The sequence below is a fragment of the Chrysemys picta genome, chromosome 1, assembly GCF_011386835.1.
Source record: "Chrysemys picta bellii isolate R12L10 chromosome 1, ASM1138683v2, whole genome shotgun sequence".
Lineage (NCBI taxonomy): Eukaryota > Metazoa > Chordata > Testudines > Emydidae > Chrysemys > Chrysemys picta.
In genome coordinates this window covers 240,759,389-240,830,927 of record NC_088791.1, presented here as the reverse complement: position 1 = coordinate 240,830,927, position 71,539 = coordinate 240,759,389, and the positions used below count along the sequence as shown (strand labels likewise).

General features: G+C 40.2%; 1 protein-coding gene across 3 annotated transcripts; it reads right to left on the bottom strand.

Moving 5' to 3' along the window:
- Positions 1-12,226: 12,226 nt before the first annotated feature.
- MRPS9 (mitochondrial ribosomal protein S9) lies at positions 12,227-56,290 on the bottom strand. Of its 3 annotated transcripts, XM_005306999.5 has the most exons (11): positions 56,096-56,290; positions 47,563-47,742; positions 36,767-36,829; positions 36,655-36,685; positions 32,478-32,557; positions 24,981-25,066; positions 21,132-21,207; positions 18,339-18,507; positions 16,878-16,986; positions 15,853-16,022; positions 12,227-12,439 (listed from the first exon to the last, which is right to left on the bottom strand). In XM_005306999.5, exons 1-11 carry the CDS (start codon positions 56,177-56,179, stop codon positions 12,348-12,350), a joined length of 1,140 nt encoding a protein of 379 aa, XP_005307056.2. In that variant the 5' UTR covers positions 56,180-56,290; the 3' UTR covers positions 12,227-12,347. The 3 variants fall into 3 exon arrangements, with proteins under 3 accessions (XP_005307056.2, XP_065437009.1, XP_042710485.2); XM_065580937.1 differs by lacking the exon at positions 47,563-47,742 and having other exon boundaries at positions 56,096-56,284; XM_042854551.2 differs by lacking the exons at positions 32,478-32,557; positions 36,655-36,685.
- Between the last annotated feature and the right edge of the window lie 15,249 nt (positions 56,291-71,539).

Here is a 71,539-nt window from a genome sequence, read left to right as displayed (position 1 = left end):
TTGGCTCTCAGCTGTCCGAGTGTGTGGAGGGGAACAGGAGGCTGAACAAAAAAGTGGTTGGGTCAAGCTAAATCCAGACAAAGTGGAGATGGTGCTACTATGAAGGGGAACTTATTTTGAGGAAGTGGTTGTGGTTACCTGCTGAGGATATCTTCCCCTAATTGTCAAGATAGTGTACAGTGGCAGGGTAGTATTGGATTTCTCTCCATTGATATCTAATAGTTATAGTGGTTTGGAACAGCTTCCCTCTTCAACCACCCAAAGAGCGCACCCCCTTCCTCACACACATAGATCTGGATACAGGGTTCCATGCTTTTGTCATTTCAAGACTAGATTTTCAAAGGAGCCTCGTGACTTGTCTACAAATGAAAGTAGTTACAGAATAGGGTAGTGTATGAATTTAATGTGGAATAGCTATTCCTGAATAACTCCATTATGTAGACAAGCTGAAGGGGATTTAAGCGAGCAGCTCCCACTGACTTTCAATGAGCCTAATTGCGTTAGGCGTTTCTGAAACTCCCAGCCTAGATTACAGCAATGAGCACTATCTGCGACTGGCATGAAGGGCATATAGAAATTGCAACTGGTCTTCTACTAAGGAGAATGAACAAGAGAGGTTGCTTCAGACACTCTGGATTTTGCTCTGAATCTCTAATCAGTTTCAGATTCAGTTCACAGTACTGGCTCTGGATTCAAAGCCCTTAGACCAGGGATAGGCAACCTATGCCATGCGTACTGAAGGGGGCATGCGAGCTGATTTTCAGTGGCACTCACACTGCCTGGGTCCTGGCCACTGGTCCGGGGGGGCCTCTGCATTTTAATTTAATTTTAAATGAAGCTTCTTAAACATTTTAAAAACCTTATTTACTTTACATACAACAATAGTTTAGTTATATATTATAGACTTATAGAAAGAAACCTTCTAAAAACGTTAAAATGTATTACTGGCCCGTGAAACTAGAGTGAATAAATTAGAGTGAATAAATGAAGACTTCTGAAAGGTTGCCAACCCCTGCCTGACTTCTTCTCGTGATGGTCTTTCCCTCCATACCAAATCACAGCAGCTACAAGCAACCGACTGTGCCAACAACCTGAAAGGTGAGACTCATAGGCATCAGTGGGAAGAGTGGAGGGCCTTGGCTGTGGAGGGCCTTGGCTGTGTCATTCCTGACCAGTGGAGATCAGGATGTGTCCAAGGCTTGCCAATGTATGGACACAGTGCAAAATTCACCTCTTTGAACAGGCAGATACCCCAGTGAAAGAGCTGCAGAATGACTGGCAACATCCTCTTAGCAGCCAGCCCCCAAACCTTGAACCCATTCAGGATTGCACACAATCTGTGGAGCTTTTTTTAGGTAGAATCAATGCAATTTTCATTTCATTTCATATATAGCACCTAGCTACTTTGGTGATAGATTAAAAGGTCAGCATGAATGGAATGAAAAGGTGATATCTGAAACAATATCGTCAATGAAATACTATATGTTACCTTTGTCGGAAGACGGGACACAGGGTTAGATGAACCATTGCTCTGACCCAATGTGGCCATTCTTATGTTCTTGCATTCTGATTTTTTTGTGCTGAGCAAATTGATTGTCCCGCTTGTTTCCTTTCCTTGCCTCCAAAAGTGTTTATATAAATAAATACTTTCTGTAATGATTCATTTCTATGTGCATGAGCATTTTATGAAAGAAATTAACTGTACAGGTAAAAGTGTAGATTTAATTGCAGAACTTTCCACATCCTAGGGCAACATTAAAAGCCTTACACTAGTGAGATAGAAAGTTGATGCATATTATTACTTAGCTAAATTGCCAGAAATTAGTACTCAGCTTTGTTTTGCAAGTCTGTCATGATATAGAACCATAAAATTCTGAATTAAGTTTATGCCATTTTTTAAAACAAACACTGCAAATCTGTTTATATAAAAATAAAAATATTCCACAAAAATGCAACAGATTCAATCATTCTTTATCATACTAGACATATGGGCTAGAATCACAAATGGACTTGCACACCCTGCTGTCTAGTGGAATTCTCAACAGCAAGTTAGGCACCTAGGGATTCTCGGAAGCCAGAAAACTGAGCATGGAGCTCTAAGCTAGTCAGGAGTGAAATGCAGAGGAAAGGGATGGGAATTAGGCTCGGAGCCCCCAAACTCCCATTGATCAGAACCTTAGGCGCCTGACTGAAGGTGCAAGTCCAAATCCCTGCTCTGAATTAGTTAGAGCAGGGACTTGAAAACAGGTCTCCTGCACCCCAGGTGAGTGCCCTCATCACTGTGCTATTGGCTATCATGGTATGTCTGGCTCTGGCTTTCTCCGTACTAGATGGGGCTGGGTTTTGTCTGCCTGAGCATGGACTGACCTGGCTTGGGCACCGAAAGCCAGAAAAGAGTTCATAGCTTAGAATACTGAGCAGAGATCAGTGCCTGCCTCTGACCTGTCAGTCAGATGTCTAGAGGCCCAGATCAATGGCAATTAGGTGCCAAAATGTTTTTGAGGATCTGGACCTACTCCCTCTCTTTCCTCTGCATTTCAATCCTACCTGGATTAGGTGGCTCCCTGCTCAGCTTGCTGACATCTGAGATTCCCTTTCTTAGGCACCTAACTCTCCCCATGCATTGTATGGGGAGCTTTGATGGCTGACTCAGCTGGCAGGGCACTTGGGATTAGGTATTGCAATGCCTATGTACCTTTGCGGTTTTAGCTCTAGGCACTTAAGTACATTTGTGAATCTGGCCCATTCATTTTTGTCAACCAATCAGGCTATCAATAACACACACACACACACAGAGCAAACTACATTTTGTGACAGTCAAAAAATTCATAGAAATTCAGATTTTCTATTCTTAACACATACTATTTTACTGTATATGACAGCATCTGTGGTCTGGGAGATCATATTCTGGACTTTGAGCCCCCAATATTCAGGCACAACAACATATGTTTAGGACAGTGGGTCAGCCTTAATAACCTGGAATGAAATTGGTTTTGCTGGTAGGAGTAGCAACCAGAATCAAGAATGGTATGTCAGTTGCTGTACACCAGTCTTAAATCATTAGATTAGATATTAACCTTTTCGTGTATAAGAAACAGGTGCAAGCAAAAACCTTTGTAGCTCTTTTGTTACATTCTTGGTTTCTCTAGTGTCCCACACTTCCCCCAGAAGCCTAGAAGATGTCCTTTTCTACTTAAAAGTAACACTCTCTAGAGGAGATGCAGCAATGACTTTTCCCCAGGCTTGGAAGGCATTTTTCTAAATCTGTGGGAAATTATCAAGGGCTTTTAAAAATAAATATGTTCAGCACTCATCCTCTCCTCACAAAACCCTCTGCTCTTTTGAAATGGTGCATCAGGGTCATGTCTGTTCACCAGCAGGCTAATATTACTTCCAGTTTTAAAAGCGATTCCTTCTTATAACTTTGTGGTGGTTCTTACGGTTCCACTGCTCCAACATCAGGTTTCAAACATCAACCTACATATCTCTCAGAAGAGAAAGTGATTTCATGGGTTCAGGGACCTTTAAAGAAATTATTTATAAATGGAAATGAGTCTGCTGAAAACTAGCCTTATTGCACAACATTATTTCAACAATTAGGGAAAGTTACCTGCCAAAAGCCTTAGAAACAAAAACTGAATCAATCCATTAATATCTTCAAGAGATGTTTACATTTGCATTAATCTTTCATTGTACTTTCAGTAAGTGGAAAATTCATCATTATTTTCTTCCTGAATACTTAAACATTCCTTTTGGAAATACCCTTGGTTTCATTAGGTTGTAAACTGCTCCATCTTGTGGCAAAAGAGTGGTACTAATGGAGAGCAAAAAATGTCTCATCCTCATACAGTTCTGCATTAGGAATCAGTACTTCCCTACAGAGAAATGTGAAAGTTACTGGAACTGGACTCTAATGAACATTCATTTTGTCTTGGAGTAAAGCTAATATTTGCTGTGTCAACATCTGTTTGTTCCCCCCCCCCCCCACCTTCTGAGGGTAGGTTCAGGAAGGGTTGGAAAAGGCTGTTTGTTACCGATACATTGTTAAGCAGAAGGCATGCCAAGCACATTTATATTTTTAGGCCCAGAGTCGGGAAAACCATCAGGCATATTCTTAAATTTAAGCATCTGCTGAAGCAGGGCCGGCTCTAGCTTTTTTGCTGCCCCAAGCAACAAAAAAAAGTGCCGTCCCCAAGCCCCCCGCCGAGCGCCGGAGGCCCCCCCCCCCCGCGCCGAGTGCCGCCGGAACCCCCCCCCCCGAGCGCCGAGGCCCGCCCCCCCCCCAGCGCAGCGCCGCGCCGCCGGAGCCCACCCCCGCCCCCTGCCGAGCGCCACCGGAACCCCCCTCCAGCGCCGCGCCCGTGCCGCACCCCCACCGAGCACCGCGCAACCGGAGCCCGCGCCGCCGGAGCGTCCCCCTCCCCCACGGAATGCTGCGCCGCGCTCCTCCCGCCGCCCCTTACCAGGTGCCGCCCCAAGCATGTGCTTGGGTGCCTGGTGCCTGGAGCCGGCCCTGTGCTGAAGTACCTTTCCTGAATAAGGATGCTTTCCTGAATTAAAACTTCTCTTTTTCCCCATCAGTTTAAAATATTTTCACTCTGTGATTTCAATTCAGCTAGCAAAAGACAGGCAGTGGCAGCAACACTGGCTCCATGGATTTGAAGGGGAGGGATTGAATACAGTGGAAAAGTTTAATGCTGAGTTACATAAACTGAGTAAATAGGCCTTTTTCTGAAGTGAAGGAGTTTTCCTCATTACCACAGATACGATTTTGTCACAGTAAAATTAGGCAAAATTCACAGAATAGTCATGGTAAAAATGTACAAAATCAAGGTATGGTCGCAGTGGGGCTGAAGCCGGAGCCCGAGCAGGGCGGAAGCCAAAGCCGAAACAATTGCGGACATCTGTTAAAGTAATGGAATCCATGACCTCTATGAGCAAATCATATCCTTACCCATTACCTATGTGCATCTGTGCCAAAGGAAAAACAATAGTTACAGTAACTGTGGCTCTTTGAGAGGTTTGTGGCTGCATGGATCCCATTCTCAGTGTGCATGTGCCTCATACATATGGAACAGGAATCTTTTGAATAGCAGTGTCCATTGGGGCCATGCCTGTGGCCAACTTGTCCTCCTAGCCCCCCAAGGGCATAAAGAGCAGAGCAGGCACAAACATTCTTGTTCCTTCTCCAATTCAGAATCCCAGGAGACACAGATTCCAAAGGAGCAAAGATGGAGGGTGTGTCTGATGCCTCCAGGGAGCCCAGGACTGAGACACACCTTGTTACCCCCCTGCCTCCAGCAAAACGGATAATTGCTTGTGTTTAACTGGCTGTCAGCTCCCTGACATCACCAGCCTGTTAGCCACCCAAACACTCTCCTCTGGGCAATGCCAGCTCTTCCTTCGCTTTGCAAATTAACAGTAGGTGTACCCCAGTCCCTGAGCCCTTTGAAGCGTTCCTCTGTAGTGTCCAACCCCTTCTCCACTGAACACTCACATATATGCCAGGTCTTGGACAACCTCTGGGAAGAGATTAACTGACTTTCACAGCCTTCCCCAATGCCACAAATAAATTTCCTGAATGGGTTTATCCTGTCTAAACACTAATGAAGGGGTCTTGAGCCAAAGTGTAGCCCTTAGATTTTCCCAGATTTGAGTGGGGTTTGGGGAAGAAAATGGACAGATTGATGGTTTGGTTTAAATGAAAATCAGACACCATCTTGGTCAGAAACTTAGCTTTGGGCCTCAGCATTACCTTATCTCCAGTGGTTAATTTGTGCCAGGACTTGCCAGGGCTGAGCCTGGCAGCTCAAGGCTTGGCAGTTCATAGCCCTGGCACTTATGGGCTTATTACATCAGTTATGAATGTAAAAAATAATTGCTTGAGCCCAGCACCTCTTTCATTACAAGTTAAGCACTGCTTATCTCTGTGGCAGATAGTATAAAAAGAGTCTGCAATTAGTGCTTGAATTTTGCTAACCTTCCTAGCTGAGGAGATAGCTACCAGAAAGGTGGTTTTGAGTATGAGGTGGTGCAGAGAGCACATGGGTAAGTGTTTGTGGGGCGGGGAGGGGGAGATGGGGATGGGGAGAGGGGAGGTCCGTAAGAAAAACATTAAGGGGAAAGGGGAGGCTCCCAAATTGGGAAACAAGCATGAACCCTTCCTTTTAGAGTTCTTTAAATTGTGGGATAAGAGAACCCTGCATAAGTTTGAAGGGGTGTGTGAGACATGCTGAAATGGCAACCAAAGGACCCAGATAGAGCTGGTGGTGTGGCCTGATATCTTGAACTAGAATATTTAATCCAGAATTTTAGGAATAGAGGCTTGAAATGGGGTGAGACCATGTTGTGAAGCCCCACTGGAAAATAGACTGATCTTGGAGAGGGCTTCCTTCACTCTATCAGGATTTCTGAGATGTCTGTGGAACAATCCCTGTCTGTTGTACTCAGCCAGCCAATTTCCAGGCAGTCAGGTGTAAAGATGTGGGATCTGAATGGAAAATCTGTAACCAGTTCTGGTAGACTGGGGAGAGAATCAGCAACTGTGTGGACAGACCAGGTCTGAGAGTCAATGTCTTACCCAGTAAGGGGCTACCTGACCGTCAGGGAGAAGGGGAAGAAAAATACAAAGATCTTCAGACTCTTTGAAGGACCGTATGCATCGAGTCTTTAGGTGGCTTATGCTGGCTCCCCAACCTGCTGTGAAGACAACTATAATAAGTATCATCATGGGGCTAGGGGTGCAGAATGGTACCCCTTTGTAGACCATCTGGGGATTTGTCCAGCAGTGTAGGGAGGATAAAATAGGATTTGGTTTCATGAGATGAGTTGCCACATGGTGTTTGGTGGGCTGGTAAACAGACCTCAGTCAGCATTGGAGAAGGCAGAGGTGAAGTCTGGCAAGAGGTGTCACAATACCATGTGCCATAATAGTTTGAGGTATTTTCTTGCTATTGTTGCTGGGTTCTCCTTGACTATGGAGGCCAGGAACGTGATTGTCTGAAACCTGTCTAGACAGGGCTGGCTCTAGGTTTTTTGCCGCCCCCGGCAAAAAATTTGCCACCCCAAGCGCTGAGAACGCAATTGCCAAAGCAAAAAAAAAAGAATGGCCGGAATGCTGCCCCTGGAATTCTGCCGCCCCAAGCATGTGCTTGCTTTGCTGGTGCCTAGAGCCGGTCCTGTGTCTAGAGGAAGATATGCCTTTGCTGATTTGAAATGAGAAGAGCCCCTATAAATCCTCTGGCCTGGGTTGAAGTAAAGGGATGATTGACTCTCAATCCTAAGGCATGGAATAATTTGAGGACTGTAGACAGCACACTGGAAACTTCCTGTGTGGATTTCCCTCTCAGAAGCCATTCATCCAAGTATGAGTAGTTGTGTCATCTCAGATGTGCCGCCACTATTGCAAAGCATTTTGTGAATATATTTGAGGCTTTAGACAGGCAGAAAGGCAGCACCTTGTATTGGGTAGTGTCCCACTAGAAACTGGCTGAATGAATAGCTAAAAGTGAAAATAAGCTTCCTGAAGGTCAAAAGCCATGGACTAATCCTTGAGCTTCTGTGAGCAGATGATGGAGGCTAGTGTCTATCATCCCCTGCCTCCATTTGAGTCAGTGTATAAATTTGTTTAGTTCCCTCAAGTCAAGGATAGGATACATTTCCCCTTTTCTTTTGCAAATAAGTTAGTGACAATAGAAACCTTCCCTCTGAACTCCTGAGGTACTTCATCTAAGAACCACAAAAAATGTAAGCTACCCATTTCTCCCCTCAACTGTCCCTCATGAGATGGGGTCCTTTGGTGCCAGAAGGGACTTAGCTCCACACAGAGCAGGTATGCCAAAGAATCAGTCCCACCGCTCTGTCAACAGTGATCAGGCTTCAGGACCTGTGGCTCTCTTTAAAACTTTTGTTCTTTCTAGTTCTGGGGAAGAGGATTGGTGCCGTGAATCACCCTTAGAGCACAGCTTAGATTTTCCCTGCCACAGTATGGTGGAGGCAGCACCAGACTTTGGCACTGAACTCCCAGTCAAGGCCAAATTCAGTTTGGAGGCATAAGGACAGCTGCCTAAAGAAGTTGCTGGCCCCTTCTCAGTACTGGCAACAGGAGAGGCCCTTCCTGCAGAAGCATTGAAGGAACGGTGTCACTGGGAAGAGAGTCCTTTTGGAGTCAGAAACATCTTTTGGAATCTGATGCTTCCCTCATGGACTGCTCCAGTAGGTAGAGCTTTAGCAAAGTATCTCCAGGGCAGCAAGTTGTGGTGGAGAAGGGCTGGTATACAAAGCAACTGCAATTTGTGCAATTCAATATAGATATTTTGTCTAGTCACTTGTCTCTGATTTTGACTAAATATGTCCCATTTATTATTGAGCCCAACTGGTTAATCTTAGATCTATACACTCAGAAAGGCTAATGTATTGGTAACTGGTTAAAAGATAGGAAACAAATCGTAGGTATAAATGGTTAGTTTTCAGAATGGAGAGAGGTAAATAGTGGTGTCCCCCAGGCGTCTGTTCTGGGACCAGTACTATTCAACATATTCATAAATGATCTGGAAAAAGGAGTGAACAGTGAGGTAGCAAAGTTTCCAGACGATACAAAATTACTAAAGATAGTTAAGATCCAGGCAGACTGCGAAGAGCTACATAAGGATCTCTCAAAACTGGGTGACTGGGCAACAAAATGGCAGATGAAATTTAATGTTGATAAATGCAAAGTAATGCACATTGGAAAGCATAATCCCAACTATACATATAAAATGATGGGGTCTAAATTAGCTGTCACCACTCAAGAAAGAGATCTTGGAGTCATTGTGGAAAGTTCTCTGAAAACATCCACTCAATGTGCAGCAGCAGTCAAAAAAGTGAACAGAATGTTGGGAATCATTAAGAAAGGGATAGATAATAAGACAGAAAATATGTTGCCTCTATATAAATCCATGGTACACCTACATCTTGAATACTGTGTGCAGATGATGTCACCCTATCTCAAAAAAAATATATTGGAATTGGAAAAGGTTCAGAAAAGGGCAACAAAAATGATTAGGGGTATGGAACAGCTTCCATATGAGGAGAGATTAATATGACTGGGACTTTCCAGTTTGGAAAAGAGATGGCTAAGGGGAGATATAATTGAGGTCTATGAAATCATGACTGGTGTAGAGAAAGTAGATAAGGAAGTGTTGTTTACTCCTTCTCATAACACAAGAACTAGAGGTCACCAACTGAAATTAATAGCAGGTTTAAAACAAATAAAAGGAAGTATTTCTTCCACAGACTGTGCATTGTGTGAACTCCTTGCCAGAGGATGTTGTGAAGGCCAAGACCATAACAGAGTTCAAAAAAGAACTAGATAAATTCATGGAGAATAGGTCCATCAATAGCTATTAGTCAAGATGGGCAGGAATGGTGTCCCTATCCTCTGTTTGCCAGAAGCTGGGAATGAGCAACAGGGGATGGATCACTTGATGATTATCTGTTCTGTTCATTCCCTCTGGGGCACCTGATATTGGCCACTGTTGGTAGACAGGATACTGGGCTAGATGGACCTTTGGTCTGACCTAGTAGGGCCGTTCTTATGTTCTACTGAGCTGAGATTTAGAAGTGGCTGCTCTTCCTGATGTTGCATGTTCTTGTGAGAGGGATCTCTTAAAAGAGACAGGGAAGGTGGGTGATGGTTGGGGAAGGTTTGGAATTGGAGGTAATATTTCATCTCTATGATTTCCAGGGCCCAGAAGTCTCTAGTGGTGGTGCTCCAAACATCATAGAAATTGTATGTGTGTGTGTGTGTGTGTGTGTGTGTGGGGGGGGGGGGGTGAAACACAAAAAAGTTACTTACTTGTACAGTAACAGTTGTTCCTCAATATGTTTTGTGCACTGCAGGTGTGTGGGCACCCAATGTACTCGAAGTGGACTTTTGCCAGCAATACCAATGGATAGCACATGTCCCTACTCTTTTTGTGTGCTGAGTTGAGGACATAAAAGCAACCTCCCTCTGTTTAATTGTATATCTCATGGTAAGTGTTTGAGATGGTTCCCAGATTGAAGAACCTCTTCCACTTTGCTACAATATGCAGCTCTAGTGTATTGTTTTCTGCTGCTCATTAAGATGGCTTAGACATTTTGGAAGCATGACCTTTCCTGAGTATTCAACAGATCATCTGTTCAGAGAGGTGGAAAGATTGGAGGCTGGGAAACAGACTTGCCCTGGTTCTGAGTAGGAGAACTCTAGGGGCAAAGATATTCGTGACTTGATGTAGGTCCGTGAACCAGTACTGTTTTGGCCAACCTAGTGCCATTGGAATGGTCTGCCTTATCCCTTTTCAGTACTCTTGGGATGAACTGAGCTAGTGGGAATGTATATTGGAGGTAGAATGGACTGGGGAGAAAGAAGGCATCTGTAATGGAACCCAGGCTGCAGATCAACCTGGAACAAAATCTCTGTTGTTCAGATTGGTTGCAAATAAATCTATTACTGTCTACTCCAACTGGTGGAAGATCTGGAAGAGTATTACCTTCCTGATTGACCACACTTGTTGGTATATGAAATCCCTGCTGAAGATAGCTGCAGTTGTGTTTCTCACCCCTGGAAGGTGGAAAGTTTCAGAGATACCTCTTTTCTTATGTCTAATTTCTTAGGCTCCTTGTCTGAGTTGATTTTTGTTGACTTTACTAAGACCTCCCAATTGGTGACAACTAGTGACCCCAAGGTGGGGTGCGTATAAAGTTCCCCGAAGCCCTAGAAAGGCACTTGATAGTGACGATCTTCCCCTTTTGATGTTGGTGCCAAAGCAGCAGACATCTGCCAGAGCAATTTAGCTGGCTCTAAATGTCCCTTGGTGATGGGCATTGCAAGAGATCCAGGAACAAAGATGTACAGGATGTCTAGGAGCTTGTGTATTTTTCCTGGACCACCTCCACTGGAATCTCCAGTGTCCCAGCCCAATCAGGAGAGGATATGGGAGCCAGCATGAGATTGTCCTCTGTCTGACTCCTCAGAAGAGCCATTACCAGTCTATTTAGCTGACAGAAAGAGCAGATTGGGCTGGCTGTAAAGCTCCCCTGTGAGGTGGTGGTGAAGGGGATCTAGCGCTAGATTGGAATGTAGACATTGGTCTTCTAACATGATGCAGCCCAATAAAGACCCAGGTGTTCATAAGTATAAGGGACAGATTAGTGAAGGGGGAAGATAGTAGAGAGTACTCTCCTTTAAGCTTCCACATCCAGGGTAGTAAAACTCAGCCATCAGCTCCATCTCAAGTTTCTACTGACCTGAATACTTAGACCCCAGGGAACAAATTAGTGAAACCTTACTACTGCCCTCTGAACCGGAGGACTAGAATGAATAATGCTGCCCCAGACTGCCCGTGTGCTGCTTCTGGTCAGTACTGCTGATGTGCTCAGTATCAGTGTAGGGCCAGCAATCAGTACTGAAGGATGTACCTTTATTACTGCAAATAGTGAGGAATCTGGTAGATATCAGTAGGTCTTTGGACTCCATATAGGATTTCGGTACTGAATCAGTTGGTGCTGAAGTCAGACAGGAAGATAGCATTGGTACCAGAATTGACAGTACTGGGGATCTTAGTACTTGGCAACTTTCGCAGTACCAAGGAAGTTGGTTTAGAGGCATGGTGACTGCTACCTGTTTGTATGCCAAAGGGATCCTTTTGGGACCTTGTACTACCCTTTTCAGTTGAGGATTGAGAGGATTTGTGGCTCCTAGAGGAAGGACCTGGTGAAAGAAACTTAGATTTGTTCTGTGTGCGCGCTCGGTGCTCTCTCCTTCCCATCCCCCCGAGATTTTACTGGAGGAGGAGGATAGGTTGTTAGGAGCAACTCTTTCTACTTCCTAAGTAGAAGAGCTAGCGGGCATGCTTTTTGATGATGAGTGCTTAGAAATTTCTGCCCCAGGCATTCTGGGGTCTAAAGAGGGATGCACTGATCTCTCCATCAAGAACATTTTCAGAGAAGACTCAGTAGCTCTCTGGATTCTCTTAGAAAAGGCTCTACATATGGCATCTCTCTCTCTGTTATGTGCTCCTCAGGCACAGTAAGCATCTGGTATGTCCATCATTTAGGGTATGTCTACACAGCAGCTGGGAGGTGTAACTATTTTGGCCTCATAGTTCAGACAAAAGACTTTACAATTTGCAACTTTTAAAATCTTTTAACAACTGACTGCAACTTAAAAGAAATTCATTTTTTTAAAAGAGGAAAAACACAGTAATTAGAAACCAAAAAATGTATTACCAGATATATTTACACAACAGTGATTGTAAAGAAATCATACAGTTAGTGATGTTTTGAAACTGCTGTAACACAACTTTTAACATCTGCTCCAGTTAGATTCAGCGTTTTTTCCAGGTGAACTTCCTGCGGGCTCCCTCTTGACCAGGCTTCTTTCGTTCCTTGATACGTGGATCAGGTGTCAGTAGTCCAGCTACAGGACAATATGAAGACAGTCATTTCATGAAGTACAACATGCTCGTTGTGTGTGTGTGCGCGCGCGCTTCAGAACAATTGGTGACTTTGCATACCACATGAATTGCAACATCTAGGCCCAAAAGGAGGACAAAGGTACAGCTTGAAACCAACAAAAGGGAATTTAGTTTAGTCAAACCCCATAGAATTTTAACACTATTACAGTATTTGAATTTTGTACATTACAAATCTTATAAAAATCACCCCAGTGATGTAAAGGACATGTTATTTGTTCAAATATTTGAATTCACATTTAGACAGCTATAAAAAATTATATATAACAAATGGAAGAAAGAGGAAGTTGATTGTAATGAATATAAATCAGAAGTTAGGAATTGTAAAAAAAAAATCAGTAAGGGAAGCAAAGGGACACAAGGAGAAATCTATGGCTAGCAGAGTTAAGGACAATAAGAAGGAGCTTTTAAATATTTTAGGAACAAAAAGAATCCTGACAATAGTATTGGGAGAATTAATAAATAATATAATAATAATAATAATATAGAAAAGGCAGAAGTGTTCAATAAATATTTCTGTTCTGTATTTGGAGAAAAACAAATGATATAGACTCATCATATAGTGATGATAATACTCCTTCCATTCTACTAGCATCTCTGGAGGATGTTAAACAGAAGCTACTAAAGTTAGACAATTTTTAAATTAGCAGGTCCAGATAACATGCATCCAAGAGTTTTAAAAGAGCTGGATGAAGAGCTCACTGTACCCCATTAATGTTAATTTTCAACAAGTCTTGGAGAAATGAGGAAGTTCCAGAATACTGGAAGAAAGCTAACGTGCCAATTTTTAAAAAGGGTAAATGGAATGACCTGGCTAAATCTAGGCCTGTAAGCTTGACATAGATCCCAGGCAAGATAATAGAGTGGCTGATATGGGACTGGATTAATAAAGAATTAAAGGAGGGTAATGTAATTAATGCAAATCAACATGGGTTTATGAAAAATAGATCCTGTCAAACTAACTTGACATCTTTTTTTGATGAGATTACAAGTTTGGTTGATAAAGGCAATAGCGTTGATGTAAAATACTTAGACTTCTGTAAGGCATTTGACTTGGTATAGCATGACATTCTGATTAAAAAAACCAAGAACGATATAAAATTAACATGGCACATATTAAATTAATTAAAAACTGACTAATAAGGTCTCAAAATGTAATTGTAAGTGGGGAATCATCATGCGGGTATGTTTCCAGTGGGGTCCCGTAGGGATTGGTTCTTGGCCTTACACCTTTTAATATTTTTATCAATAATTTGGAAGAAAACATAAAATCATCTCTGATAAAGTTTGCAGATGACAAAAATTGTGGAGTGGTAAATAATGAAGAGGACAATTCACGGATACAGAAAGATCAGGATTGCTTGGAAACGTGGGTGTAAGCAATATGCATTTTAATATGGCTAAATGTGTGTATACATCAAGGAACAAAGAATGTAGGCTGTACTTATAGAATGGGGGACTAACCTAGGAAGCAGTGATTCTCATAGGCGCCGACTCTGTGGGTGGTCCAGGGCTGGAGCAACCACGGGGGAAAAATGGTTGGTGCTGAGCACGCACCATCAGAACCTCCCACCAGCGCCTCCTGCCTGCCAGTGGGACCTGATGATCAGTGCCAACCCTTCCCTCCCTGCACTTCCCGTCTGCTGCAATCAGCTGTTTCGCAGGGCGTGGGAGACTTGGGAGGGGGAAGGAGTGAGGATGTGGTGCGCTCGAGGAAGGGGGCAGAACGGAGTGGGAAAAGGCGGGGCAGGGCAGGGATGGGAAGAGGTGGGTGGGATTGGGGCCTTAGGGGAAGGGATGGAGTGGGGACGGAGCCTGGGGTAGAGCTGAGGGTTGACCCCCGGCCCCATCCCCGGCACACTGAAAAGTGGGCACTGGTGGTGACTCTGAAAAAGATTTGGGGGGTCATGGGGGATAATCAGCTGAACATGACCTTCCAATGTGACACTCTGGCCAAAAGAGCTAATGCAATCCTGGGATATATAAACAGGGATTTCCTGAGTAGGAGTAGAGAGGTTATTTATGTTACCTCTGTATTTGGCACTGGTGAAACCACAAGTCAAGAAGGATGTTAGTTAATTAGAGAGGGTTCATAGAAGAGCCATGAGAAAGATTTAAGGATTAGAAAACACGCCTTCTCGTGGTAGACTCTAATAGCACAATCTAGTTAGCTTAACAAAGAGAAGATTGAGGGGTGACTTGATTACAATCTGTAAGTACCTACACGGGGAACAAATATTTAATACTGGGCTCTTCAATCTGGCAAAGAAAAGTGTAGCACAATCCAATGGCTGGAGGCTGAAGCTAGACACATTCAGACTGGAAATAAAGCATAAATTTTGAATGCTGGGGGTAACTAACCATGGGAACAATTTATTAGGGTTGTGGTGGATTCTCCATCACTGGCATTTTTAAAATCAAGATTGTTTTTCTAAAAGATATGTGCTACAAATTATTTTAAAGAAGTTTTGTGGCCTGTGTTAAACAGAGGGTCAAACTAGATGATCCAAATGGTCCCTTCTGGGCTTGGAATCTAGGAATAAGTAATTCAAAAGCACGTTAAGCAAGACAAAAGCTTGCTTAGAATTATGCTGCCTTCATTATTATTAGGAGTTTTCAACATATTTCCCTCTAGTCTATTTAAAAACTCAGTGTTTAATTCTGTATTGTTGCAATAGTGTGGTATCTTCCACATATAGGAAAATATCAGTTACTGCAGCTACCTAGGGTGCTGGTGGTTTTATTGGTGCCTTCTGAATAAGGAAAAGAGGAGGAACCTCTAATCTGGCCTATTTAAAGTAGCCTACTTATACTTATGCTCCTTGTCATCCCTTCAGATCAAGTTGAAACTAATCTACTGGTAGCCCTAACATTTGGTGCTTGAATACAGGAACAAGAACCTTTAGAATATAGGAGATGTGTTTCTATTCAACTGATTAGCAATCTTGGAATCTTTTCCTCCCACAAAATTTGGACTCAAGGTTTTTCTCTGACTTGATATATTACTACATATTGTGTTTCTGCACTGACAGGATGCAGCCTAAGCAGGTTCTCAGGCTGGGATTGTGACCCTAACATCTCATGAACAGGTGCAGAGACTATTCAAACAGGAAATACAGTTGGGTCATTTGAAAGATGTCAGGAAGACTGACTAGTCACGAATAGTTTTAATAAAGTCTGGGTCCTGAAAATACTTGTGCACATGAGTAGTCCCACTGATTTCAATGGAATTACTCACTTCTGTGTTTTCGGAGAGTCAGGCCCTTAACAATCTTATTAATCTTCGTCAGTTACTGGAAAAGTGTGTAAATACATATTACTATTGGAATTATGCATTCTTTCCTACTTATGTTCATACCTTGCCTCATAAATTCCACTTCATTTTCACTGATGAAACTACATAGGGCTCTCGCAGAGGCTAAACGGATCGCTCCAGCCTGTGAGGACCTCCCTCCACCAGAGACGGTACAGACCATATCATGTATTCCAAGTCTATCAAGGAACTGGAACGGGAACATTAACTGTTCTCTGGAAAGAATATAAGATACACACAGTATTTAATTTTTATAAATTACAGATTATATATAACATTGCTAGTTTATGAGACAGTTAAATGATGACTTGACATATGTAATCTAAAGAAATGCAAGCTTCCCTGTACTGCTTGGTCAATGCATTAAACCAGATGTGAAAGGACTATTATGCATTTAGATTACTGGAATATACAAGGTGTTTGAATTGTATAGCCAACATTAGGAATAAAATAATGCCACATTGGCTTGTTCTAAGGAAACTTTTTATAACTTATCTTCAGAAATCTTATCAGTGTAAGATGAACTGAAATTGTGTGTGCAGTCCGTGCAGTCTGAAATTTTAGGTGAAGTGTCTTGAACTACATTGTTTGTACTCTACTGATATATGTTGGAGTACGACTGTGTCACTACTGCCCCGGGACACTCAGGAAACAGGTGTATTTCAGGAGTGCATTCCAGTAAACACAAGATTTTCTTTAAGGTGAGCAGATCCCATAACTGAAGTACCAAAATGATCTGTGTTCTTATTCTTTGCAATCCTCCTTGAAAAAAAAAGGCAGATGACAGACAGCTCTCAGCTGATACACTTTGAGTTCTCATAATCATGAGGAAAAATGGAAACAAGGTGAAGTCTTCTTAAACTAGATACTTATACAGGAACAGGAGACAGTGTCAGCTTCATAGAGCTAAAGATCCACGCAGAAACATAAAGAAAAAAAATCAGTGATCAAGTTATAATAATAAATAATATTAGCTCTTTTTGATGTTTTGAATACTTGAAATGCTCTACCAAAGCACAATGGTTTCTGTTTAGGTTGTTAATGTTAAAACAGATACATGGTGCTCTCACCTGTCTTGCATCACTGGAAAATAACATAAATAATCTACTCCGTTCACTGTAATTTTTCCGCTTCCATGGTCATAAACTACTGCAGTTGCTCGCGAAGTCTTTCTTTTGCCTTAAAATAAACAAAGCACCCTTTTGTTATTGTGGGTTCGTTATTTTTCAGCATATCAAATGCAAAAAAGCCAAGTAGATCTTATATTTTCATACAGCAGCAATGATTTTCTTTTTGGAGGTAAAGGGGGTAGGGTGGGGGGTAAACATAAGCAACATTCAGCATGCTACTGCACTAAATAGATTTTATCATTTTGTTAATGTTCATGGAAATAAGAGAAAAAGGACAAAACCCATCAGTATATCCCACACAGTACAACTTTGAACAGGTTTTACTTTAGAAGATGAAAAGCAATATTCTGAACACTAAAAAGTAACTGTGAAAGATGACTGAATGCGGTAATGATACACGAAGTGCTAAAGCAGTTTGTTGCACTTGTGCATGTTCCGTATCTACCACCTCATATGAAGCATCATTGCAGGAGCTAATAATAAACATATTTTGTGAAAAAATTAAGGTACTTTGTTAAAAAACGTACCACAGAACATCAGTTTAATAAAGAATGTTCATATGAAACTGAATGTACAAATTAATTATACTGGGATGAACAGTGCTGCTACAATTTTTTGTCCACATTTAGTAAGATTTCATCGTAAACTACAGGGCCGGGTCCAGGCACTAGCCCTCCAAGCATGTGCTTGGGGCGGCACCTGGAGGAGGAGGGGGCTGGGCTCGCCGCCCTCCCCTCAGCGCTCCGGTCGGTCGGGAGGAGAGCAGGGCCCCGGCCGGGCTCGCTGCCCTCCTGCGGCGCTCCGGCCGGGGGGCGGCTTTTTTGCCTGGGGCAGCAAAAAAGCCAGAGCCCGCCCTGGTAAACTATCTACAGAGTTTTATATCTCTGAAAACATTAGCTCTGACCTAAAATAGGACATACAAAATCTCAGCCCAGAAGAAATAGTCTGGTTTACATCTCTGAGCTCCAGTAATGTTAAAAAGGTTCTTTGATAAATGAATTTTGAAACCTGTTAGCCTGTGAAACAGATCTGTGCTTTTGTGTATTTAAAGGGAAAATAAGATAGTTATTGAACTTATGAAAACTGGCTATAATGCCTTTTCTTAAGCAATGCGAGTACCCATATCTACTAATTTCAACAATTAGTGATTTACTATTATTTTAAAGGCTCTATCGTAGATCATCATGGATCATTAGATAATGGCATTTGTGCCATACACTTCCATTTTGATACCAAAACATCCATGAAAGGATTGTAAAATATCAATACAAGTGTTTGAAATAAAGAAATGCACCAACCAATACAAGACTTTGCTGAGTGTTGGGGTTACCAAAGAAATTTCTGAGTCTCAGCTGGAGACCTTCACCACTTCAACCAGACAGACAAACGTGAAATTATTACCTTCCCCAGTGCTGAAGGCGACTCCTTGCTCATCATATTGCAGGGGCTCAATCACCATCTTTTTTAATTGTATAGCTAGTTCTCTGCGAAACTTTAGCACATACTCTTCTTCGATGCCACAACATGGCAACGTCACTAATCTTTCTAGCAGCTGTATACACGTTGAATACTGTAGAGAATAAAAATTCATTAAGAGATGCAGGTGAAATTGCATTTGCTAAAACTTTCTATTTTTATATACTTGATCTTTTCTTCTTTGCTTTTATTGATGATTTTTGACAAGATGACACTTTTGCATCCACATGCTGCTTCAAAAACAGCATGCAAATGCATCATTTTCTGTGTGACTAAAGACATCTAATCCTTTCTTCAGGCAGCAATGAATCTTGAATTCAGAATACACCCAACCTCTTTGTAATACAGGATTATTATATTAGAATTAAGTTCATCTCAATTTTAAAAGAAAACATCTACTGGGCCTTAGATCTGAATTTTTTTGTTATTAGAATAGAGGAGAAAAAGCTTTCCCACTCATTTCCAATATGTCTATAGAAATGGGAATAATTTTATTTTACTAAACTGCACCTCAATGATTATATTTCATAATACATAAGGGAAACGTATCTCTTCGGCTGTTCAAGCTGAGTTACTTTAATGTTTATGATTTCCTTTAAAACTGAACAATCAAGATATTTAAAAATTCAAGAGACACTTGACTTAAAGGGCAACCTCTTGAAATAAATTATCCTTTGCTCCTGTGTGCTTTTTTCCTAGTTCTTGAACATGTGATTAGAAAGTAAACACCTCAGCATTAACCCCTTTGTGCTGAAAGCTGGGATGGCCTGCTATAAGGCATTACTTGCAGGAGTTTTGGACCACCGGTAACAAAGAAATAAGGATGCCATTGTGTATAAGAAAATTTTTACCCTATAAGTAGGAAAAAGTAGATTTTTAAAATTACTTTTGAGAATTCTTTTTACCTATGCTGTATTTCTAGCATCTTTTGCAGTGGGCTACTTTCTTACAAATAAATTAGCAAATAAATTTTGATATCACTCGGTTTTATGTTTTATTTCAGTCCAATGTTCTAATGCAGATTTCTGTGGCAACGCTTTTTGGTGAAAAAAAAACACATTAGCATAACACGTATGCGCCAAATGCCTTTAAAAGTGTGTGTGTGTGGGAAATCAAATTGTGGAAGCTGTACATGAGGAAAACCTCCGACAGTTGTCTGAGCATGTAGGAAAAAAAAAAAAAAAAGATCAATTGCTTCCATTTTGTTTAGTACCCTTAATGCAAGCACCACAGAAAGCTTTGCTGCAAAACAAAACATAAGATAAATGGAGCAGGCAAAAGAGTACAGTGAATATCTAAAGGACTCAATATAGTACATGCAAACATTTCAATTTATTTCCAGAGGCTGAGCTTTTGTGCTTTTTTGTATTTATTCACAGGGCAATCCCTAGTATTGTATTTTCTAGCCCACTGATATTTCATAGAAGTGTGAGGTACGGTAGAAAGACAAGCTGTGAGGAACACTAAAATGTCTGGGTATGCTTGTGAATGCGGAACAATTCCTGGGGCTTTGGGAAAATAAACAGGAAAATCCATACCGACCACCATAGTATTACAAGAGATAGCGAAATTGAGGACTGCTTCCATTGCTAGGGAGATGGTCTGTAGTCTGAATCTCTAAGGGATGGTGGAATACACAGCAATGAAGGATGCAGAGAACAACATATCTAGAATGGTTAGACAAAAGGTTGTCAACCCTGTCTGGTGCAGCCCAATTCGAAATTCAAATTCCACTGGGAAATTAAGGTTCCACAGGTAAGGTGTAATTTAGATGGTCATACAGGCAGACTGGATCTGGATTTTTGGACCTCTGTTCTTATTTGGAAAACCTCAGTGTAATAGAAACATCAGCATTATTCCTCACCCATGGAAACCAGCTGCAATAGGGAGTTAATGGACTTGTTCTTGGAGATGCAAGTAGTAAGGTGCCAGATGCAGAGTTCTTCAGAATCAATTTCATATGACGCAAGCATATTGCAGATAATAGTCTGTCTTGTCTATAGTAGGGAAATTTTGCAAAAATTTTCCACCATCACTACCATCAGTTCAACTTCATCAATAATAGTAACATTGGGAGTCCTATAGATGAGCCCTACTCATCAGTGCCAATGGGGTTTTAAGCACTGTGTTAATTAGACCGTCTCTGAGCAGGGTTATATGACCCAGCAATGGCACATCTACACAAGAGCTCCCAATGACGTTACCACTGATGGAAATGGATCATGTTAACAATGGTGGGAAATTTTTGTAGCATGCACGAGATAACATGCCAATATGACAAACATTTACTTAGGGCAGGTCTTCACTACAGGAGGGGGTCTATTTAAGATACGCAAATTCAGCTACGCGAATAGCGTAGCTGAATTCGACCTATTGGAGCAGACTTACCCCGCTGTGAGGACGGCGGCAAAATCGACCTCCATGGCTCCCCGTCGACGGCGCTTACTTCCACCTCCGCTGGTGGAGTAAGAGCGTCGATTCGGGGATTGATTGTCGCGTCCTGACGAGACGCGATAATTCGATCCCCAAGAGATCGATTTCTACCCACCGATTCAGGCGGGTAGTGTAAACCTAGCCTTAGGTGAGGAGCTGGAGGGGGGAAAATGGATGATATTTAAAAAAAAAGCACCTGCCTCCAAGACATACTTTTTCAGGATGCAGCCGGAGTCTGTATTCTTAAGATACAGGTCCCTTAAATTAAAAAGATTAATTACTCACATCGTGATCTGACAGTTTTTCCACTAACATGTCTTCCAATTCCTCCTTAATCAGCCATCTGCTGCCAATCAGGTTTCTGTTTAAAATATCACATATATTCTCTTTTTAATTAACCATGCAATTAGAGTTATATCACAAAGGACCATACATACAGTGAGACTTGTATTTGGAAATGTATTTTCTACTGCAAAACAGTATGATATTCACTATGTAAATACGATTTATAATGTTTAAGTTAGTTATAAAAGCTCTTTCTTATGAAAGGAATGGTAACTACACTTATTAAATTCATTGCATCAAGAGTTAATTATGAATTTTACTTAAGTGTCACTCATTATTGCTACTGAAGTTAAAAGCCAATCAGCAGTTCCACGATAAGCTAATTTTCCACAGATTTATAACTCAGTTCTAAAAACTTGGCCCACAAGGTTTCAGCAAAACAAAATGCACACAAAACTAGATTCAAGACAACAACAAGTCCTTGTCAACAAGTCCAGATCTTCCCCTGTTAATCCTTGCTCTTACTGGTGCAGCTCTGCTGGTGGCAGCAATGTGGGGGTGCTCATATAGGAAGGGAACTAGTAGCCACTGGCATTTTAACCATGTCATCTAGAACTACTCTGAGCTAGGTTAGACAACGTGACAATGCTGGACTCTGTATCAGCACTCCCACTGTCGCTACCAACGGAGGAAGTGCGCTAGTGGTAGTAATGGTGGAAATTTTAAAGAAAACAGTCCAGTGTAGAGAAACAGCCTTAAGGTCTGAATTAAGTTAAACCAATAAAAGAAAGGAAATTCAAAGCACTGTCCCAAATATGCCCTTTTCATGTAGGTATTATATAAAAAGTGTTCAAACACTGGCTGTTGAAACAGCATACTTCATATAGTAATGGGGGTGAAATTACAAGGTGACCTAAGGATGAAGCCTTAACTCTTATTTTTTTGCTTTTGTAGATTTGTTAGAAACAATAAATGTCAATTAATATTTTTAGTGTCACAATTAAAGGTCCCAATTCCAGGAAGCATCATTATTCAGGGATATACTTAACTTTAGCATGTGTTTAAGTGCTTTCCTGAATCAGGGCCTAAAATGACCTCCCCTACTGCCTGACAACATTACTGTTTTCACTGGCAGCTGAAATCAGGATTCTGCAAAGATTTCAATACATGCTTATCTTTATACATGAATAACCTCAATGAAGTCAATGGGATTACTCACATGTGTAAAGTTATGTGTGTGCTTAAGTCTCTGTAGGATCAGGGCTAACCTTGTAGGTATGATTGCAAAATGTCTGTATAACAGCCCGTTTTCAGATGCTCAATTCTCTGAAAAAAAGTATTTCTTCTTCATTTTAGAGTTAAAGTATCTATTCTGGTCCCAGAGGAAGAGGCACATGTTTTTGGAAAACTTGAAAAAAATCCTTCCAACCACTTGGTTTTTAAAACATGAAAGAAATGTCGACCACCATTATTCACATGAGTAAATCAACTGGCAAAATTCTGGAAGGAATCACATTAAATCAGATTATTTTTCAGCAGCATCCACTATGAACTCCAACCCCATTCTCCCCTTGCCTGCTCAGGTTTAGGTATGTCTATGTAGCATTTTGGAGCTAGCAGGACTGAGCCATCTGGCCCAGGTGGACAGACTTGGGCTAGCAGGGATTCACGCTAGTGCTCTAAAACTAGCTATGTAGACAGCACTTTGAAGTTGCAGCTTTGGTTGGAGCTTCTGATTCCAAGCCACAACTTCAAAGCTTTTTCTACACAGCTATTTTTAGAATGCCAGCCTGAGTCTATCCACCTGGGCAGGAAGGCTCACTCCTGCAGGCTCCAAAAGGCTGTGCAGATATAGCCTAAAGGGCCTCTCCTCGAAAGGCATGATGAATAAACGCTACATGCCATAGGAAACTTTAATCATAAAGGAATGTGAACTTCAGTCAACTAAGAAACAAAGATAAAAAACTAGTGTACCACTGCTAAAGACAAATGTCTCATGCTAACACAACTGTCCCAGCTACCAAAATAGAAAAGCATAGCAAGGTACACTGAAGTAGTTATAACCCTAAACCACAGTGCTGAAAACATTTTTTTATATATATTTATGCGCTCTTCATTGCAATTTACCCATGAAAAAACAAACAAACACAAAATTAACAGCTAAAATAGAAAAAATTGCAGATCATTATGGAGCATTGGAACACTACATAATGCTGGATTGAAGACACATAGCAGGAACATCATGAAAGAACCGCAGCCCTGAAAAAGCAACCATTTAACTGGGAGAAAAAGGAGTGCACCGTGAGAATATGACACAGATTCCTTGGTTTCAATGAAACCTCTCCAACCCTATAAGCCTTCTCTGAATCCTCACTGCCCACTCAGTCTATGGAGGAATTACTACAAAAAATTCTCAAAACACAACTGGGCTACTGCATCCTAGTTTCTGGATTCCTCAAAAGGAAGCGAACTGCACCCAGGTCTTATAATATTGATTAATTTCAAAGACTGACAAGCAATCTTGACTGCAGCCATTAAAAAGGCTCATTAACAGACAAATGACCATTATGGTCTTCCAGGAATTTTCCGTTGACTTTCAATAGAAATGAGTAACCAATAACCCAGTCAGTAAAATCCTCAAGGAAAATGGCATCGAACATAGAACTATCTACCGTGAAAACCTGCTGAGGGGAAAAAAACAAACAAACAAACAAACAAAAAAACTCAAAACACCTTCACCCAACAAGAGTATTTAAATATTGTTCTCCATCCTCTTCTAGTCTCAGTTATGTGCTAAACAAAGGCAAGAAATTAAGAGAGAGGAGGGGGAAATTGTTTCTCTTTTCCCTTTTGGAAGAGAAAGAAGAAAAGGGGTAACGGAAAGTAAAACTACTTAAATATGTTGGCACTGGGAAGAGAAAAAGGAGGAAGTTAAAAATGGAATGGTTAATATAAACACAATAAGGAACCTATTAGATTCCTTGAGTGTTGAATCACTTATCCATAATTAGGAATTATGATCAGAAATGATTGCTCTTATGACTGAAATGTTAACTGTATTGCCAACTCTTATGAATTAATCACGAGTCATGGGATTTTGGCACCTGCAGGACAAGCTGTCATGACATGAGACACTCCTCCATTCCTGCTATCTCCAGGGCTAAACTCCCAGGCAGAACCTAATGCAAGAGCTTGTGGGGCTGACGACACACACCTGGCCTTGCCATTGAGCCCTGCCTTCATGTATGGATTGGCCCACCATCTCAGCAGCATCTCCTGTCTTTGTAGCTCATATAAATCTTTACTGAACAATAATTGAAACACTTGATCTACAGTCAGAATGCTTTGTGTTTCTTGGATGTTCGTTGCTTTCTGAGCTCCATTTTATAGCCCTTGTGCAGGAAGGAATATGGTGGGGAAGGTGGGAAACTAAGAAGGAGAGACACTAATAGGAAATGGATGGCAGTTCCCCTATTTTAGGAATGAGGAGAAGCTAAGTGGAGTCTCCATCTGAGCAGTCAGGGAGAGGTGTGCATTTTTTGTGATTTAAGGTTGATGTTCCAACTAGAAATGATCACGCACACATTGGCAGAGAAGTAGATGAGTATACAGGTGTTATAAAGACTAAAAAACATTCTTTTTTTTAATCATCTCATGTTTTTTTGGAGTCTGGTTTTTGATCTCCTGAGGATGGCAATACTGTGTTATTTCACATGAATTATTTCAAAATTGTATCTCCAAAAATCAAATAAAAAATGTTTGAAACCGAGATTGAAGGAAGTGCTAAAATAATATATTAAAGCAATTTAAGAAAACTGATATCAATATTAGTGCAAGCCGGAAACTCACATTTTTTTTCTGTTCTCAGCAAGTAAGCCTTGGGCTCTCAAGTGGTCTTGGTATTTCTGAATGTCTAGCAGTTTCCCATATATTTCCTAAAATATATAGAAATATGCATTAAAGGGTACAGATATTTTATTATTTATATGGTTTTAAATAACAAAATATTCACACATTACTTATCTATGTATGTGTATTATCCAAACATCCTGAAGTGTACAAAAAGATGATTGTAAAAATGGTTACAGTATTTAACAGTTAAAAGTACACTGCAGGTTCAAAATGTATACAAGACCCTGATCCTGCACTGACTACTGCTCATAGCAGTTAAACATGTGCGTAACTGTTTGAAGGATTGATGCTTAAGTCATTCTTAAAACTAAAAAGGAGGTGGACAATATATCTATATAAAAAACAATTACTGGCTTGAACTTTGAACTGCCTTTTTAGAAAAAGTAAGTATTTATATAGTGTATTCCATGCAACTCTTAATTTTGGTGATGATATTTATTATATTTGTATTACGTAGCACTTAGAGGCCCCAACTGAGATCACAGCTTCCTTGTGCTTGGGGAAGTGCATAAACAAATCTGCTTTTTTAAAATACTAGTCTGTCAAAAACTCAGCAAGCAACACACACAGTATAGCAAGTACATTTTTGTCACTGGTGTATTTTCAAACATGTGTAATAATGAATCTGTTAGAAGTTTCGGTTAATATCAATATATACAAAAATGGTATTGCAAGGGTGAAAGAATTCAAAACTATTTTAGTTTCAGTGCTACTATGTACGTAGAGTTTACCCCTTTTGTTTGTTGGAATACTCTATGCTTATCTAGAGATTCCTTGCACAGATAAAATGAGGGATTGAGGATACACATTTAGATAGGTTTTTAAACTTTCCTTAATTGATTTCTTACCCATTTAGTAAAACTTCTACATAAGCCCTGTCTACATTAGGAAAATTTTGTAAAAAAATTCCCACCATTGTTAACACCGGTTCACCTGCAGCAATAGATAGTTTGAGTCAGAGTCCCTTCTCCTTTCCTCCCAGAGCATACCCACAGGAGCAGAGTTAAGGCTGTCTGGTTGCCATAGCTGTGCATTTCCATACTTTCAAATGTTAGGGTTAACTTTAATTCTGAATTTCCCAAGTTTCTAGTGTTTGTTTTTTGATAATTTAACATTTTTGTAATTCTTTTTAAACCCTGAGATTATTAGTACATACTCTCAATCTTAATTGTTTTCTTCAAGAATCTAGCTTTCGGATGAAGCTAAATTACCCATAAGTTCAGTGTTCACGCTAAAAAGAAACATCAAAATACTTTGAGTTACAGCAGCAACTTAATCCTAAGTAAAACAAGTAATATTTATAAGAAAAACAGAAGTGGTGGTACTACAACTAAATACTGCATATTCCAAAGAACCCACTTAGATTAGCAAGTGCTGACAAAGCCTTATGGATGAGCACTGTGTACTCCCTTCAATTATTTTATGAAATACAATGGGTGCTAATAAAAACCTCAACATTCACAGCCCCAGCTATCTGCAGCATCAACAGTATCTTCCGAAACTTAGAACAGGAGATACTATAGTGCTGCAATTACTGTGGAGTTGCAAGGATTACATTTTTACATTTTATAGACTACTTTACAAAAAGCAAAAAATTTAAAACAGTGAAACAGACGAAATGTAGGAAAGCCTATGAGTTTTTAGTAATAACCACTGTACGAAGTGCTAATTGTTAAAATACGCAATATCATAATTTGAAATAAGTGACAAAGACGCTGATGCAACACTTAAATACCACTTAACACTTAAATAATAAAGAACTTCCTTACAGTAGTAAGCACCCAACAATCATGATTTTAAAAGTTTCTTTATCTATAAATATACATTCCCAGTAGGGTTGCAATAAAAATATACAGATATTTAAAAGTATCAGAATAAGTTTTCTAAAGTAGTTGCACTCACAGCACTTAAATGGTTGTGGAATCAGTTTAAAAGGAATCTGATGCAGGCTGGTGCTGAGATTTATAATAATGTAATAAGCAAATTAAATATTTTTAGAACAGCAACATAAGTGTATAGAACCTCTGAAGTACAAAAAAACCCAATTGCTTTAAAAACAGCACAGACCAGACTGAAACGTAGCAGTAAGCCTTCCAGTAACTTTTTAATTTTGGGTAGGCATACTAGAAATCAACTAAGTATGATCAAATCTGTGTAGAATTTTCTCCCAATCTGTGGCATTTGTGTGTGTCTACTTCTATATTTTAACGTCTGATATCCTAAGACACAGGAAACATTATTCAAAATATCTGTAAGACTGAAATAAACTGCTCCTACATTGCAATACCTAGTGAGATACCTCGGTGTGATTACCTGGTCTGGTCTCTCACTTTGTAGGGTAGTGAGGTATGGAAAAGTGCTACTCAGAGAGCAAGCATCTCATGCCACTCTGAAGTAACTCGTGCATTTCAGTTAGGAATGAGGTTAAAAGGCAGTCAAACCTGTCAAGAAAACCATTCACAGAGTAGGGTTGGATGGTGTGAGGTTTACCGGAGAATAGATAGAAAATGTTTGCATCTATGGGGTAGAAGTGTCAGGTAAAGGCAAGAAAGCTTAGGTTCTTCTCTGGGGCTAAAGGTTTTCCTGATAGCAGGTCAGGTGACTGAGGATATGATTACACTGCAAAGAAAAACCCACGGAACCAAGTCTGAGAGCTTGGGTCAACTGACTCACAGGGCTCAGGCTGCAGGGCTAAAAATAGCAATGTAGACGTTCCTGCTCAGGCTGGAGCCCAGACTCCAAGACCCTCTCCCCTCCGCTAGGTTCCAGAGCACAGGCCGCAGCCTAAGTGGGAACATCTACACTGCTATAGCCTCACAGTCTGAGCCCCAAGAGCCCAAGTCAATTGACCTGGGCTGTGAGACTCAATGCTGTAGGGTTTTCTCTGCAGTGTAGACACACTTTATGAGGCTTGTCCCAATAGAACAGAGGGCATGAAGAAGAGGGTTCCTATGAGTGGCCTAAAACTTCTGGAAGTAGAATGAATAAAGCTGGGAATGCACAAGAGATTTTTGGCCATTGAAAGGTTTGACCTAGATAGAGCTTGTCAATTAGGAAAGGGGCTGGATTGGCAGCCCTTGTAAATATATGGGAAGGCTGTTCGCTTGACTCCTGACTCTACAGCTTCTTCTCTTCTCCTGTATAGGCATGCAGTATCTTCGTATCTGGTGAGAAAGCAGATGCACTGAGGCAGCTGGGACACCTATCTACCTCCCTATTGAGCCAAGAGCAAAGTGGATTCTGGAGCACGTCAGACCCTGAAGTGAGATTATTAGCGAACCACCCAGGATTTGGAATGCCTTACTCACTGTATCCTAATGTGCACATAATTTATTGGGAAGGTTAGCAGATATTACTAGAATCCTGGGCTAAGTACAAAGACAATTGGGATGAGAGCTGCTGTAAGGAAAGAAAGGGAGTAAATATAGTTGTAAGTTTTCTGTAAACTGGCCTTAGTCTGAAGTGATTTTAAATTGTAATTAAAATTGCTTTGAGTAATATGCAACAAGTGTAGAGGGAGACCTTGAATAATCATTAGGCTCAGAAGCTCTACTGAGATGAATGAGTGCAGTTCATGTCACAACTAAAAATCATTAGAAACAACTTTTCTTTTTTTTTTTTTTTTTTTGAAGGAAACTTCAAATTTGCATAAAAAAGTAGGATTTTCCTGAGAATTTCTGAAAATGCCAGATCCCCTCAATGTATTGAAATTCCATGTATGTGCATTTCTAGTGATTAGAAAGAGTTCCTATTTTCTGGAATGGTTTTATCAGAGTGACTTACTGTCTGCATGAAAAAAAATCTAGACTAGGGAAAAAATGGAATGCCATATAAAAAGTACTTCTACAATTAGTGTACGTCTTACAGTAGGAGAGGTCTTCTCATCGAATACAATTGCCAATACCTTTCGGTTTTACTTCCAACTTTCATTTCTCTCATGGAGTGAAATTTAGGTTACAAAACTTTATGGACAGGAGTAGTTCTACTACTTCATAGGACTACTCATGCGTAAAGTTAAGAACACATATAAGACTTTGCAAGATTCAGGACTTAAGAGGGTAAGATGCAATCATGATGTTAAATAAGATTATTTTGCAAAATAATCATATATAATGCCAAACAATTACATCTAAATCCTCATTTCCCAAAAATTATAGGAAACTACTGTAGAGACTCACTTTTCAGAAGATTTTATCAAGATGCAATAGTCAAACTCATGAATGTACATGTCTGTTGTCTTGTAATATCAGCTATTTTGTTTGCATAATAGCTGAGTTTACAAGACACTAGGCAGCCATAAATGCTCCCACATCTAGTGGAAGGCTCAAATCCTTAATCTGCACTAGGATGCACTCTTTTAAAGGAGGATTTATTCTTATTACTAAATAAATTGAGGACAGGAATGAGTGAGAACTGGATCTTTGAAAAGTATCCTCAAAGTACAAAGCAGCTTATGAAAAACATCTTTGTTTTAAATGTCTGGAGGACCCAGAACATCATGCATTAAATTCTTTAGGTCACTTGCCTACCTTGAAAGTGAATATTTTTTGACTGATATATTATTTTTAGTTTTTTTTAATCGAAACACTCAATATACTTAAAATGCCCTGAGATATAAAATGATTTTCATTGAATACAATTTTGATAAAAGTAGCATAAGGCCACAATGATGTTTCCATTCACTGAGATTTCTGGAAGGGAATAATAATCAGAACTACGTACGCTACAAAATTTGTCCAACAAAAAAATGTATAAAATAGGACACTGTCTTGTTGATCACATTACAAAACCTGACTATATTACTTGCAAACAATGCAATTTTCCATGTCGTATTCAAAGTGCAACATTTTGAATGAGATGAATAGCCACAACACATGTGAAGGGGTTAAATTCTCTCAATGTACGTTAGAGTTACATGCAACAAATCCCTTGTGCATCAAGAGGTGAATAAACTGCCCCGTCCCCAAGACTAAACTATATTCAACAAGCAGAACAAAGAGAGCAATGTGAATACAAAGGATATTCAAGTTTTATAGAAGTCTTAGTTAATATTCAAGTCATACATTCACATATAAACTGGATCTTATAAGATGTACGGTGAATATATGTATTCACTACTTTTAACAGATGTCTAACATTTTTGATTAGCATTACCTAAACAAATGGCACTGCTGTGACTGGTTGTCTCAACTGCAATTAATAAAATCTGAGATCCCTGTCAGTAAATGCAGTTGTGACTGACAAACATTTAGGCCAAATAATCATTTCTTTATCCTACTTATCACTCTTTATGTAGCAATTTTTTTTTTAAATCCATACAAAATATTGTCATTCATGCAAATACTGCATTAACATGCAATCTTTTCTTTCTCCCAGCTGTATGAATTACAGTTTTGGTAGTTTAAAAGAAATCAATCTATAATTCTTATATAACACATTTAGCCTGATGAGAGATTAAAACAATGTTAAGCATTGTATACAGATTTCACCTTTTTTTTGCAGCTGCTTAACTAAAAGGATGTTAAATCCGGTTTAATTAATTCTGCTTTATATAATTCTATTTAATGGACACATTTAGAAATGTCCCAAGAACACTCAAGTACTTTAAAATATCCTACAGTAATGAAATCTGTTTGTCAAGCAGATTTCATTTGAAGAAGATTTAATCAAGTGGTATCGTAACAGGATACACACTATCCTTTAAGACTATTTCTCAGGCAATCTTACATACCTTTTTTTAAAAGGCTAGGAAGAGCTAAAAATAAAATTGTGCTCCTTGTAAAATTTGTAATTTCTTCATTATGATGGAACACAACAAAACATCTTGCCCTTGGGTTGCTCTGTTTCAGCCAAAATAAATGCAAATGGCTTGTCAGATGACAGCTGTTTGATAAGGCTCCTCTACAAGACCTGCATGCTTTACTTTTTTCCGTGAAACTTGGGATGAAAGGCAGAAGGCAGGAAGAGAATTAATGTAGCATACAGACTAAAGGCAATGCTACAACCGTGATTAAGTAGAAAAGTTAAAAGGCACAGATTTTCCACAGCCTCGCTGCGTGCAACCCATCCGTGTAACAAGTTGACAGGCCTAGCGCGTCAGCTCCATCATCCTCTCCGACAGCTAAAACGCAGCATTGCATCCCTTTTCAGAGAAAATTTGCGTCTGCACCATGAAGCGTTGTACATTATTTCTTAGCACTGCAGGGGGCTCAAGTCCATATGGAACCTTCACAAATATTACCACAGATCAAACCAGCGGCGTTTCGAGGCAGATTTGACATACCTATTTAAATGAACAGCAGGGGTCCTCGGGCTGCCTCAGGCTGTGCAGGAGAAAACCTCTGTGGAAAGCCTATGCTGCAGCTCCATTACTCAGCAAAGACACACTCTACATTTATCATTCATTTCATTTCTGCCAGGGCAAGAAGCTCATTTGCCCAAGGTCAACAAAAAACGAAAAAAGGGTTTTTTCCAAGAAATAAATGTACCTGACAAGTGGGGATTTTGTCCTTTGGGTTTGTAGAGCACAAACAAACACCAGATAATTCTCAAAAATAAAGAAAACCTATGCACAGAATTTGATTTTTGGGAAGTCCAATAAATGTTGTTCTAACTTTTTCAAGAGTACATAATGAGGAAAACAGAATCTGACAGGAGCATCAAATTGAAAGTACCAGACTACAAAAGTGGGTCTTTTTTTGGTCTTACATTAACCATACATTAAAATACTACACATCTCTCTCTAAGGCTCTTCTAGGGAGTCAAAGAATTTATGTGCTACTAATGGGCATATTTATAAAAGGGCTCTTCATAACACACAATAAAGAAGTCGGGACCAGCAGTGTTCTATCAGATGTAAAGGTAAATGACAGAGATCCCATGGTCTTGCAAACATACTAACCTAAGTGCACATTAAGTTTACATGAAAAAAAACAAACAATCTTTAAAAATTAAAAAAAAAAATATATATATTGAGCTACTTAATACAAATTTCTTTCACATTAAAGATCAGCACATTTCTGCAATTCTTCTCTTTAAGACGAAAACCATGTATTTTAAATATGATAATGAATAATCCTAAATCTGGTCATCTCTGTTGGATGGACATTCATCACCGCTAACCCTTACTGATACTAAATTAAACTACAGTATAAAATGAAATGTTCAGAATATTCACACCTAATTCATAATCAAAACCAAACAGAAAAAAGAAAAACAAACCATTCGCTTTTAAATTAGGCAACAACTTCTCCCTAAATGAAAGAATAAATATTATCACTTAACAAAACACATTATGTTTCACCTCTGGTAGTGTTATTATGGTCCATTCTGAAATCACTAGGTAAATTCAGAAGTTTCTGAAATGTAGTTCTGATGTAATGTTTTACTTGACTTAGAGTCAACATTATTTATCATAGACTATAATGTACTTACATGCATTAATGAATAAAATGACTGCTTGCCAGTATAAAAGAGAAAGTGAAATGGACGGCGATCTTCTCCCCATTGGATTGCTAATCAAAAGCAAAATTAGACAAAAAAGCAATAATATACAGCAACTAAATAACTGTATTTAAATTGCAGTTATAAACCTCTTTGATAATACTAATTACCTTTTAAAATACCAGAGAATAGACACATTCAACCAGTATTCAACCAGTCTGGAGTGCTAATATTTTAACATACCTTGTTATAACCCACCTCAATCTGCAAATATAACCAGATATTTTTAATATAACATTCTAAATCTCTCATTACATAATGGAAGCCCTGCTGTACATCTTAAATAAAATCTCAAGGAATCTATGTAATAGGAATACAGCAAAAGGTGCCAAGTTTAGACTAGACAGAAATGCACACTAAAAGATAATTATATGCTATATCATGATTATGAAAGGTGCCAGATTGACAGCTCCAGAAAATAAAGTCTTCTAGAAATAGTAGTACTACTATATGGGCAGCTTCTGAATAAACTTTCTAACATTGCCTTGATAATATATCTCAACTATATTCTAGAGGGAACAGTGTGCAGAACGCAGATATTTTTAGGCAAAACAGATAAAACAATTTCATCTGTCTAATCACAGGAGCCGAAACATTTATGTGATGCTTTAGCAATATAAAAATTATGAACAGATTTATACTTTAATCTAATAAAAATTTCCTTTATTTTAAAGTTAAACTTTTCTGTCATTTTACCTCCTACAGTGACACGTCATCTTAATCTACAAATTGAATCTGAAGCAATTACCAGTGCAACTGCTGGGCAGAGAAGATGTGCAGAAGATATTATAGTTAGGCTTGGAAGGATTAGATTTTTATGGGTGAATGTCAATTTCACAAACGAACAAAAATATTTTCTTCAAATCAGCGAAGTAAGGAAAATGCAGCCTCAGAACATAGAGTTTGATTTAAATATATTTACTTTGTATATTTTGATATGTGATGTTGACAATTTGTATTTTAACTATTATAAAGTTTTAACTTTTTGAATTTCAATGTCTACTTTCATTAAATAATTATTGTCCGACCCCCCCATAATTACCTACAACTGCAAACATTTAAATAGATAAACTAAAAAACAATGCTTAAAATCCATAATTTTGTGCAGCTGTGAAAATCAGTTCTCTTGATTCGAGAGTCTTCTTAAGTAGCACAACACTACGCTAACTTTACAGAAGATAACTAAAATGTACAAGTAACAGGTTCAGAACTGTAAGCAGCTTTAGAGAAAGTATTTAGTAAAATACATTAAGCATATTATTTGTATTAAATTCTGCTGGTTTTAATAGTAGAAATTCAAATCTAACAGGTATATATAGGGTGAAATCTTTCTAGAGTGAGAACACTCTCACTGACTTCAACGGAGCCAAGATTTCACTGATATCAATTTCAAGCACTGACAATATTTATCAGTCATTTTTTGTCAAATATTCTTCAATAGGAGTACCTGACTTAGTGAGTTGATTTATTTGAGGTATTAAACCCGGACACCAAAGCTATACCTGGTTTAGGTAACGTGTTAGATTAATTTAGTAAAGTCAAAGCCAGATTCTTGTAGACATTTGCACACATTACAAAACTTCCAAGTAATTTGGTATGCCCAGTCTATACTAAAAAGTGGCTAAGATGGGATGCTGCAGATAAAACAGGTGAGTAGACGCTTATTTAATGCTGGCCTGCACTAATAAATCCTATCTTATAAACGGAAACAACATTTTTGTTTCCCCTCTGCCCTCACCATGTTCATAGAAAAAGCAGCAGGAATAGGAAACTGACGTTGCTTTTTTTATGAACTGAAAAAGTTAATAAATCCCAACCATCTCCTCACCAATGAAGAAGAAACAGTCTGTAAAAGATCAGAGGCAGATGAAAACAAGTTCTGACAGACCTGATAAGCACAATATGCATTACAAAGAAAAGTTAAGGGAGGGAAATGGCAGAGGCAGTAGTGGTAGGAAAAGAACTAAGCTGACAGACAGAAGGAACACTGGTAAAAACGGTGCCAAATTCAGACATCACATAAGCAACTGCAACTAAAACAACCAAGTGGCTTCTGTTTTCACCATGGTCAATTTCTTTTAAAACACAGGTTTCAGAGAGGTAGCTGTGTTAGTCTGTATCAGCAAAAACGAGGAGTACTTGTGGCACCTTAGAGACTAACAAATTTATCTAGGCATAAGTTTTCGTGGCCTAAAACCCACTTCATCACATTGTCTCGACCCCCCACTTGGTAAGGCAACGCCCATCTTTTCATGTACTGTTATATAAATCTTCCTACTGTATTTTCCACTCCATGCATCTGAAGTGGGTTTTAGCCCACAAAAGCTTATGCCCAAATACATTTATTAGTCTCTAAGGTGTCACAAGTACTCCTCGTTTTTTTGTTTGTTTGTTTGTTTTTAAAAACAGTCAGTCAATGTGAAAGTTAGACTCAACTTTTATTAAAAAATGCAGTTATTGACCAAATTTATGATAGTGTTTGCGTATTTGAGTCTGTAAAACTAAGAAACTGAAAAAAAAAAAATAGGGTGAGAAGTATATGTTCATGTTGCTGCCTGATACTATATTGGCTGGTAATGGTATAACTGCTCAGTGATTATGGCTCAAGGACCATTTTGAAGTACAAATTCGTATTTTTGCACTTCAGAGTTCTTAAAGACGTAACTTTTAGAGAGTTGAACGACTTCCTTGAAAAATGGTGATCATTTCTGACAAGGCTATTTTTGAATATAAATACAAAAACACTCCACAATCACTAGGATTAGACCAGTGTCTGAAAGAGTTCATAAGTCCTGAAAGCACATGTACTAGTAGTCTAGTGTTGTTAGTAGGAAATGGCCATCAGACTTTTAAATCACATTTATTATTTCCATCTTGCCGCCTCTTCAATTCCAACATGATTTTAGCTTATATTTCACAATGCACTGTAGAAATTAATGTTTTATACCATTTGAAAGCTGATGTTCCAAAATTTCAGATGATATAAAAAGTTGTTTTTTAGCTTTAAAGGTTTTCAGGAAAGCAGCTGCTAATATATGAGCATTCACATGAGGGAGAAAATAAGATATTACTGAGGATCAGAATTGTGTTTTTTGGGGGACTCAGTGGCTCTGGGGATGCAGAGCCTTTCAAACACTAGTTCAATTCAAGCTCAGGACAGTAGCAACCGAAAGTTGTTGCAATGTTTGTTTAGTGTTCCATATAAAATGATTTTGGTAGTTTAAATAGTTTCCACTGAACAGATGTCCAAACAAACAAAAAACACTACTAGGAATGAGACCAAAGACCGCACAGGCATGGAAACTGCAGAGTTGATCCTGCCAGATCAAGACTAAGGGCACATAATAGTCTGCACGTACTGTGCCCATTCTTTGGATAAAGAGATCTCTTCAGTTTCCAAAGCTGTCAATCTGCTATTCTTCACAAGCACTGAGTTTACCTGTTTTTATTTTTTAAATTATATTTTATACCAAATACTAAAAAAGCAATGCTTTATGGTCAATCCAAAGCCACTGAAGGACTCCCATGGACTTCAGTGGCTCGCGATCAGATTCTAGGTTATTAAAAATCTTTCCCAATGGCAGAAAACATTTCTTTCTAGCCATGGTGGTTCACAAGACATCTTCTCTTAAAAAAGGTCACTGGTCCCTTGGGGTATGTCTACACGGCCATTAAAAATCCTTGGTCACAGACTCGGGCTCGTGCTATGGGGCTAACTGCAGCGTAAACATCCAGGCCTGAGCTGGAGTGTGGGCTCTAGAGGGTCCCAGAGCTCAGGCTGTAGTCCAAGTTGGAATGTCTACATTGCAATTAAACAGTGCTGTAGCCCCTGCCCAAGTCAGCTGGCACAGGCCAAACGTTGGATTCCAATTGTAATGTAGATATACCCTCACTCTAGCAGTACTTTTTTCCACTTGTACAGGTCCTCAGATCAGTAAAGTTTCATATTACATTTGAAAGGTTTGGGTTTTTATTACTCGGGTGCCTCATTAGCAGCTATAAAAACATTAATAAAGGAAATGTAAATGGGTTGCAGGAAAGAAAACAACATAGAGGCTCATAATAAAAACGCTGTTATAGCCTGGAAAGAATAGCTATGTACACTTACCTCTTTGTTTTGGAAAAATTTCAGTGGGATGCTGTTGAAAAATCAACAACAAAAAAAGGGTTAGTATGCCATGCTAAAAGTACTCAGACAATTCACTGAACGTTGTTCTTACCTTCATTATAGGCCTGGCCCTTTTCTCAAATAAGCCAGAGGGAAAGAGGTAGGCAATAGCTTTCTGCAAACAAACACACAAAGATCAGATACATATTTGTTCTGTAACAACAAAATAATCAAATTCCTTACAGATATTTTTACTATGAGCATGCTATAAAAACCTAGACAGCACAGAGAGAGAGAGACAAAACAACAACAACAAAAATGGCATGTGCCTATATGCTGTTCTGAGAATAAAAGCAACTGTAAATTTATCAGGATTCTTCTTTACACAGAATGAAAGAATAAGAAAAATCTAATTCTGTAGTTTGTAATCTAGTGGGTCTACAGTAAGTGAACTGTTTTCTTTACTTTAAAGATTAACTTTAAATTCAGACAATTTATTACAAGAAATACTCAGTTGCAAGGTTCAAGTAATATACAACCTCCATTTTATTTAACCTAAACAGTGATTTTAAAAAAAGAGTAATTCTCACCCATCTCAAAAATACCTAATGCTGTAATTTAGAATGGATTTCACATCATTTATCAAAATAATCATTTTCTTAATTTTCTTCCTGCAAACATCAGTGTTTGTGAAAGGTGCCAGTTTGATAGCTCTTGAGAATAAGTTCTCTATTTTTTTCAAAGAATATTATTCCTGGGGGAATTCTGTACCAAAAAATTAAAAATTCTGCATATTTTATTTGTCAAAATAATACAATACAATCACACCAGTTTCAATTATTTTGGTAATGTATTTCAAAATACTTGTCAGTAAGTAGGTCTGTAACAAAAGAGACAATGAAAAAAATTCAGGAAATGTTTCTATCACATAGATTCTTTACTAGGCATGTAAATACAGAACTTTGCGTAATTCATTTAAACTACTATACAGAAACGTTTCCTGCACCCCTCAGTGCAGGGCAAAGGCTTGGGGGAGTCAGGGGTAAAGGAGGAGCTGAGGAAAGGGGAGGAGCCTGGGCGTGAACCTGGAAGGTTGTTGGATGTGGGTGGGAAAAATATGGAATAGATTTTTGGGGGGCCAGGGAGGGATTATTAGGGAACCTCCCCCATGCAGACCCTGGCTGACACCTAGCAGTCAGGCACATCTGTCCCCATGTATCCCTGCACCTGCCTCCCCATCCCCATGTGTCTCTGTGCCCCCACTCAGCCACCCCCCTTTCCCCATGTGGCCCTGCACCCCTTCCCCCTGTCCTCATGTGTCTGTGTCCCCTAGCCACCCCCCCCTCGATGTGGCCCTGCACCCCTTCCCCCCCATTGCCATGTGGCCCAGTGCCTCCAATTCCATTCAGCCCCTGCCCCAGTCTGTCCTTCCCCAATAGCCATTAGGAACCCCACTGTGACCCCCCCGAACACTGTCTGTCCCCCCCATACTCCCTGTCTCCTGACTGGGCCCCACAGGCACAGCACTGGCAGGCAGGCAACCTCTTCCCCTCCCTATTGGCAGGGGGAGATAGCTCAGTGGTTTGAGCATTGGCCTGCTAAATCCAGGCTTGTGAGTTCAATCCTTGAGGTGGCCATTTAGGGATCTGGGACAAAATTGGTACTTGGTCCTGCTAGTGAAGGCAGGGGCCTGGACTCAATGACCTTTCAAGGTCTCTTCCAGTTCTATGAGATAGCTGGGGCTGCTCCCGCCTGGGAGGGGCTGCTCTGTTCTAGTGCCACTGCAGCCTTTGGTGAGCAAAAGGCAGAACTGCAGCAACTTTCTGGCAGAAATTATTTTCTGTGGAAAAAAAAATTATGCGTGGCACATTAATTATGTGTGCACACAGTGGTGTAGAATTCCCCTAGGAATAGAATATAGACAAAATGGAAAGAGGCAGCACAAGCTTCCCGACACTGTTTTGCCACAGAGTGCCAATCTGCACAGGAGATAACTAAGGGTTTGCAGGCCACTGAGAATCTCCATTCCACCTAGATCCAGCACTTTTTCAGGAATGTCAAGAGTGAAGATTGTTGTCATGGAAATGTATATATGCAGGCTTCTGAACAACAATAACATGGGAACATGGTAGTCGCTATAACCTAACCTCAATTTGAACCAGCAACCTAACCTGTAGGTGAAAAACTCTATTCCAATTACTAAACCTTAAACAATGAAGTCTCCTTTTAAAGATATTTAAAGGTCTGTCAATAAGACACTTACAAGTCAGGAAACCATTAGAATGTGCATTTTTGCAAACCATGGTTTATCATTAAGATTATTGTTATATGCAGTACATGATACTTATTCTTCATCCACTCAACCAATATTTTAATGTGGTGTGTGTTCCCTGTTAATAAGTAACATAATTTACTCTACAAGCAGATTAAAGACTATAAACCATTTCTGGCACTACTGTAAGACAAAATAGCTTGCAGTAATATTAAATCCAACAGGATGTAATTCCTATTCAGCAATTTATTGCTATGGCACTTTTTTTCAAAAATGGTTGAAAAAATGTTGATTAATGAAGCAAAAATAATGTATTAGATCAGAAATCCAATTTTTCCAAATAAAAAAAAAATATTTTGGTAAATGTGGGACTAAATATGGCCAATTTCAGTCATGACACAAAATTAACAACAGTATGAGCCTACTGATTTTAGAACGATACAATATATTTGTACAATAGCACTAATAACAGAACAAAATACTGCAGTAGATTTGCTTGCATTTTTAGTGGACAGTGAAGAAAAATGAAATTACAAGAATTGTAGTTAAAATCTTCTCAAGAATTATGCCTCTTTCTTGATTAGGTTACCTTAAGGCTACTACTTGCTGATAATTTTTTCTATGGACATGGATTGGTTTGTCAGTGCTTCAACCTACTTAATATGCATGGAGTGTAAAAAGACCTAGCCTATTATTTTCATTAATCCCCTACTGGTATTCCAAACAGAAATTTTGAGAATTCTGAAGCAAACAAAAGGATTAACTTGATTTTATGAAATGGTAATTTTGTTTCTCTTAGTGACTGCTGAATTCCCATTTGTTAGTAGATGGGCATTTTATGCACAGAGAGAGTAGGTGAACACCTATTTATGAACAAATGGGGATTAATTAAGATGACAATAGAGAAATCTGCTGTGAGCCAACTGATGTTAAACAAACACCTTATATAACAACATATTAAAGGAATAGATTATGGGTTACAGAGACTGACAGTGTGTATACTTAAAAGGTATCCTGTATATTAGCTCTCAAGGATTTGACTCAACCAGTAACTATTAGTATGACACTGAAAACTCAATGTAAACGTGACATTCTGTTTTGCTGCAACTTCAGAGGTTTTGAAATTTGTTTTCCTTCTAATGTGAATAAAACCAATCGATGTTGCATGTTTTCATGAAAAATGGAATTATGTCAGGGGAAGACGTGTGTCTGCCTCTATCCCCCTAGTAGTAGTTAGGGTATTGGCCTGGGACATGGAATACTCTGGTTCAAACTCCTACTCTGCCTGATTCAGAGCAGAATTTTTCATCACAGTTCACTCCAAATTAGACAGAGACCCAAACCTGAGTCTCCCACATCCCATGCCAGCATCCTAACCATCCAGCTACAGAATCTCTCCCTCCCTCTCGGAAAGCTTCAAAGAAACAAATGCATCTTCACAAAATGTTTCAGCTTTGATGAAACAGCATATTTTGGGGAAAATGTTCTGACCAGCTCTTGCGCTCAAGTTTCATATTTATTAGTAACAGAAACAGAAGGTGGACCAGCCTCTAGACTGCCAGGATAACAAATCTCTCTGAAAACTGAAACTAGAGCATTTTAGTGTAGTTCAAGAGAAGGCTTCATTAACTGAATATGTGATTTCCTTCAAACTTGCAACACTGAGTTTCAATGCAAGAATCCCTTCAGGAATCAGACCAAGATCTAGAAGACAATTATATTCTGTATATCCCAGAAAATATAAACGCAAACCAATGAATTCTAAGATATTCCATTACCAAGCCTGAAATAGTTGTGGTAGAGAGCACTACACACAAAAGGTTCCATACAGACTTTTCCAGACCAAATTGCAAAGTTTTCTTTAGGACTGGGATTCTCAAGTTGAGGGTCGTGAACAGGTATTTGGGAGTCATGACCAATTTGTCCTTACCCTAATGCTAAATGGGAGGGAGACTGACTGGATGGGAAGCGAAATCCAGTGGGAAGTGGAACCCAGTATGAATAAGGCTGAGAACAGCATCTTGAGGATAACATCAGAGTCTAGTGACAAATATGTTGAGATATCTGATAGCTATAACCTCCGCCACTGAACTTCTATAGATAGCAGGTAAATATTTCACAACCCTATTAAATTTTCCTTGGGAACAGGCCTTATAATTGTCCCTGGGAATAGAATACAGCTCTTTAATATATGACAGACAAAGTTTCATCCCCCTCCACCACATTACTTTTCAGAATAACTGCACCCAAAGAATCCTGAAACCCAACATCCCACTTCTGTCTCACAAATAATTCTGTAACCCACTGCCAAAGAGACTCTAGAGAGAGCTCCATCTAGAGGAGAACAGCCTTCTTTTGCTATGAGTTACTCCTTTAGCTCAAGTTGCAGAGCGGTCTCTCTTATGGATCTGAGAGTCCTGGGTTCAAACGGCTGATGGCCCATGTGGGAAAAAATATAATGTGATCACATAATTAAAGAACAAATCATAACGCAGATACTCAAGAGTTGCATTTAAATCTAAAATTCTTTTAAAAAGTGCTTGAGTTGGTAACCCTAATGTTCCTTCAGCATACTTATATATGGGACACACTTTTAAAGTTATTACTTGGGGAGATACTGGATACCTTTAAACATTCCTAGTGGGCTTTTCACTAGTAGGTTACCAGTTTCAATCCACCCTAGCTCAAAAGGGACTGAAACTTGTTCCCATCATATCCAGTAGATGTTTGGTGGCCCCTCAAACCAATTACCTGCAAAAATGCAGAATAGCTCAGACATGGAGCTGCACAAAAAACTTAGCAGCTATGCTGCACCCTCATTTACAGTATTATCCGTCTTCTGTAGTCTGGGTTTAAAGCACATTTTCCCTCCATTTGCAACCCAAAGATTCTTGTCCCTTCATTTTCCTAACGGCCAGAGAAAATCTGGCCTCAATTTTTACCTCAGATGGCCCAGTTTATTGCCATCTGATGCACATTTAATTGTATCTTCAGGCATTTAGAAATCCATGCCTTAATTCAAACTGGATTGGCAAAAAATATTAGGTCAGACTCATAAGTCAGCAAAGGAAGAGAGGGGAGGCAGTTTGTCTGCTGTCTTCAGGATCTACAAAGCCAATAGAGCTCCCCAGCAGAGGCCAGGGAGCCCTTAAGCTGTCCTACTGCCTCAATGGTCCTATGGAGCTTTGTTATGGTGCAAGTCCACCCTGGCCATGCTTCCTCCTGCTCCAATTCACCCACACCTCGCCTCCATTATAGCCATGGCCTACTCTGGAATGCTTCCTGTGCTTAAACCATTTATGGCACAGGGCTAGCGGAGAAGCCTCCAGCCATGGGGGTATTTTCTAGGGGAGTCTTAAATCTTCCCTATGGCTCCTTTGCTACAGCACAGTTGGCACAAAAGGTCCCTAGCACATTGAAGAATCAGACACAACAATGCTTATACTCTACTTTTACATACATAAAGCTTTAAGCACTGAGTACTAAACCAGTTCAGTTCTGAGACTATACTTCAGGGCATAAAATTTGAAACATTTCAGTAGGGCCCCTGGCTCCCTAGTTGATGTTACTGAATCAACTCCCTCTGCTCTCCAGCCTCCTCAGCCTGATTCCCACTTCCCTTTCCAACTCTGTTATGCTGGGAAATCTACAGTTCTTGAACCAGACTCCAATACCAACTCCAGCTCAGACAGTTTTCAATACTATATTCTTTTGGGCTAAAATGTTTAATGGATTGATTGCTCTCGCTGAGTCAGCAATGACTAAGAATGTTAATAATGGTGGTTGTTTCCAATATCTTTAAAAAAAAAAAACTTCCACACAAGTTTCTTTAGTGGAGATTTATGTGCAGTGAAAGTTTGAAGTGTTAAATAAAAGGAACTTTAAAAAGTTACAAACCCCTTCAAAAAATAAAAAATATCTCAGATGTTTGGTCAAATCACTTAACTTTCCTCAAAAAATTCTGCTAAACCCTACTCTAATTTGAGGACAACAAACTCTTATTCAAAGCTAAAGGGATACGTGAAGACAAAGTCAAGTAATCTCATCTATGGGATTGCTGTAATTTTACACAAATAAATACGTTAACGTCTCTGATAAAAAATAATCTACTGATGCAAGCATCTTTTAAAATCAACATTATGTCTATAAAACTGGTACCATATATGGAAAAATGTATACATAGTGTCCTATGAGAAAAAATAACTATTTGCATAGTAACTTCTCGAAATATTAAATAGCTTATTTTTTATATTAGAAAAGGAGGCAAAAATACAAAACCAAACAAACAGAAGTCACCAGTCCAAGTGGACTTCTCTGGGGATTTTGCTTAAGTAAGGAAGATTTGACTCCCTTGGGACTAGCATTTTACACAGAATAGCACTCACAGTTTTTAAGAGTTTCTTTAAGTAAAATCTGAATATCCTATAAAAGTTAAATGTGCTGGATTGTTTTTAAAAACCAATCCAACTCCAACATACATTTTTCACTATTATAGGACTAAAATGTCTTACTCCTTACCCAAAGGAGAACTTATGTGGCACACAAATAGCATATTATTGTGAGCCAGGGGTTTCTCATTTAATCAATATGCTTTAGGCCACAAAATTCTTTGTGGGGAACAACTCTCCTACCCTTGTACAAAGACATTTGCAAGTGAAACTAGTTTCCTTAAAACATTTGTTTTACATTTAAATATAAGTCAGTCTGTATGTCAATTATCATTTAAGACCTATGCCCTACTCACCAAAAGATGCTTAACATTTATCTATAGATCAAATACAAGAGCTGCTCTACATTTTTTTTTTACTAACTCTACTGAAAGACAGCAGCTTTATATTGTGCTCAGATATCTGGAACAGCATTTAGTAAGTCCATGAAAGGAAAAATAAAAATACTAGGATATAAATAGATCACAGGGTTTAAGGTGCTTTTCTTATATTAATCTTGCTTAGATTTTTGGCTTTAAACTAGAATATTAGTGATCTGACAGTTTGAAATGAAGGCAGACTATTTACTATGTCTATAAGTTAAAGGTAAATCACAAAATAAAAGGATTACAGACTTGACCAGGGAAAAAGCACTGGGTCAGGACTACAATCTCTATTAATTAGGTATCCCAGCTGGGCAGTGGGTATGCAGCTGTTAACTTGATCAATGACTTACCTAAATGTCATCTCTACTGATTCGCTTATAAATTACCAGCAAGTGAGACTAATGTACAGGTGCTAATTTATTTAAACTGTTCTCTGCAGTTCTACATAGCTTTATAAACTGCATCTGGCACCTAATGTTAGCTGTCAGTTGTACTTAGACATGCCTGTCCTAACGACTCTGTTCATTAGAAATGAGCACAAATTATGAAATATTGTGAAAAATGATACATCAAATGGAATGGGCAAAGCAAATCAATTAGAGAAACTTCATACCACATATTCACACATAGGAGAATAAAATATCCTGGTTCCAGAGCAAGGTCTATAATACCAATTAAAAAGCAATTGGTAGACTTCTGCAGTTATATATCAATTTGCTGGACTTTTTTCCCCCCAGTAATTTAGTTGTAATATACAGCTTAACTTCCTAAATAAAAGCCTCTGTAAGAGGCAATTCTGCATCCAAAACATCCAACAAGAGGATTAAAACATAGTAAACTTATTTCCCTGTAGCACCTGTTTTAAAATTCACAAGGTTTAACTTTTAATAAAATACACATAAATTGCCAAAGAAAGACAGAGTCTCATGTCTACTTTTGAAATGCACTGTACAGACTGATTAACAGTAGAAGACATGGAGGTACGTAAGCTCTCATCAGAAGGAATTATTACTATTCTAAGTGTAAAGCCTTATAATTCTGCTGCCAGTGCTAAGCAGCTTTTATATTTTTATAACAGAAATTTAATTATGCATAGCAGACATCATTACGCACTCAAAGTATTTTCAACATATGATGGTATGTGAGCACCTTAAACATGCACAGTAGATACTCTGTAATACTAAATAAAATGCGGCGCTTTTATTTTTTCCATCTTTGCAGAAATAAAATTGGTGAATTGGTCCCATACTTGTCACCTGCACTTCAGTAAGGAAAAGCGTAACGCCGACATTCCCCAGTCGTCAGTGGGCAGGATTGAACGGGGGACTTCTGGAGCTTAGTGCATGAGCCTCTACTGCATGAGCTAAAAACCAACTGGCTGTTAGGTAAGTCTGTAGAGCCGACTCATTTTAATTCTCTCTCTAAGTGGTCTTGGTGCCACTAGATGGGACAGAACACCACACCCAGGAGGTAAGTGGGTTACAAAAGCTCATTTCCAGAATGAGCCTACTTTTCTTTATGGTGGAGCTCAGTCATTTTGTACAAATCGCCAGAGTATCCCTTGGGGATCTGTGTGCAGAGGAATCTTCCGTCTTCCACATGTGTATTTATGGCATGCATGCATGGGAAGAGAACCCACGCCCCAATCAAACGGTCCTGCTGCCCACTTCCTGGGCTCCTATAGAGGCCTGTCCTCGAAAAACAGGCCCACGTGTGGAAAGGAAACCTGGACTGCAGGGAGGGAGCTGAATTGTGGGTGAACGCACAGCCTCCTACTTCCAATCCTTGCAGGCAATCAACACAAGTTAATACAACCTCCACACTGTGTGAGCTGTACTAACAGGTTTTTACTAGTCTGTGCGTGAACGTCATGCAAATAAACAAAGACAAGCTCTGTTATGGGTGAAGAGAACTGTTTGCCAAATTGAGATAAAATATTTAGGAAAAGGAAATTTTATCGTTTAATAAAAGCCAGAACAAGCAAAGTAAAGTAAGTCATTTGTTAATCATTAAGGCCTCAGTCCTGCAAATTGATTCACCAGTGCACACCTTTACCTCGATAGAGTCCTACCGAAGTCAATAAGACTACATACAGGTGTAAGGGTCTGCAATGGTATTTCTATCTCCGGGGGTACTATCAGGATATCAATATCAAAACATGCCTATCCAGTACTTCAAATGCAACTAAAATGTAAACTATAAAATGTAAACCATGAAAATAAATACAAATATTAAATTCTCACTGTCTCAAATCTAAGCCTCAATATGGATTCAGAGTGCTACTGTCCTTAAAAAAAAAATAAAAAGAGCTCGTCTCTGCTGTAAGCATATGACAGCTCAGAGCTCAAGACTTATAACCTTACTGGCAAAGAGTAAGTCCCCTTTGTTTGCTCAGGCCTTTGCCTGAGGTGAGCTGGATGTGAAGTGTGTGCTGTCCAAGAGATTAGCTGGGAACATTGCTTTTTGAGTTTGTGATCTTTAGAATAGAAGTTGGACTGTCATTTGTTGAGAGACCCAACCGTTGGCAGCATGCTGTTCATTTTTATATTAATTGTTTTTACCGAGGAAAATTCACACAGAATCAAGCATTGAGTGCATATTTTTTATAAATATAAATTAAAATAAGTCAAAACTATTGTATGTCCTGTGTGAAAATCAGCTATTACAGAAACAGTAGCTTATTTTACCAGGCATGCAATGAGTGAGCAAAATCAAGTTTAAAATAGATGGGACTAGAATTTATTTGGCAAGATGTTCTAATTAATGTCTTTTTGAACATAAAATTTTGCCTAGTATTGGATTTTAACTTGTTGAAAGATTAAAAAGGTGGGACTATTCTTTGTTGGTTGCAACTACTTGTAAATCTAGACATTTGTTTACACAGAAATAACTTTTTTTATGATTAAGAAGTCAAAAACAGTTCCCAATCTTTTACAATACACTTAGCACCTATAGCAGCCTAAATAGTTTATATTAGCGGAGAAGAGGTAAGAAAATATCCAACAAAATATTTTAACCAGTGCTTCTCAAACTGAAGGACATAAAAAGCTGCCTAACCTTAAGTCTACCTGCTTTCCAACTGCAAGTCTGCTACAGGTAAAGTAGTGGGCATTTCCTCGAAAACCATCTTATTTCCCTGTTCCCACAGTGGCCATAATGCAGTTAGCTCAATTTTCTCTTCTTTGGTACCATGACATGCTGCTCAGTCAGGAGACTTCATGCAGCCTCACCACACAAGGCCACCCAAAAGGACATTTCTCCCCACCATCAATCTTCTGGGAAGTGGTGGAACAAGAGTGGCGCCACAAAGAAAGGGAGAATGGAGTTTGTGTGGGGGGGGAGGAGGTTATATTAAAATAACTAAGTAAAACTGAACCAAGTACTGGTTGTGAAATATCCTGTAAAATTTAAATTTGCATCATCAACTGCTGTGGTATCATGCAGGAAAACCTGACCTAAATATACACAGCAGGTCAAATGATGAGTAAATGTTTTCAAGTGCTATATAAACCTTTATAGTGGTTCCTATGGCCTCAGATCAAGGGGATTATCCATTAGTAGCTTTAAAAAGAACCTACTGTGCTTTAGCGGGATATGGGTATACAGTTCTACACTGTGATGTCTGACCTCGCACACATAGCAGGGGTAGAATCTCTATTCACAGCCACAGTTGCAATGTTTGCAATGTATAGTAGTATTCTTTCTTATTCTGACAGTTTGATTAAAATTCACAGAGAGCTGAGGGACTCATGCTGAAGTAAAGTGCTTTCAATATCTGAAACTCTATAGTAAATTACTTCTCCAACAGAGCAACTGTACTTACATCAATATCCTCTTGGGTAAAAGTTTCTGGATCTTCCCCCATCATGTTGGCTAAATGTCTTTTTCCTAGGTTGAACTCTTCAATCTGGTTTTTAATAAAAGCCTCTGTATATTTTTCAGGTCCTAAGGCTGCAACATTTCTCTTCTGCACTGTTGTAGTAGTATAGATTAGTCTTAATGTCTAACCAAAAACAAACAAAAAAGAATATTAAAAAAGAATTTGTACAGCAAACTCTAAGCAAAATTATTGGCATAAAAAGGGAACTGTGCCTTGTGCACAGTAGTGTAGAAACTAAGGGCTGGTCCACACTAAGCCCCCAGTTCGAACTAAGATACGCAACTTCAGCTACGTGAATAATGTAGCTGAAGTTGAAGTATCTTAGTTCGAACTTAAAGGTACTTACTGCGGGTCCACACGCGGCAGGCAGGCTCCCCCGTCGATTTCACCTACTTCACTCGCGGAGCAGGATTACCAGCGTTGACGGCGAGCACTTCCGGGATCGATTTATTGCGTCTAGACAAGACGCGATAAATCGATCCCAGAAGATCGATTGCTTTCCGCCGAACCAGCAGGTAAGTATAGACGTACCCTAAGAAAAGGCACTCTTATTCAGAAAGTTGATTTCTTCTAGCTGCCGAAGACCTTTTACAGACGTGTTGAAACAGTTTAAAGTAACTTTTTACATGAGAAAAGCCATTGGTCACAATTTATTGTCTTTTTATCAAATTTATGCACCTATGTTTAAAAATGTTAAATCAATTTCAGTTTGTTTTCTGTAACATACACTCAGATTTCATTAACAGAATGAAATGTAATATTACATGTGAAGAAGTCTCTGATGAAAACAAAACAACAAATTTTAGGCAAATAAACCACTTAGGCATTGCACGTAAACATTGCCTGTATTCTTTTATCTCTCTGCACACAAATAATCTCAAAGAGTTTATATATATGTTCACAAAGAAAGAACTTCTAAATGAAGCATGAAAAGAACTGCAAACTTAATTCTGCTATCCCAAGTGCAATACAACAGTGTAATGAAACTACTAAGGTATAAAGTTTCCATGTTGCCCTGTCAAAGAAACAAAGAAAAGGAAATTAGGCACAATGCATTTTTGGGACAGTGAAATAGTCTAGGACCCATTCTTGCATTGAGAACCATACAGGGGCACCCCAGAGCCCACCAGTTACTTTAATTTTATACACAGGCTCAGGGGTGCACTCACATGTTTTTCATTGTAGGATTGGAGTTAAAAATCTGTGTCCTACAGAACTCTTTCTTGTCCTAGTGTTGATAACAGAATTGTACAGACTATAAACGCTTCAGGACCACATCTTTATTGTGTTTCTCTACAACACCCAGCACAACTGGGTCCCATCCCAAACTGAAGCTTCTGTGCGCTACTGTAATACAAATGTCAATATTACAAATGTCAAACGTACTTGGTCCTGTCCCTTCCCTACAACAGATATGCAGATATGAAGGCAGATGAAGCAATATTTCAAGCAGATATTAAAAACTGTTTGATGCAACAGGCTTTATACTGGAGACTAGAAAGTTACTAAAGTCTTCAGTTTCTCCCCTCACCTCAAGACAAAAATCTTTAGAACTTCTAGAAGAGAAAATCTTTACTAGCCTAATGGGTAATTACAGTCTGCCTACCAAAAATCTAGCTGAAGTTTCAACTGGATATCATGTTATTTTCTGTGCTAAACCTTTGATGTGTGATGCAAAATAGCTACTACAATTGGCCTGGTATCACTCCATATAAATGGGTTACTTTGGAACCAGTCTCTTTGTTATATCCATCCCATATCTCCCCCCCTAAACACATAAAATCATGGCATGAGGTGACTGCTACTGCAATCCTTATCCTCAAACCAGTGTCCATAGACCTAGATGGAGTTTAACAGTAGAGAAGTTTAACAGTTCACCATCTACAGAATGCTATCACAAAAGAGTACATAGAGACTAACAAATTTATTTGGGCATAAGCTTTCGTGGGCCAAATAAATTAGGAGCTGAATTAGTACCCAGGCACACATTGTACACCTCTACCCCGATATAACACAAATTCAGATATAATGCGGTAAAGCAGTGCTTCGGGGGGGGGGGGGGGGGTGGCTGCGCACTCCAGTGGATCAAATCAAGTTCGATATAACACGGTTCACCTATAACGTGGTAAGATTTTTTGGCTCCTGAAGACAGCGTTATATCGGGGTAGAGGTATATGTCCTAATGCACCATGCAGGACAAGAATTATGCTAAGAACACTAAAATGAATGTTTAGGTATAGTCAATCATTCTAGAGGCAAAAAGCTACTAAATTCATTAATTTACACAAGGTTGCTGTTTTGATGAAAATAAAATAAAAATGAATATTCAGAGTCTGTAGAGGACATTGCGCCCCATTGTAAGATATTATCTGCACTTCCTAAGAAATCTTATTAGGACTTCTTCGATACTTAGGTTTGAAAACCCACCATATTTTGACTGAACAATTAATCCCTTTGCCTCTTACAACCCTCTAGGGGAATTCCTATCAACAAATAGTAGCGAACATGGTTCCAGGTCATAACCCAAGGAACACTTGTCTTTGGCTTTTGTGGAAGACTTTAAGATATGGCTAGACTGATTTGTTTTTCTTTCACCAAGATAATCAGTGGGTAAGACAACTGTAATTTCAATCAAGCATTCTGCCAGAGAAACAGAAGCATCATTGACAGAGCAGGAACGTCCCAATTTTGGCTTAATGCCAATTTTTATGCACTACTTTACATGTCCTATGTCAGTATTAACAAAGCCTTGCTACAGTCAAATTATTCCATAAACTAAACTGAGAATTGATGACTGGAGTTGTCTCTGTGGGAAGAAAGAAGTCACAAGAATAAAAAAGAGCAGAGTGGGAACATTTTGGAATGGAGAAAATATCAGAGTTCTATTCAATAGGCCACACTCAACAGTGACCTGAGGCAGTTATCATCTGATGGCTGGTCAATGGCCTACTGTGTGAATTTGTTGTCTCACTGTACCTTCTGGTGTATATGTGACCACAGTAAAAAAAAAAAAATAAACTGACAAAAACTTAAAGGTAGCTAGTTAGCAGCCTTATTGCCAGCTGTAGAAGAGAAACCAAAGAATGAATGGACTTGTCCTCTCGCTTCTAGGAGTCTTCTCTCCAGGTCAGGGTTTAAAAATCTACATTTAAATTCAGCATTTTGAGTTAAAAACATATGAACTAGAAAATATATGACTAGATACAGCTTAAACATTTCGGATATAACTGGCAACTACAAACCCAACACAAACACATGTGCGTAGTCCCACTGAAATAATGAGACTACATACATACATTTATTTGCAAAATTGGAACCTAAAGGCTATTCTAGCTTTCACTGGCTGCTAATGGCAGCAACAGGCTGAAACTACAAATGACTATTGGCATAGAGTAGGGATCTACTAGTCATGTTCTTTTTCCGCTGGCCATACCACTTTTCCCTGCAATGCTGACAAGAGGAAGTGGGATTGGAATAGGAGCATCTATACCAGCTCAATACCACTTCGCATTGGAGTAATACTCACAGGATCATATGGTGCTAGCATTGTGGTACAAAATGCTGCACCAGATGGAAGGTTTCAGAGAGGTAGCCGTGTTAGTCTGTATCAGCAAAGCAACGAGGAGTCCTTGTGGCACCTTAGAGACTAACAAATTTATTTGGCCCACGAAAGCTTATGCCCAAATAAATTTGTTAGTCTCTATGGTGCCACAAGGACTCCTCGTTGCTTTCATCAGATGGAAGAATCTGTCCTTCTGTTACATTTTTTGAGCACTGTTAACCCAAGCCAAATTCTAACTAGGGTAATTACAGTCTGCCTACACAAAATCTACTTGCAATTTCAACTGGATATAGTATTCTTTATTTCCTGTGCTAAACCTTTGCGTAGCGTTGCTGTGTGATTCAAAATAGCTACTGCAATTCAGCCCAGGTCCAATAAAATAGGTCAGCAGCGCTCAAATTGTGAGCCGCGACCCTGTTTTAATAGGGTCGCCAGCGCTGGCTTAGACTTGCTGGGGCCAGGGGCCAAAGCCAAAGCCCGAGCCCCACTGTCTGGGGCCGAAGCCTGAGGGCTTCAGCCTTGGGCAATGGGGCTGAGATTACAGGCCCCCTGCCTGGGGCTGAAGCCCTTTGGCTTTGGCCCCCCTACCCAGGGTGTCAGGGATCGGCTGGGCTCAGACTTTGGTTCCCCACTCCTCGGAATGTGTAGTAATTTTTGTTGTCAGAAGGAGGTCATGGTGCAGTGAAGTTTGAGAACCCCTGAAGTAGATAAATTAATCTTTGTATATACTGCATAAGATGAAAAGGATGATATGAATGTAAGTATTTGGTTGTTTTTTAAACTGAGGTATATGAACATGGTTTCTTATAAAATCTCTGCCAACAATAAGATGATAAAACAGGAGTTAGAGACAAGCACTGAATTTTAGTGCTGGAAATCCTGCTTATTCCCAGTTTCTGCTCTCTGTTTCAAGCTCTAGTGAATGTCTGGGAGAGAGAAACACTATGAAGTATCTCTACACATTATCGCCTAGACACTTACTTCAGGAGAAAATGCTATTCACTCAGTCTTATTTTCCACGTATATTCGTTATTTGTAATTCTTTTTAATGAGCATAAGAATCCCCATTACTAGGCCCAAGATTGCTTTCTCTCTGCCATACTTTAAACAGGATACTTTTGTATTATGCCTGTCTTTTATTGTAATTTTTCCATTTTTCCTTTTCCCCTCAAGCTATTCATATTCTTCTTGTTTAAGTTAATCACTAATCAAAAGTCCCTGGACACAAACTGTTCAGAATTAGAAAACAGCCTCTTATGGAAATTAATACCTATTGTATAGGGTACCTCTTCTGGGATAAGAGTACAATTTCATGGGTCATCTGGGTAAGAACTACAAAGTGAAGTTAAATGCTTCTGGTATTTAAGCCAAACTAGAAAATACTCCTCTACAATATAAAGGAAATCAGAGGTTGTATTCATTATATACTTCATAAAGCGTTCTTGTAGATAGTATTCTTACCATTTTTAAAAATATAACTGTTGTTAAGAAACTCCTGAAACAATAGAATATTCCACCAGAAAAGAAACAGCCTTTCCTCCAGCCTAGCACAATTCCTTAGCACTAAGAAACTAATTGCTTTTAGATTATTTTCATTTAGAAAGTAATAGCACAGAGGCCTAAGTATCAGGTTTGAAATACCTATGGCCTGTTTATTTACTGTTAAATCAATTTTCACCTATCGAACTCCACTCAAGTCAGTGGAGATAAATGGGCATAAAACTAGTGATTAATACTGAGTAGAGAATCAGTCCCCCTGAACTCCCTGGAACATGGTCAGAGTTGACTTACTCCAGACTTCAAAAGTCAATACTGTCCATTTTACCAGGGTGTCTATGGGGGTATCAATACCAAGGCTTCGTTTCTGATATGTATTTTGTAAAGCACTTTAGGATCCTTCACAATGAGTCAACAAATAATTTTATATTAATTTTCAAATTGGCTATTCCAAGCCACTTCACAGGAAGCGGTATTTACTTAAGTGAAGTGCTTCTCTGAAAGGTGACTAAAAATGGTACCTGCTCACCCAGTCTATCTGCTTCTTGTGTGTATTTTGTCACATCTGCTTAAGTCAGTGAGAAAAGAAAAAAATTATATTACTTTTCATTACTGTAAGCCCTTTGGAAACAACACACCACTGAAGTGAATTGTTTTTTTTTCTCCAAACAGAACTGTTAACTAAGTTCCAATTGCAGGGCTACCTAGACAGCAATTGACACCTGGGTTTTGGAACCAGTGGTTGTGAATTCTACTCCTCATGTTCTATATACAGTTAGTCCATGTACATATATGTATGTCTGTAATAGGCAATTAGTTAATGGTTGGCTTCAGCAATAAGGCAGGAGGGTTTATATCGCTTATACTTTTTTAAACTTATCAAATATAATGGAAGATTGGGATCACATAAACATCTGAATCTTTTTTTGATCCTGCTAAGCTTTTAGACTCACCATCTTGTGTCTGGTTACTTTAAAATAACTATGTATTGCGTGTGGTGGTGTTAATCAATTTAAATGCACTGCTTCTCATTTTAACAAGCAGTCTTCTCATTCTTGTATTAAGAGAAAGAGTAAATAAGAGCACCATACTTACTTTTTTATATTACTGACTGGGCTGCATCCTTAGCTGGTGTAGCTCCACCAAAATCAGTTGTGTTATGTCAACTTACACAGGGATCTGACCCATTATTTCTGTGTTGATATCAGGTACCCTCTTCGAGCCCCACTCTAAACTGAACAGTCCTAATCTTTTCAATCTCTCCTCATACATAAATCTATCCAGACCTGTAATTATTCTCAGTACCTGTCACTTGGCCCCTCTACATTTTTGAGATGGGCTGACCAGCACCAGACACTATATTCAAACTAAGAGCGTACCATCATTATAATAGTGTTACAATATTCTGAGTATTAGTTTTATTCCATTCTCTGTCCCGTACACCTTAATATTTTGTTTCTAACCACTGCTGCACACTGAAGTGTCCACAAAGACACCAAGTCTTTTTCCTGAATGGATACGGTTAATTTAGAAACCAGCAATGTGTGTAAATAGATCCAATTGCTCTTTTCAATGTACATTACCTTGCATTTGCCTACTCTGAATCATCTGCCATCTGTTGCCTAATTGCTTGGCTTTGTTAGGTCACTCAGGAGTTCCTCAGTTTTCACTATCCTAAATTATTTTGTCATTTGAAAATTTTGTCACTTCCAACCTCTTTCTAGATCATTAGTGAGCATATTATATGTTTTAATATATCTATAATACAGTATTCAACACCACTCCTAAAACACATCTCAAGGTTGATTTATACTTGCTTTTCAAACTGGAAATGCAAATTAGAAATAAGTCTACTTTTTAACAATGAAAAGATTATCAACTCATCATCACTGAAGTCTTTCAATCAAAGATTTGGGCATCTTTAAAGAGATGCTCTAGTTTGCCCCCAATTTCTTGGGCTGGTCAGCAGTCGCTTACATAATAGAGAAGAATAACTCCTTCTCCACTGCATGAAACCCTGGGTGAAGCTCTTTGGCCCACATTTTGCAGGAGGCCAAACCAGACCATTATACTAGTCCTCCCAGACTTAAAATCAACAGTCTTAGGCTATGTCTACACTATGGACCTTACAGCGACGCAGCTGTACCGCTGTAAGGTTTTCCATGTAGCCGCTCTTTGCCAGCGGAAAGAACTCTCCTGCCAGCATAATTAAACCATCCCCCACAAGAGGCATTAGCCATGTCAGCAGGAGAATCTCTCCTGCAGACATAGCGCTGTCCACAACAGCACAGTTGTGTGTGTGTTTGTTTTTTTTAGTGACGAAAGTGGTAGTGTAGACAAAGCCTTAGACTATGTCTACACTGTGCACCTTACAACGGCTCTGCTGTTACAGCCACGCCCTTGTAAGGTAAGCAGCGAGCTGCTCTTTGTCACAAGGAAAGAGCTCTTCTGACAACAAAATAGAACCACCCCCACCAAGGGGTCGCAACTTCATCGCCAGAGGAGCATCTCCTGCAGAGCACTGTCCACACCGTGTTTTTCCATCTTTAAAAGTTTTGTCATTCAGAGGTGTGGGTTTTCTTTTTTTACACTGCTGAGCAACAAAAGTTTTAACAACAAAAGACATAACCATAGTTGCATAACACAAGGGGACTGAAGATGATGTGCAAAGCCTGGTATACAGACGGAGACAGATTGGCTTATATTGAATTACTCAAACCAGCGCCACTGTTGTGTACATGCCTATTAGTTTAAAGCAAGCTGACAGCGGTTTAACCTGCATCAGTAAATTCCCAGACCCAAGCCAAGGGCACTACAGCGGCACGGCTACTGCACTGTGGGGCTCCCTAGGACAGATACCGCTTCTGTCGCTGTAGGAGGTTTTACCATCCGTATACTCAATCCACCCGTCCACGGCAGTTACTAGGTCGACAGAGGAATTCCCGGCCGTGTCTACACCAGGGGTTAGGGTGACCGAACCACGGCGCTCAGGGATGTGAACTGCTCACACACACACACACACACACACACACACCCCAGCTGGGTGGATCTAACTGCTCAGTGTAGCCCGGAGCTGGGCCGGCCTGAAGCCAGCAAGCCCCCGCGCCCCAGCGAGCCCGATGCTGGAACCGTCCGCCGGGAACACAGCGATCCCCGCCCAAGGACCCAAAACAGCGGCCAGGCCGGCTGCCCTCCCGCCAGACCCCTGAGCCCCCCTGCAGCGATGCCTCACGGAGGCGGGATGGGCGGGGGCGGCTCCGGCTCCTGCCCCTGCCCCCCCGCGCAGAGCAGGCCGGCGGGCTCGGCTCCCCCGGCAAAGCTGGGTCTCGCGAATACGAGCCAAACACGGACCCCTTAGCTCGCGTTTAAACGGCCCGGGGGGCGGAGCCGCTCGGTTCCTCCCTCCCGCGCTCTCACCTGGGCGCCCGGCGCCTCCCGGGCTCTCAGCGCCGCGCTCCAGGCGCGGCTCGCTCGCACCACGCGCCTAACAGCGGCCGCCATGTTTGCGGCCCGAGCCTGTCAGCGTCGCTGAGCCGTGCTGATCATGGGGGGAGGGGCCGCAGGAAGGGGAGAGAAAACAGCTGGAATTGGGGCAGGCGCACTGGAACACTTGACACTTGTAGGGGGAGGAGCTTGGCCAAGGAACGGCCGCCCTCGCGCTGAGGATTGGCTATCGGGGAAAGGCGGGATTTGTTAGTCTCACGTGATCCTGGCGGTGGCGCAAGCAGGCGGGCCGCGCGCCTGTCCGCGACTTTCCCTTTATGAGACGCTATCGCTGTCAAGCTGCGGTGTTCGTTCTGAATGGAATGTGCGCGCGCATGCGGAGCGGGCTTGGCTTTAAAAGGGCAGGGTCAAGGTTAATGCTCCCTGGAAAGCCTCTGCTGTACATACAGTTCACCTCGCTCTCCTTAAAGTAACTGGGGGCCTGGCTGGTGTGGCAGTGGGAGAGGGCACCAGCTGGTGCCTTGTTGTTTATCCCTTATTTTATCTCCAGCCCTATATCTGATGCTTGATGTCCCACCTCAACAATCATCATGTGGAGCGTCCGATGGGTTGCAGACTGTAACATGCACGTCACTTACTCATTCCTCTAGGCTTTCCCAGTTCAAGTTATTAGGCCCCCAATCCTGCAAACAAGTAGCATATAACTACTCTGACACAAGGGGATTTGGGCATAAAGTTACTCCTGTGCATAAATCTGCTCAGGCTTGTGGCCTCACGTTGCAAAGGCCTTAGGGCATGGATTCTCGTAATCTTGTGCCTTCATGGTATGGAGCATGCTGTAAGTGCTTCACAAACAATAGTAAGCTGCTGTCATGACCATAAGAATGGCCATAGTGGGTCAGACCAAAGGTCCATCTAGCTCAGTATCCTGTCTTCTGACAGCAGTCAATGCCAGGTGCTTCAGAGGGAATGAACAGAACAGGCAATCATCAAGTGATCCATCTTTCTGGCAAACAGAGGCTAGGGATAACATCCCTCCCTGCCCATCCTGACTAATAGCCATTGATGAACCTATCCTCCATGACCTTACCTAGTTCTTTTTTGAACCCCTGTTATAGTCTTGGCCTTCACAATGTCCTCTGGCAAGGATTTCCACAGGTTGACTGTACGTTGTGTGAAAAAATACTTCCTTTTGTTTAAACCAGCTGCCTATTAATTTCATTTGGTGACCCCTAGTTCTTGTGTTATGAGAAGGACAAGGATAAATAACACTTCCTTATTTACTTTCTCCACACCAGTCATGATTTTATAGACCTCTATCATATCGCCCCTTAGTCGTCTCTTTTCCAAGCTGAAAAGTCCAACTCTTTTTAATCTTTCCTCATATGGAAGTTGTTACATAGCCCTAATAATTTTTGCTGTCCTTTTCTGTACCTTTTCCAATTCCAATATAACTTTTTTTGAGATGGGGCGAGCACAAGAATATACAGTTTTGCACCAAAAGTTTAAATATGAACATTTTGTACTTTTTAATCAGTTGTATTTTATTTTCTTTTTTTGCCATGATCACCTTAGTGTGGACTCTCAACATCCTCCCCCACACATCAGGAACACTGCATTCAAGGTTTTTGTCCTTACAATAATGAAATTTGATCCACAAGAAGTTGTTCTCTTCTCAATCCCAAGTTAGAGACTTTTTTTTGCTTAAAATTATATTTGCATAACTGTATTAAAAAGTAATATGGAAAATACATATGAAAAATTTACAAAAGAATAAAAGAAAAGGATGTTATTCTATTTTTAACTCACCAGTTGTTTTGCACTGATCACCTAACCTACACATTTGTTCTTAGCATATTAAAATTCGCTAACATACACACATAAAACATGTTGATATTTAATGTATATCTGAAAACTAAGGCAGACTACAGTTAGCAGGATTCTGGTGTCTTTAAAACTAATATTTATTATTTGTATTGCAGTGGCACCTGAAGGCTCTAATCAAGGATTAGGACCCATTTATGAGAGGCACTGTACACACATGTAATGTAAAGGTGGAGCCTGCCCCAATAAGCTTACAGTCTAAGTAAAGCACACTGCGAAAATCAAAACACATTAAAATATAACCACTTGATATACTATCTCTTTCAAAATGAATTTTAATATAAATTGACTTTTGCCTGGTGCAACCCCATTTACTTCAGTTAGAATTGCATGCATGTAGCTGAAAGCAGATTTTAGCTTAGTGCAGTGGTTCTCAAACTATGGGTTGGGACCCCAAAGTGGGTTGCGACCCTGTTTTAATGGGGTTGCCAGGGCTGGCTTAGACTTGCTGGGACCAGGGGTTGAAGCCAAAGCCCGAGCCCCACTCTCGGGGCCAAAGCCTGAGGGCTTCAGTCTTGGGCAGTGGGGCTGAGATTACAGGCCCCCTGCCTGGGGCTGAAGCCCTTTGGCTTTGGCCCCCCACACCTAGGGTGCAGGGATCAGGCAGGCTCAGACTTCGGTCCCCCCTCCGGGGTCGTGTAGTAATTTTTGTTGTCAAAAGGGGGTTGTGGTGCAATGAAGTTTGAGAACCCCTTAGTGTATTAGTGTATTAAACAGCTAGCAAGATTTTGACTATATTTTTGGCATGTAGAAGTTCTACTGTATTTAGAGGTTGTTACAGTCTTCTGCTGAGCAGGGTTTCATGATTAATATTGTCACCATCTCTGTATATAGGTGGCAAGTCTTCAGAGCTAAGTGGAGCTCATCACATACATACATATATATATATATAAAGTTAGAGCTGGTCAGAGAATTTTGACAATAGCATTTTGCCAAAAAAACAAGAGGGAGAAATGAACATTTTCAGCATTTTTCAAAAAATGTTTGTTATCATTTTCCAACCAGCTCTTAAACAGACCTCTCAAGGCCTCGTTTTTAGAAGCCCTCACTGCTTGAGATGGATTATTGAAAGGGCACCTCCACCCCCCACCATGTTTATGCTCCCATTTCATCATCATCATGACAAATCCAAAAGGAATGTAGCCTAGGATGGCCACGCACATGTTCCTGGGATACCGGACATTCTTGTACTTCTGGGAACAGCGTGGGCCCACCCATGCTGAGATGACCTTGCCACAAGGGAGTACCAGGTTGAAGAGTGTGGATCCCTGGCCCCGCCAGCGTGACCTCACATAAACTGTGTGTGCGAGAACATGCCAGTGGGGTTGGAGCAGTGCACTCTTCAAAATGGCGTTCCCCATCCCATACTGGACAAAATGACATCCAGTTTTGTCAAAGTACTGGATGGGGGACAAACCACCCAAAAAGAGGACTGTCTGGTTTAAAACCAGACAAGTGGCCATCTTAATATAGCCTCCTTGCAGATTGAGCACCACCCATCAATTTCTAGCAAGGTCCTTAAGGTGGTCTGGCTGGATATTCAGTTTATTTCCATCACTAGCAATCTTATCACTCCACCGAAGCTTTTGGTGACCAAGTGACCATTGGCCATGTACCAGCATTCCTTGGTAAACACACTTCAGAGTTTGTTGGTCTTCCAACCTAATAATATGCCTGTACCAAGAAAGGCACCAAAACTGAAGCAGTGCTGATGGAGGCAGTTGATGGATTCAGCTTTAAATATCCAAATTTCTGATCTCGTTCTGACATTTACAGCTGAGCAAGACAGCGAGAATCAAAACTGTCAGTCCAGTGCTCTTCAGCCTTCCCCTTATGCACCCATTTGCTGCCCATCAGATGGTAGCTGGCTACAATCTCCTCCTACCCAGTTGTAGCTGCATATGTGGTCCCCTTCACAGGACATACAAGCAGCTGAGAGGATGGAAGAAAGAACTGGTGAGGGACTAGGGAAAGCAGGCAGCCAAGCAGGAGGAGGGGTTAGTGAAAGCCCTCTGAAAAGACACATTTATTATTATGGTTAAGAGCTGACAGACTGGTGATGTGTGAAAAAGTTGCACATTCATTATTATTTTTTATATGGAGATACAAATAGATTAAGCCAAATTTATAGGTTCTACACATTTATTGCAGTGAGGAAAGGGGGAAGAGAGCCCAAATGGCTTCACTTATTGCACACCTGACCAAGGACTGGGCATTGTGGTAGCCCTTGCATTCACAGTGTGCAAGGACTACATTTGGCTAGCACCTGTGCTTGTCCAGTTTTCAGAGTAGCAGCCGTGTTAGTCTGTATCCGCAAAAAGAACAGGAGTACTTGTGGCACCTTAGAGACTAACAAATTTATTAGAGCATAAGCTTTCGTGGGCTACTGCCCACTTCTTCGGATGCATACAGAGTGGAACATATATTGAGGAGCTATATATACACACATACAGAGAGCATGAACAGGTGGGAGTTGTCTTACCAACTCTGAGAGGCCAATTAAGTAAGAGAAATTTTTTTTTTGAAGTGATAATCAAGCTAGCCCAGTACAGATAGTTTGATAAGAAGTGTGAGAATACTTACAAGGGGAGATAGATTCAATGTTTGTAATGGCTCAGCCATTCCCAGTCCTTATTCAATCCTGAGTTGATTGTATCTAGTTTGCATATCAATTCCAGCTCAGCAGTCTCTCGTTGGAGTCTGTTTTTGAAGTTTTTCTGTTGTAAGATAGCCACCCGCAGGTCTGTCATTGAATGGCCAGACAGGTTAAAGTGTTCTCCCACTGGTTTTTGAGTATTATGATTCCTGATGTCAGATTTGTGTCCATTAATTCTTTTGCGTAGAGACTGTCCAGTTTGGCCAATGTGCTTGTCCAGTGCTGATTCTCTGAAGGGGAAGCTAAGGATTGGTGGTCATAGCCCCACTGATTTACGTCCTGCCCTTGCCAGCAGAGCTGGCTGGGCATAGAAAGGAATAGACCCTACAACTTCTTCAAGGTCTCATTACGCCTATGCTCCCTGAAACTCTGTAAAGCACTGTGCCAACTAGGAAGTGCATCTCCATGCCACCCCAACACAGGGCATTTCTTTAGGGCATGATTTGTGTTTTCTGAAGTTGGTAGGTGTGCATGTAAGAAAAAAGAATACATGTTTTTAAGTGGAGCATGTTTAAAACAAACAAAAGGAAGTATTTTTTTCACACAACACACAGTCCACCTGTGGAAATCCTTGCCAGAGGATGCTGTGAAGGCCAAGGCTATAACAGGGTTCAAAAAAGAACTAGATTTAGGCAGTTTTCGGACTTACAACACAATTGGTTCCTGAAAATTGCGTCGTAAGTCGAAATGTCATAACTCAGAACCGCAATCCACTCCAGTGTGGGACCAAACGTCGTAAAGTTGAAACCTATTGTCGTAAGTCAAATCAGAGTGTCAATTCAGAAACGTTGTAAGTATCATTTGTCATAAGTTGAACGTCATAAAGTCAAGGACTGCCTGTAAATTCATGGAGGATAGGTCCATCAATGGCTATGAGCCAGAATGGGCAGGGATGGTGTCCCTAGCCTCTGTTTGCCAGAAGATGGGAATGGGCAACAGGGGATTGATCATTTGATGATTACCTGTTCTGTTCATTCCCTCTGGGGCACCTGGCATTGGCCACTGTCAGAAGACAGGATACTGGGCTAGATGGACCTTTGGTCTGATTGGTATGGCCATTCTTATGTTCTTAAACTCTGTTCCACTGAGGCATTTTCCAAACATTTTACAACATATATGTACCTTTTGGCATATATTCTGTTCTGTACTGATTATTTTCTCATGATTATTAAAAGGAATGAATTTATTATAGCCCACAAGATATGTCGTCCCAACAATGCGCATACAACACATGGTATATTAATCTGTTTTGTAACAAATAATTAGAACAACTATCTTCCTCCAGTGGGTCTCACTGTCCTCAAATGTGGACCATACAATACTATTTGCAGGCTGCACATGTGAGGGTTGTCAGTTATGTCTGCTATAAAAGGCTCAGCACTTAGGGGGCTGTCAATCAAGTCTGTTTTGAGAGAGATTTCAAGAATCATTACTCCAACAGTACTTATCATATACAAAAATAAAACAAATTTACATGAAAACACCAAATGCAGACTGATCGCATCATTTTATTTTATGGTGAAAGGGTTTTGAAATGAGCACATAAACTATAAAGGCGACTCAAACAGGCCAAAAGGTCTGTAAAAACATCTTACTAGAAACAGTGCTCTGTTTTGTGTGTTCCCTCACACAGCTTTTCCTCCTCCTCAAGCTTGTGACCCAAAGCCCATTGAAATCAATGCAAATCTTTGGATCAGGCCCATAATCTCAATCTCATTTTTTTCAAAATGTCTTTTCCCCTTGTCTGTTTTTTTTCAATATTTTTTAATTGGGTAACTCGCTTGGGGATAGTAATTACTTTTTCAGTACTAGGTCCTCAGGACTGCACCAGGTTTATGCACATGGGTAGTCCTGTCTAAACCCATGAAGTTCATCAACAAATGAGAATTTGCAGATATATGGGGAGAATTTGCTGTTATTTGAAGTCATTTGCTGTGCTTCACATAGATCCAAATGCAGTATTCTATTTTAGAAAGTGAGCATTTTGGGATTATGGAACTTGGCGACTCTTCAGTTGTCTGCCCTAAACTTCTCCCCCATATATTTATGACGATTGCTATTGCTGGTGCAGATCCACCAGTGGTAGCAACAGTTGGAGTTCTAGCGTAGACAAAAGGTTTGCACCAGGGTTTTGCAAGGGTGTAGCTAGACCAGGGGATGGCAACCTTTCAGAAGTGGTGTGCCGAGTCTTCATTTATTCACTCTAATTTAAGGTTTTGCGTGCCAATAATACATTTTAACGTTTTTAGAAGGTCTCTTTCTAAAAGTCTATAATATATAACTAAACTATTGTTGTATGTAAAGTAAATAAGGTTTTTAAAATGTTTAAGAAGCTTAATTTAAAATTAAATTAAAATGCAGAGCCCCCCAGACCAGTGGCCAGGACCCGGGCAGTGTGAGTGCCACTGAAAATCAGCATGTGTGCCGCCTTTGGCACACGTGCCATAGGTTGCCTACTCCTGAGCTAGACTGTTGTAGCAGCACCAGTGCCAACTTCTAGTGTAGATATGTTGCAGTTGTGTAAAAGGGATTTGCACCAACGTGACTTACCCTGTTTTTAACCCAGTGGAGTGCATGTATGGTAGGGGTTTCCAACTGTGCGCCACTGAAGGAGGTCCATTAGTATAGTCACACCAGTACAAAAATCCCCACTGAGACAAACCTAAGGTGCGAATGATAGATGGTATTATTACTAGACCTGTTCTGAAGCGGATTAGATAAAACAATAATTAAAATCCTGTTAAGTAACCTTTGTGTGGAACAGGTCTAGATGACCTGTTGGTAAGAACACCAAATCAGAATGGCAATGTTTTACATCCAACTTGTTCTGGTGTAAATGATGTCACAACGTGTCGGGCAACCATGAATATGGACCAACAGCAGCTACAAGGCTGTAAGAGAGAAAGTGGGGAGTAACTTGATCAAGAAGACAGTGAAAGTCCCAGATGACAGGAGTAGTTAGACGTGTGCATGCACACACAGCTCTCAACAAGTATTTGATTCTCTCTTATTTTAAAACCTGTTCCATTTGCTTGCTATTCACTTTTCTTCATCAGCTCCCAATTAAAACATGGAATCCCTATATGCTAGTAAAGTGCATCTGACATAGTGGAGGTTTCCTTTCAGTACACACATAAATTATATTTTAAATGAAGTGTTTTTGGTATCCTGATTTTAATTTCTATGAAATTTTGACTTGTCCACTTCAAAGCATTGGGATAAAACATGCATTTGTTTATATTGTGCAATAAGTTTGAATACAATATCATTTACAGATTTTAAAAAGTGCTGCTGAAACATGGGGGGCATTTTGTTTTGTCTTCTGATATTTTAAGTTTTGGATTTGGAAGTTTGCCATTTGGGGAATGCTGTATCAGACTTGGCTGCATCGGTTCTCTGTCCCAACTCCAGCTAAGCCCTACTGTGCACTGATTCTGTCATGCAAATTTCGCTAGTTAACCAAGTCAGAGAGAAAGCACTGCTTAGTGGTGAGAGCAGAAGACCAAGACTTAGCAGCTCCAAGTTCTGCTCTTGGCTCTGGAACTAGCTTGCTGTGTATCATTGAGCACGTCAGTTAATCTATCTGTGCCTCAGTTACCATCACTGTAAAAAGGAAGGTATACTACTTACCTACTATGTAGGACATATAAGATTAATTAATGATTATAGAGTGCTTGGAGATCCTAGGAAGAAAGATGCCAAATAAATCAAGAGCATTATTAAGGTCATTGAATTTCCCATTTCCTTGTTGTTGTTTTTTCTCATTCAAATTTGGTTCTATAACTTCTGGTGTTACCTACACAATTTAGGGCTTTCACTCCCCTACCCTCTCTTTTGGGTACTCAGGAAGTGAGGGATCCAACATGACCCCTCCATGGGCTCAGGGCTAATACCCCTTCCTGGTGGACTCAGGGCGTTACGGGTCTGCAGGACCCTTTCCCAATGAAAGAGCCTTACACAGTAATATCCTTAACCTATATTTATTACAACTAATCAACAGAATACACATGCTAAGCATACAATGCTCAGCACTCCCAATAAAGCAGATAAACTTCTCTTGATGGCCAGTCAAGATTAGACCGTCTGGGGACTCCAGCTTATGCACGGTGTGATTGGGAGAATGTTGAGGTCTGGCAGCTTTGATCTTGGGCTGTGTCCTGGAGTTAGGTTTCAAAGATCTTCATTTTGCACTCCAGTTATATAGTTAAAACTTGGGTCCTACTTAGCTATACCTTAACCAATAATTTTAAACAAAAGTATTACAAAACAGTTGAGACCAGTCAGCTCTGTGTTCTTGGGGAACCAGGGCGCAGTATCCAGCCTGTCTGACTCATGAAAGATTCTCTCTCCCCTCCCCCCCCCCAGCAGCCTCTGCTTAAACCAAAACCCATCAGAGAAAAGACTTGCAGAGAGCAATGAGGGGCGTTGGGAGACACACCTAGACCCCTCCTGACAAGGGTGACAAGATTAAGACATCTCCATTAACATACAGAATGAAGAACAGAGACAACTCCCCTAGCCACATCTGCATGAAAGATGGGACAGGGAGACATCTCAGTTTGCATACAGAATGGAGAACAGAGAACCGCACTGAACTCTGGGACCAGAAAAAGCAGGGAAGCACTGCATCATGGGAATCTCTGCTCCAGATGTTAATGAACGTATGCCTGCCCACACCCAGCTCAGCAGTTATCAGACCAATTCTAGTAATGAATCCTTGGTTGATATCCAAAATACTGAAGCAGCCTAGTTGCATTGTGGGCTCCCTGGAAGAAAACATCACCCATAGCCAAGAGTGATCAGCTCCTATTGCCTAGCCTAAAGAAAACCCTTGAGTCATCAGTTTACCTATAAACAAATCTAGTGTTCTCCCTTGAATCATTGTATTTTCTCTACAAAAATCCCTACTGACTCTCCAGTCAGTGTTCTGATGCTTAGATCCAAACTATGCCTCAGTTCCACTGGGACTACATCTTCTCCTGACTGATCATGCTGGGGGCTCTGCCTGTCTCCAGCACTCAGGACCCTGAGCTACCACCATCACCTGGGAATCCCGACCAGTTCAAGCCTCATAGAGTGGGTGAGATCCCCCTTTTTTCTCTCTCTCTGTTTTCCTTTCATAATGTATGTTATGTTGGTTTAGCTCTCCTTGTGTAGTTATCACTATTATTCAATAAATAACTTTTATGGTTGAGCTAGTTGCTTCCCTCTCTCCTGCTGAACTTTACTCTTTTGTGTTTTTAGCTTCCCCCATTCACTCTACAGCAACGCTTCTTTTACCTAAGCTAAAGATACCTGCAGCACCCAAAATACTGTGGGGTTTGCTCATCGAGTAGGTTACTGCCAGTCAGGGGTGAAAGTAACTTACAGGACTTACCGGTACTGCTGGAGTCCTGAGGGGGGCGTGGCCTCATCCAGAAGAGGCGTGGCCTCAACCAGAAGAGGCGGGACCTCTCGAGATTTAAAGGCCCTGGGGCACCGGCTGTGGCTGGGAGCCCCAGGGCCTTTAAATCAACCTGGGGCTCCCAGCTGCAGAGGTGGCTGGGAGCCCCGAGGCTTAGGGGCAAATTAAAGGGCCCGGGGCTCCAGCTGCCACGGAGCTCTGGGCCCTTTAAATCCCCCCTGCAGCTCTGGCAGACAGGCTGGGGCCGGGATTTAAAGGGCTCAGAGCTCCCGTGGCTGCAGGGAGCTCTGAGCCCTTTAAATCCTGGCCCCAGCCCGGCTGCCGGAGCTGCGGGGGGGATTTAAAGGACTCTGGGCTCCCCGCTGCAGAAGCCAGTGCAGTCCGGCACGGCGTACTGGCTCTTGCCAGTACGCCGTACCGTACCATACCGGCTTACTTTCATCTCTGCTCCCAGTACAATTGTGATGTGAGAGTGGGGATAGGGACGTGCTGAATCTGGGACAAATAAGGGTGACAGCTTGAAAGTGCTGCTTGACCCAGTCCATGGAGCCCAGGAGAATATAAGTGGGGGGGTCAGCTTGAAAGTGCTGCTTCATCCAGCCCATTGAGTCCAGAGACATATAAGGGGTCAGCTTGAAAGTGCTGATTGACCCGGTCCACTCAGACTTGTTCTGTTAATGTGTGTGTGTGTGTGTGTGTGTGTGTGTGTGTGTGTTCATCTGGTTCTGGGGCTGGAGGAACCCAGCCCTGGGGAACCTAGGTCCTGCAGGATAGCTCCATTGGGAGGGGACTTGCAGCAGGGAGAAGTAGAGCTCCATATGAAAACACAAGTGACACAAGCAGTACATTGATAAAATTACAGAAACCCCCTCCCCAGAAGAGTAACCCGAATAAATGAGCATACCCCAAAGTAACGGCCAAATTTGGTAACAGTATTTTTAACCAATCTTAGCATATTACGAAACAATTCTTTAACCAATCCTAGAACATTATGCAATAATACTTTAACCAATCATGCTCCACCACTGTAATTGATTCAAATCTTGCAAAATTAGTTATGCAACAGACAGAAACAATTAAAGAATCAGACAGAGGCCATACACATAATTTTAAACAACAGAGAAGAAGAACCATAAAGGCAAAACAATACAGAAGTATAGATTTCACAATCACAACTGTTGATAAGTGGTTTCTTGCCAGAATGTTATCATACAAAGTTTTCTTCAAACATCTTGAGATCTGTTTCTTTATCTAGTGATGGTGGGTACTATTAGGACAGGAGTGCCTTCTTAATAGCCCGATATTACACTCTTTTGGTGCAATTTAGATGGAAGCAAGGATGTGACTCTGCAACTTAGCTCATGGCTGCTGTTTTTACTGCAAAAAGGCCTCAGACCTTACACTGGGGAAAAATAACCTCTCACTTAGATACTCAGACCAGTAGTAGGTTTATCTCTTTATCACACAGAGAGCAGTTTATAGCTATTCCTTTATTGAATCTATTCAGATTTATAAACTTTTCCTTATTGATTTAAAAGTATTGGAGACATGCATACATTCAGTGTAAAAAGGGGGGAAACAGTACTTTTTCACATACTGTCTTCACTTCCAGAGAATTGTTTATGGATATGGAGTAGTCATTGTAAGCACTGTAAACAACCAATTCGCTTAACCATAAAAGACAGTTCAGAGTGTGCCCCGTCCTCTGCATAGCAAACCCATTCATAATTTTGAAAACTTTTTATATTCCCTTCAGTATAGATTAAGGCTAAATGTGGCCCAGATTGATAAAATGCATGGGCCCCTAAGACCATTCTCTAGAAATTATGTTGCTGATGCACATGGGGAAAAAAAAGCCATGAGTGATGGGAGAGGAAGGAGTGGTGCTGCTGGACAACGACAGCTCAGAGGGAATGGAGTGCTGCTGGGACTCAGAAATTCACATATCTATTCAGTAAGTGGAGGATTTTTGCTTCGTAACATTTTACATCCTTTTGGGACTCACTCTGCTGTAATCTGCCATTAATCAACTCAAGCAGTTTTTCCCCCAGTGAATATAAACATAAACTATATAGATTTCTCCTAAGATATCCGTTATAAATCGTGAAGCTGAAATATGATCAACAGACATACCAATGATGAGGTACGTTGCCTGTTTTGCTGGCAGTTGTATTTTCAGGAGTACTGTTAGTAAAGGGAGTAAGATGAGTACTTGGCCCTAATTACCCACTGGCTTGCACATTGTGCAGTAATTTATAATTCTGTAAGAAGTAGTTTGCAAGTAGCAGTAATAATAGTCTGTGTAAAATGGGTGAAAAATGCTATGTCTGGTGAATGTGAGTGGAGAATTGTAACATTTTACATCCTTTTTTGGTTTACTCTCCCAGGTTTAAATAATTGTGCAAGGAGAGTTAGGCCCCCTTCTGTTCTTGAAATTAGAATTATGCCAAAATCGGGACACAGATCAAAGCTCACTGAAGTCAAAAAGAGTCTTCTCTTTGATTTTAATAGACTTTGGATCAGTTCCTAAAACAATAAGGCAGAAGAAGGTATGATTTGAAAGATTTGGGAGTATAAAACAACAGCAACAGCATTGCTTGAGCTCTCAGCAATTCCAAAATAACATTTTTTATAAAACTATTAAAGTGTAACATATTTTCCAGGGATATGGCAAATGAAGGTGAACAACAAATATTAACATGGGATGTGTCTCAAAAAAGCTTGTGAGTAAGGCAGCAACAAATACTTTGCCATTAAGAACTAAATTTAAAATTTAAAAAAAATCTGTCCAATTTTCCACTACAGAAGTCTTTGCAGTGCAGCCAGATAGTGTGATTTTATTGAATCTGGGTAAAATGTTTTGGGAGTATTAATTTTAATTTTTGATATCACAGCTAAATAAGCGAGACAATTATTTTGTTATATCCTAATTATTCCTAATTATTTTTAGTTACTGAATCTTTGAATGTAAAAGCTTTAAAGCATCCAGCAACAACTATATCTAACATGAAGAGAGAATTTTTCCCCAGCTGGTCCGATAGAAGGTGATGCTGTTTGCCTTCTACAATATTATATCAACACAGCACTACTTGCAATCTACCCTGCAGGTGGCAGTGCCAACATCTGAAGAAGTGATCCACATGACACATGGAAATGATCCTTTTCCAAGGCTCTACTACTTAAGGGCTAAACTCTGGTTTGTTCTATGAGGATGTGCATAGGGGTGAAGTAAGCACAAGAAACCTCTTTCCTCTGCATTGATGCGTCTGTGCAGGAACTAGGTCAAATGCTGATCTAGTGCTCCCCATTAGCTAGGAGTTGTCTAATGTACCTGGTGGCAAGTAATATCCCTCGGAAGGCACAGTCAGCCAGGTGGAGCATGTGGCCAGGTCTCCACCTTACCTGTCTCCAGGAGCTGGTCCTTGTGGACAGCATGCAACACTTTTCTCCAGCAGCTTTTAGGTCTGAAGTTGAGTGCATTCTCCTCAGGTCCCGCATGCAGAAAAAGTCTGAAAACCTCTGTATGGCTTCTACAGATTTTATTCCTCTTACCACCAATCAGAGTAGTTCAGAGGGTAAATGACTGAATTTGACTCTAACACCAGACATAAACCTTGTAAATTAGATGTGTCAATAGAAATTGTCTGAAACATCACTCCCTCTAGAGGTGGGAAGCTGGTGATACATGACAACCAGAATACGCACATCAAGCGTGCGCACACACACACAGTAGTAGCAGGCATCTGCATCTCCCCACATTGTGGTAGAAGTTTTTCAAACTTGGTGGGGTAAAAAAATAACACAAACACACAAAAGAAAAATTAAAAACAAAAAAACAGAGTTTGTGGGAAAAGAAAAAAAATCAAAGAATTTCTAATTTCTGCAGGCACTGACAAACTGACTGACATCCTGATTACACAAGAACTGAGTGATTTGTAATGCACCACTAAGCATACAATTGAATGTGGAGAGATGAAAATACATTATCTAGAGCCCAGCAGAGATAGCTAGGCGCCATCTTTCTGTAAGGGATGCCAGACATTTTGTCTCTTTGGCCATGCTTCCCATATCATTTATCATTTGAAAAGGTCAAACTATACTTAGATTTAAAATACAGTTAAAATAAATCACATTAAACCATTTTAGTTTATTTAAATACAAAATTACAAAGCATTTCCTAGAAGAGCATTTCACAAGGCCTCAGTAAGCAAGATGTGATGGCCAAGTGTGTCTACTCACTTTCTCAGCTTCCTCTCTTCTCAAATCATTGGACAGAGCAGAGTCAAAAAGGTGTCTCTAGTGGTTCCCACAGGGGACCATGGGTTCTCAACTGTGTAAAATAATACACGTGAAGAAACTTTTGTTTCACAAAAGAAAATTCCAGACAATACATTGTTTAATACAATTTTATAGATTTAAACATTCTTAATACTAAAAAGCAAGACAAGAGCCAACTAACTAATTTTTCTACACATCCCTGCCTACTGGGTAGAGAACATTTACTTTTGCCCACCCTCTATGTTTTAAATATGAATCACATATCCTTCTATTCCCACTCACACTCCATATACCCATATCCCCTAACCATGAGCCAGTGCTCAATTCTCCTCCATCCCACTCTACAGGTCAGAGGCATCTTACCTTTCACATAGTCCAAGAACAACTCCCTGCCTTAATTAGCTTCCCTGTGGGCTTGATCAAACTCCCATTGAAATTAATGGAAGGCCTCCCCTTAATTTCAATGGGCATTGGATTGGGTCCTATATGGAATGACTTTCATAGGTTCTTTTCTTAGACTTTTGCCCTGTCAGAATCGGAGAACAAAAGAGAAGATGTGGTCTTGAGATGTTTAACCTTTACTGGATCAGTGCCGAAAGGACAGGATTCCACATTCACAGCTGCTGGCAAATATCACTCTGTACATAAGAACTAAACAATAGAATTATTAAGGATGGTTATTTTTATTTTTAAAAGTACTTTCCTGCCAAGGTGCTGCGCAACCATTTAAAATGAAATACAATTAAAACCATATAAAAATAGGTGGCTACCAGTAGCCACATATGGTAGTACAGTTAAAATATGTGTAGGGTTCTTTATAGGGACCAAACATTACAACAGGAAATACGCCTGTAAAAATAGTATTTTCAGCTTTTTTTTAACGTGGGGAGGGATGAGCTGAGCCAGATGTCTGAGGGGATTAAGTTCCACATCTAGAAATTGGTTCAGTAGAAGCAGGATCACTGACTGACCTCAGGCACAATGTTGAGCTCATAGGTGGCTGATGCTGCAAGAGGGTAGATACCGCTTAAGACAAGACTCAAGGAGGAAGTCAAATTTGGTGCAGGAAAAATACTAAGTTTTAGCTTCCACTGTGGTTTTATTAAAACTAACTAAATAAATGAGTTTCAAGAATCTGAAGACGACTTATCCCCTGTACTTTAACAAATGATGTGGAACTTTGTGTGCGTACAGT

Excerpts from the sequence above, each read along its gene's own strand:
- MRPS9 (XM_005306999.5), bottom strand. The coding sequence starts at position 56,179 with ATGGCGGCCGCTGTTAGGCGCGTGGTGCGAGCGAGCCGCGCCTGGAGC. Across the intron at positions 47,743-56,095 it reads GGGAGGCGCCGGGCGCCCAG|ACATTAAGACTAATCTATAC; the intron begins GTGAGAGCGCGG and ends GTTTTTGGTTAG. Across the intron at positions 12,440-15,852 it reads AGTGGAATTTATGAGGCAAG|CTGGACTACTGACACCTGAT; the intron begins GTATGAACATAA and ends ATTGTCCTGTAG.